The sequence below is a fragment of the Copidosoma floridanum genome, unplaced genomic scaffold (assembly GCF_036245765.1).
Source record: "Copidosoma floridanum isolate Cflo_tuat_1 unplaced genomic scaffold, Cflo_Japanese_pri ptg000032l, whole genome shotgun sequence".
NCBI lineage: Eukaryota > Metazoa > Arthropoda > Insecta > Hymenoptera > Encyrtidae > Copidosoma > Copidosoma floridanum.
The window spans coordinates 3,370,557-3,442,645 of NW_028321909.1; the positions used below are offsets into that span (position 1 = coordinate 3,370,557).

Below are 72,089 nucleotides of genomic sequence, written 5' to 3' on the forward strand. Positions count from 1 at the left end.
AAATAAATAAATAGTGTCCAGGAGGTCACGTGGGTAGCAGACGTACTTGTTCACGACATATATATACCATATACCTATATATTACATTGCTATACTACACAGGTGGTCTGGTCTGGTGGTGTATCCTCGTATGCACTAGTCTGGTCAAAACAATAATTATTTTTCGTACAAAGTTAAACTACACACATAAATATCATTTTTCCCACTTCATTCGTTATTAAAAATATCATAATGATTTTCAGACACATTTGTTTATTGAAAAACAAAACTTTATTTTTCGTTTGTCTTTGACCTCAGCAGTAGTCGTAGGAGCCCCCTTAATTATTTCAGAGCGGTATCATTGTTACAATATACCTATATGTTAATGCAGGTATAATCATCAAACTTTAAAATTCCATGGAGTCTGGTATACATGTTTTGGTAAAAATGAGATTTTTAAACATTATTTGTTTAAACGTGTGATAAAAGATTTGCTGGGGTGATGGTCCTGTAATGCGTCCACTGGCAAATAACGTAATGGTTACCGATATTGCCATTTATTATATACAACAGTGTACATAGATAGTACTATCATTATGTATCATGAATATTCATCACGTGTACGTCACATCATCGGTATACTTACGTACCTACAAAGCCATCAAAATTGTTACGTAAAACTAGAAGTTAATACCCTCAACGGTTTCACCTCGAAGCCCTTGTTTACAAGCCTTTGATCTCAGTGAGCATCGCAAAAGAATCGTTAGCCGTAGACTTTGAGTTTTTAATGTTACTCGTTTAACAAATCAAACGTATAATTAACGATCGCTTCGTGGTTATAAATAAGTAAGTATTGTACATTTAATTTAGTGTTATCATAATAATATGACATGTGTATATAAATGTAGGTTGACGTACAGCACGTAGCAACGAAAGGTAGAATTCGTGGAAACAAGTAAGTACCAACATCGTCACTCGTCACAAGGCCGGTTATATAGTACATATTATATATACGATACACGTGGCGGATGTTGTGAAACACTATAGCGAATTTTCGTGATAATTTAGAGGAAGTCAACGGTATGCTTTTGTTTATTGTAAAAGGAGAGGACCTACTACCATTGTGTATCGAGGATGCGTTATGAATATTACTTGAAGGCGTATTCGATTTCAAAAGTATAGAAGCACTCTCTAGTTACTATACGTACATTGTTTGTGTGTATATTTTATTTGAATTCCTTAGAGAGTTTATTTATTGGGGCTTTTCTTTCCTTATTGAGGATACTTGAATATTTTGTTTCAGTACAATTTTTTCAAGCGAAATAAATTAACTGACTTAGTGATCGAGAAAAATGAAAAAAAATTTCGGGCAATAATAAATCATTTCATATATCTATCGGAAACTTTATTACCCCAACGGAAAAAATTAATGTAAATAAAAAACGTAGCAAACCGTAACTTTCTGTGATGTAACGTATATAAAGTTTGGTTGGATTTCGGAGCACAGTTACAGTTTGTTACGTTTTGTTACGTTTGATTATGGTCAACTACAACCCAACACATTGTCTTACGATTCGTTACATTTTATTATAATTCTAAAAAGACACTTGAATCTCGTGAAAAAGCAACTGTAGTAAACTGTAATAATCTGTGAGGAAGTGTTGTCATCTGTAATATTTTACAACAGCTTACAGTTTTTTGCAGTTTATTACACTTTTTTATATTTTATTATCATTGATGACTTTTAGACACATTTCCTTACATTTTCGAATGAAATTTACTTTCAATGAAAAAAAATTGAGTAATTATAATGAAATTTTTAGTGTAATAGTATGTGGTAAATCACATCAAAACGTTAAGAAAATGTAAGAAAACGCAACACAACATAAAACGTAAGAAACGTCCGAAATCCATGAGACTATAACAGTTCCTTATATTTTCTTACATTTTCTTGCGGGTTACGGGATATTATTACACATATTAACTTTTTCTTACATTTTGTTACGTTTTCAAATTTCCGCTGGGGAAGAGGGCTTTTTCACAAAAAAATCTTTAAATATGTAAAAAAACAAAAAAAAAAAAAACAAAAAAAAGAAAGAATTTTCTGTGTCAACATAAGATAAAAAACTATTGGATAAAATTTAATTCATCCTGATAATGATGTTAGTTATTCTTTATATATTATTTTAACTTAAAAATTTATCGAATGCTGGTTTTATTCGAATGCTTTATTTGACAATACGTATATATGGGTGATTCTGCCGAAAGTGGCTCAAAATGCCTTCAAGAATAGCTAGGTTAAGGTAGTGATTGACCCCTGTATAATTTGTATATCTATATATAAAGGCTCCATTGAAAAAAATGTATGTGGCGGTCAATCACTATCGGGGGGTCAACAACTGTACTCTTTACCCCTACAACAAACATCCAAAGCTATTCTACTACAATGTTTTTGGGTCAAAATAAATTCGGTATTTTGTATGAGTCAATGTTAGTAAGTTTTCGAAAAAAATACCTCTGCTTCTGACTTCTGATACGTGTAAGTAGCTGAGCTACTTGTATAGTTAAAGTGTTCTAGCTCAGATTAAATCAAAGCTATAGGATCAAACCCTATCGATTGAAAAAAATTTTGTTTCATTAAGTGCCTCCGTTTAAAAGTTATAGCTGTTTAAAGAGGAGCATCTACAATCGCTAAAAATAACATTTCGTAGATTTTTGCCAAAACGTTGTAATGTAAAAAAAAATTCCTACAACTCATGATTGCTGGTATCAAATTCAACAAATTTTTCTTTTAATCAATAAAGCTTCTTTGTATCAGTTATTTTAGCCCATTTTGGACCACCTAAAATAGTGTACTCCTTCGCTTCTAGTGTTGGAAGTAGAATGGATATTCATCAATGTATCTCGCGAAAAAAGGCCAATTAAACCAAACGCCGAGACACGTGTCTCATGTTTTATCCCAACAATACTGGAAAACAAGTTTCGTAAAGTTCCAATGCACGAAAGCTAGAAAAAGAGACACTTTTACCATTGAGAGGTTATGATTAAAAATTAATGTTATTTTGGCATAAATGTATACGAAGTCTTTACTTGACAATATAATATGTGCGAGGATACGGCAGAAAAGCTCATTTTTTTCAAAGTAGGAGCTTTTAGGTGCGAAATCGAGACAGGGTATACGGAAGTGATATTTTGAGCATATATTTTTAATTATCTTATTGAGGAATCAACATAATATCAGCTTGAAAGTTTTTTCCAAGAAAGTTCAGCACTTTCAATACAACTTAACGCAATTTGAACATTCAATTTTAGTTTCTTGTAGTAGCATGAACTCTGGACACGAATTTGGCCAGAATTACGGCAGAATCACCCATGTCTAAAAATTTTTTTCAGATAGGTATGCTACCTGTAAATCTTTTAAGCAAAATATAAAAATTTTAAGTACGGCTTAACCTTTGAAAATGATGTGAAATTTTTTTACTTTAATAACCGTATAAAATGCACTACATTGTGAAAACTCACGTTATAGGTAAGACAAATTCAAAACCCTAAAGAAGTGCATTGAACTTTATTAGTTATTGATAATTGATTCGTCTATAGCTTTCTCGGTGCCAATGAAACTTTCGAAAATTGTGTGTTAAGTTACAATATAATATCTACTCTCTCCTAAACTTCAAGTTGGGATCATACAACAAAAACACACGAGAGAAAAAACTTATTAAAAATTTTAGTTTGAACATGGACTCTTGTGAAGAGTAAAAACACTTCAGTATTTTTTCGACGTTTTTCACGAAAAAAAAGGAAATTTCGTAAAATCAAATAACAGTACCTGTGAAACTCTATCATTGTAACTAGAATCAAATAAAAAGCTTTGTGAAACTCTAAGCAATTCGACACTTTAAGAAATATGGTTTGGCTTAATAAAATAATATTGGCGCAAACATAATGTGACTTCTCCTACGTTGAGCTTAAATAATGGTTTAGTTATAATATTTCTACGATTCACACCGTTAAAATAAATAAATACTCACATTCATTTAAGATAATTATTATCATGATTGTTATCTTTTCAGTAAAATATGTGACCATTGTACCTTTGTACCCTCCCCGTAACAAAATTTCTGAGCGATATCGTGCAAGATATTTTTTCAAATCCAAGGGTGACCCGTTCTATGTTTTTTTCCTTTTTGGGTGTCGAATATATTGCTTCATGGCGTGTAGGAAATGATTTATATAGGCATTCGTGCAAGGAATCTTACTGTATAATATATAAAATTTCGATTCCGAATTTCTGAACAAAGTATATGTTGATGACCTATTAAATCAGATGGATTGATAACCACTCGACCGCACCTACAACCGTAACGTGTTTATTCTGACAATACCAGTGGAGTAGGGCCCAGAAATACCCATCTTTTTTTAGACCCCGTACAACTCCGAAAAAATTCCAAATCCAATTTAGTAGCTTTGGAAATCCCACTTAATTAATTATCACATGCAAGCATATATTTATGTATACCTACGACTAACACATTTGGTAAAATACAAGGTGAAAGATACACTTTTGCTGAAAACATCGAGGAAAACATAAAAGTTATTGTTCGAATTGTGGTACTTACTTGGCAAAAAATTTTTTGTTGACAAAAATTGTGTTTCATTGGATTTTCCACGTCTGATCTGTATATTGGCCAGGTGCACTGGTGCATGTCATGCAGCGCCACCCTTGGTGTCAAAATCATGCAACCGCGGGCACCCACATTACACGTCAACAACATACACCGATGCACACTTTTAGTAATAATCAATTAATTAGCAAAAAATTAGTATATTTATTCGTCTGATAATGGATGTTATCATTAAAACAGGCTTTAGGAATATAACACACTCGACTTGTTTTAACTCTGAAGCCTTAAAAAAAGGTAAACAGTTGGTTGAAAGTAGTCATGTGTGCGATGTTACAGAATTTCAAGGTGATGGAGTTAGTAATTTGACAAGTGCCGTCGTAATAAGGCAGACCTCGATCGGTAACTTCAGCTCCCTACAAAGTTAACCTGCATGTACGTTTTACTTAGATGATTTTGAAAATCGTCTAAGTTGCAATGCGCATGAAAATTACCTTTATTTACAGTTGGATAATCATCGAAATTTATGTAATTTTACTCCATTTGTATTTTCCCTACTGTTACACTGAACAACACAGCACTTTCTTACACCCACATTTCATAAACGTTTAAATAATAGAAATCACAATTGATCATGTCTTATTTCACGTATTTATCTTTTTTTTTTTGCCGTCTGCTTCTAAGAGTATGCTCTGGATCGAAAACTAACGAGGCTTTATCAATACATTGTTACATTCAAACATTTTACAACCGTTCTTGGCACCACAAAGTTCATTTTTTTACATAAGTGTAACTGCAATTTCATAATATTGATACTATTTATGCATACGTGATAATAACATCTGTACATTTGACAAAATACTGTTATTCTTTCCTCAATTAAGCAAAAATGACAGTAATTTGGTACTTCAGGTTTCCTGTTTTCGCCACTACGCACGCTGGCGTCGACTCATCTATCCCCTCCCATCACCTGGCCAATATCGAAGTAATAACATACAAGAACTGTGTCGATTATTTAGTTTTTTTTTCAAGTCTTATCGGAGAAATCTTCTCATTTGCAGAACTTTTTAATCAAGGAATTTAAATAAAACAATGTTCTTCACTTTTGTTCAATCATCAGAGATAAAAAAAAATTTTTTTTAGTACTGTGCAAAAAAATTTCTGCTTGTTTACTGTACAGTTAATTAAGACAGCAGTATTATTTATTTCTACGGGAACAATATGTCACGAAAAATTAAAGTGCTTGGTGTAATTTTTGAGAAAACGCAACGTAAAGGAAAATACCGATTAAATTTACCTCCTTGATTTTAAAACTTACGAAAGAAAAAAAACCGTTAAGTACAACAAGCGATAATTGGCTTTAATTAATTTCTCGAGTCAGCTGTCGAAAATCCGTGCCAGGTGTTAATTTCAGTTATTACTATGCACTCGAAAAGTTTCCAAAAACAATCAAAGCCATACGCCCGTGTAATTAGCTTTAAAATTAAGTTGCAAAAATAGGTAATTTTGAGGGTAAAAAAGAGAGAGAGACAGAAATACTTACCCCAAATGCTCAAACATTTTGATTTTAAATACCTACAAGTTAGTTTTTTTTATGGTGGCGTCGAAGCTTCAAAATTACCCAACAATAGTCTCAAAACTTAGAGATTACCTAAGCAAAATATGCTGAATTCATTAGGCATCAAGAAATACTGAAGTCATCGACATAATTTTCAAAAAAATTGATTCCGAAAAATCATCAATTTAACACATAGACTTATGAGGATCGACAAAACATTGACTATAACTCCGGAAGTACGTGATAGACCTTAAATAAAATTAATGTACAAACTACTTTTTATAAGGAATCTATTGATGTTGTGAAAACAATATGTTGGCGGCTAAGATTTTGAGAAAATCGAAAGAAAAGTGATTTGCGGCCATTTGCCGTCTTCTGCGCATGTGCAGATAATAATTTTATAGTTATATAAGAAGGAAATATATAATTACAATACTTTTTATTAAGGAAATGAATAAGATAAATTATTTTTCAAAAAAACCCTATTTTTGTATTATAATCCCCTCGCTTGTTACGGCCACGTTGCAGCACCCAATGCCACCGTATGGCGTTGTGGCGTAACGACAGAGCGATAGAATTTATACCGTGTTTTGTTTTTCATTTGCTGTTTGGTTTCACGGTTTGGTTGCCGTACTCGATACCTCGACTAAGTGATTCTTTGCTTTTCATATTATTGGATCAGCTGGTGTTTTAAACTGTTTTTTGCTTACGCTTTCAGTTATTTTGTCGATCACTCATTCACGCAGTCAGAAAATATTTATTTTAAACATTTTATGATTCACTTATACTTTCAAGTTTATCCTACTGATAAATACAAGTTGCGTGAAACTACATACCAGAGTGCATCAAGAATTTTATGTGAGCAACAATGTATTATGTTTTGTATAAGAATTTTTTTTCAAACTTGAACATTTTTTAGAAACACATAAGTTTTATCAGAAAAAAAGACAACTCTTTTTGTTGTATAAATCGAAATTTGACTTTATTAAAATTAATCTATGAATCATTTAATACTTGATGTTAGACATAAATTTGTTACAAAAGCTCTTGCAAGCTATATTGATTTACAGTATATATTACGCTTTGATTTATTCATCAAAAAGCAATAAAGCTTTTTAGAATTTGATTGTACGTTTTATGATTATAATAGCAAGTATATGAATAAAGCATACATAAACGAAAGTATGTCTTTTAACGTACACAAGATTTTTATAATTTTTTTCTAAGAAAATGCCGAAATATAGGACAATTTATTGAAACATTGAATAATAATCAGATGATTTAACAATTCAAAGTCATCAATTAGTTTGATTTGAGCTCGAAACTCACAGGATATTGTACATCATTCGATTACAAGATTACAATTCCCTGTTTTTATTTTTGTGCCTATTTTACAGATTACGGTGTACATGTTACAGTTAATATGAGAAATATTTTGCTTCGAGTTTCATACTATTTGTTCCCTTCCATTGAAAGCTCATCTTCTTAGTTGAATTCAGTTATGAAGTTGGTAGATTTTCAACTGCGTTAATAAAGTAGTCGCTCAATATCACTCTAACTAAATGCAAATAACTTAACAACTTTTAAGGCACAGCGGATCTATGTTTCCATAATCGTCAAAATAGACCTAATAGCTATTTTCTTAAAAAATATAAAAACTCTAATTTAGCATATTTGGATTAAAAGAAGCATAGGGTTCTAATTACTTTGAGGGAATCTGCTGTGCATATACTCTAGAACTCTTTGTGTAAAATACCACCGATAAAATTTGTTTTATGTATAGTATACAAATATGGTCCCAAGCGTCGTTTTTTTAGCCCATTAAAACCATGTGCACGAATTCTTCGTAATTTATGTTACCCTGTGCATCTTCGTTACCAGTCAGAAGACTCTCCACTTCGTCGTCGCTTAGTTTCTCGCCTGGAAATCAAAGAAGAAAAATTCATGTCACAACACGAAAATATTAACATCAGAAAACATGAGTATTTTCTTACCAAGCGTTGTCAGCAAATGCCGAAGTTCGGCCGCTAGAATGTAACCGTTGCCATCTTTATCAAAATGCCGCAACCCCTCAATGAAGTCATCGGCAGTATCTGAGGAACGAGCTTTGCTTATTGCCTGGTAAATGGGTAAGAACACCTCGAAGCTAATCCTTTCGTCGGGTTTGTGCTGATTCGTGAATTTTTTCACGTCCGACTCAGTGGGATTTTGGCCGAGAGCACGTAGAGCATCTCCAATTTGGGCGACGTGAATTTTACCGTCACCGCGACTGTCGAACAGCTGAAATGCCTCCTGGAACTCTGATGGAAAATAAAATAATGAATGACAGACGATTTCCAAATTTTAATTTGTAATAATTATGATTTTCTCTTTCTTTTATGATTGCAATGATCCTTAAAGGGTTTTTTTCTCTTGATGAGAAGAATAATTCAATTGAATATGCTCCCCTCAATTCCGGTAAACTCGTTTATGTATAAATTCTGATGGATTACCAGCTGTTTAATAAAGTACTAAATAATAAATTTTTTCTAAGAAAAATCAAACTTTAGCCATGTTTGGTATGTTAACAATATATAAGTACTAATAGTTTCGTGGTATTTTTTGAGAATTTTTGAATGGATGTAAATTTTTAATTTCAAAATATTTAAATAATGAAAGTGCAAAGTGTTTCTTGTGAAAACTTTTGAACAATTACCATTGTGTCGATTAATTTAATTAAAAAAGCGATAAACTAATGAGTTTACTAGAATTTTTAAGTTATCAAAACGGTTGCCAAGCTACTTTTTATCAAAATTAAAAAATACAGTACCATCCATGGATGACATCATCCTGTTGGCCAACTCTTGATAAGAAAATATGTACATTGTGATACTTTTTGAATTCAAATTAAGTGAAGATCCAATTAAAATGAAGATTAATAACAAACTAAAAGACACGGAAAAACAAAGGATTAAAAAACTACATGAATTACAGAAGTTTCAACAATCCAGACACTTTAAACACTGAGGTATATAAACCTATTGAAACATGATATGTGGTACACGAGAACAACTGTTGAAAACAAACTTTCTGACACGGTCACAGAAGCCACCATCCATGCCAAAGGTCCAGCAAGCAATAGACGCTTTTAGCTCGAAAACTGTGTCACCCTGCATCAGTGCAGCAGCAGCCCACTGATGCCAAAAAAAGCAGTGCGAAGGCTACAGTAGGAGAAAAAAAAGGTGGGCAATCCAGAGAACAGAGGGAAGATCTTTTATAGACGTTCACTTTTAAATGTCGCCCCATAAAAGGCGCAGTCTTCTCGATACTTGAAGGGTACATGCATGTACATGTAAGCAACAAAAAGAAAGAGAGAAGCAAGTGCAGTGCAGACTTCAAACACAGGCGCGCAAAAAAGGCCCCACGATATAAATATCTCATTCTACAAGATGCAGTCTTACTCTTGACCTCAAAATGAGTTGAATAAAAAATTTTACACTCATGTATAAGTTAGCCGGCCTTCCATCGCTGCAGCGCTTGTGCCATGTACTATGCAAGTATGGATCATATGTACGTGTACACAAACCTGCAGCGTAAACATAAACATTCAGCAAAACGTCGAGACAGACGACAGAAAGTAGTCAGCAGCAGAAACGATAAAAAAACAAAAAAAAAAAAAAAACTTGAGCACCACTGCGACACATGATTACTCACCACTTAACTGGTCCTCCGTGTAAGAAGCCTGTGAACAGAAGGTCGAGAAAAAAAAACAGGTCAGATTGTTTTTGCCTTTTTTGGGCCTCACGGAGGGTAAGAGGTACTTGTATACGTGTAATGCATCGCACAGAGGGGATTGACTTTTGTATCATCAAAATCGTGGTATACACACACTCACCATTTTCTCGTTCGCCTTGCTTCGATGAACTGACTGCGTCTGCTGATGCTGGCTAGCTGCTGCGGTTTAACCTGGTACAACACACGCGACTATATTATACTGTACAGCTCTCTCTATTCTAAATTTACACCGTTGAAATCGCGGTTATTTCCAGGCACACGTCTCGTCGCTTTTCCGTTCGGGCGTGGTTTAATTTTTTTTTCTTTCCGCGGTGAAACTGGCAGGAAGCAGCGCAACACCACCTATTACCAATTTATGTTGCGATTGTGAATATGTGTTGTGTGAATGTGTGAATGTTGTGATTCATGTACGGTGGAAAAAGCTGACGTTTGCAAGGCCTGGGGGAAGGAGGGCTGAATGGATGATTCACTATCTCATTAGTGTTCAGATACCACAGAGATCTCAAGCCGTTATATCAAACCGTACAATTTTGTATCCGTCAGAATGTCGAAAAAAGTAAACAACGAGCATCAAAGTAATGATAATATTTGTGACATTTCACCGTCAATTATCAGTTTAGTCACGCGTTGAATTTACTTGCTATGTCGATACTGTCACTGGCTATACTATCTACCTATACCAGCAGACGATAAAAACATGAAAAGTTAGGGGATTTTTTGGGCGGGATTTACAACTCGCGGAATTTTAAATAAGTTGAAGACGGATTCTGACCATAAAAAGTTTTTAATTACTTGTAAGGGGAGCATGAGAAAGTGAATGTACCGTCGCTCAAACGAGACAAAGTGGAACTCAAATCGGTCTAAACTTTTTTGTAAAATCGTTATTATTGAAATTAAAAATGTCAACCATACATTAACTGTTATTTAACGGATTCCAATTAATAATGAAAAATGTATTTTTCACATATATTCTTTCGTATTTGGTAGATTGTTTATTTTATAACAATCAAATGTATCAAATGTAATAAGCTGGTGGGATTCATAATAAATGACACAAAATGCATAGTTTTCACAATTAAATATATGTTTGTATTTTAACGTAGATTAATTCAAACAAAAATTTATAATACAAATCATTACAATGTTTTGCACTTAATAGTATCACAGTAGGACAGACTTCGAAGATGTAATTAATATAAAGACACGTTATAAGTATACAGAATAAATTTAAAAGTCAAATATGTAAAATACACTTGCGTTAATAAATTTTTGATTTTGTGCATCTAAACTCGAATGAATACATAATCACATGCTGCTTTAATTGTTTCACAGCATTTAATTTTTGTGTGAGATATAATTTTTGGTTATATTTTCGATTAAGCATTGCATACTTTGACAATTAATTTTTAATGACTACATACTACGTTTACATATTGTGAGATTCTAAAATCCCTAAGAAAATTGTTTTATGAAATTTGTTTATTATTTATTTTGTATTGAAAAGTGAAAATGTTGTTTTATTTTTCAGTAAATACATTGATAATTTAGAATGTCTAAACATTAAATTCTTGTATTTAAATGTACAATACTTTAAGAATATTTTTAAGTCAAATATGACTGTACATTATTATAGAGCATAAATATAGGTGTCATTGAATTTATTTTAAAACTCTATATTTTAGAAAAAATAAAAAAAAATTTGATGCTTAGTGCAGTAAGTTATTCTCGCAACTCATTTGCTAATATTTTTAATTATATCTAAGAAGTATATTTTTAATTTGATTTTAAATCTAGTGATTACCATTTTGTAGTCAGACTATGTATGATTTTATTGTAACTAATTCTCGTAGCATGTATTGCTTCTATTTTGTATGTTAATATATTTTATTCAAGATAATAATATATATGTATATACATACATCTAAAGGTTTGATTGATTTATATTATTTAATATTACTATCAACAAAGATTTTTTTAAAGTTTAAAGTAATAAATACTGAACCAAAACGTTAAAAAAAATTTAGGTTGGCTCTTTTTTCATATCAATCGAATCAATCTTTCAAAAGTGAATTATGAATACAGACATACAGTAGTTTTCGTATCTGGTGGCAAAAGAAAATTTTTCCTACTTCGGGTGTGGTAAAAAAAAATAATTTCATCAAACCTCTTATCTACTCGCAAAATGAGTTTTTATTTATTTTTAAGATTTACTTTTTATTGCTTAACAAAGCTAAATTTTTTGGATTTTGTAAGAATTTTTTTTTACAATACTTTGTTACATAGTAATTAAATATCACATAATTATTTGTATTCATTGTACATAACTTTCATGTTATATTTTTGATTTTCTAAGTCAAATAGACTTTTCATAACGTGATTGTTGTTTATTCAGTAAAAAAAAAAATTACAGTATTAAAATATTATATTTGCCAAGAGGCAAGTAATATTTACATAAATTACCTTACATCGTTTCGAAAAACAAAGTTATGTCCGTGTAATTGAAACTCTATTTTTTTTGACTTTTGAAAGTAATGTGTGATTCTATGAAAAAAATACGTATATCTTATTAAAAACGTGCCAATTAAAATGTAAAAAACAATTCTTGTTATGTACGTGTGTGTATATACATGTAACTCACGTATGTAGTACTTAATTTTTTTTGTAGTTGTACTATGCTTTTGCATCAGGTATCTGAATTTAAATATTCACTACTCTTTTATCTAATTTAACGACAAATTTAAGATAGTTTACATTTTTTAACACCATTAAAATTGTTCCTCAATTGAAGTTGACATACTACAAACTTTAACGTTGAAAGTTAAACGTTTAATCAATGAATTACTTTAAAACTATATCAAATGATATTTTGTGGATGTAGTTATAATAATTATCTCTCATAAATTTAGTGTAAATATTTCTTTTAAATATCAGTTTAACTGCCTTTTTCACAAACATATTATTTATTGCATAAACACGAACCTTTTAATTTCATCAAAAACTATGTTTTGAATAATTATTACAGAAAAAATTGGTCCAAAATTCAAGGAATAAATGTTTTCTTCCAATACTATCTTTAAAAATTCAACAGACATTAAGTATATCCAATTTACTGTTTGCTTATTTTTTATTTCCTGTAATGACTAAATAGCACCTTATGTATCAGAAACGAAACTGTAAAAATAAAATACTCGAATATTATATTACTTACCAAAAATTCGGAGCGGATAATGAGACGATATACGAAGTATAATTTTATTAAAATTAAGGCAATTTTTTTTATAAGTCTATTTTTGGTCCGCTCTCAGCACTAATTCGTTTAGATAGACATGTGCATTGCTTATACAGAGCACATAATAAGAAATAATTAACAACAAATAATGACGCGTATTTTTAATCATTTAAAATAATTGAACAACTCCGTAATTTAATACCTCTGTTATAAATAATCATAAGTTTCTTTGTCACTAATTATCTACATGCTATAAACAGTAACTGAAAATTACATAGTTGTTAAAAATTTTATGAAACAAATTACAAATGTCTCGCTGACAAATAATTTTCAATTCTATGTACAGTACTTTTAAAAATGTCAGTCTTAACAAGAAAATTATTTAATATTAATGTCAAAATTTGTATGAAATTTTCGTTGTACTTTTGCTTTTTTATTTCAAATTAATTTTTATTAATACTCTCTGGTAAAACTAATGCGCATTGCGTTAATTTGTCCGTTACCAAATTCATCAGAAACATAATTATTAATTTCTTAATGTTTTCATTTGATAAATAAATTACTTACAAGAGAAATTTGGATGTATGTAATTATGAAGTAGAAATGAGTTACATCATCTTATATTGAAGGTAACAAAATTATAATCAAGGCACAATAAAACAAAGTATTGACGAACGACATACGATATGTAAGTTTAACATGCTACTACTTTAATAAAATGAAAATAATATCGACCATACTATTGAATATTTTTAGATATATGTTATAATTTTATAACATTTTTACAATGAAATCGCGAAGCCGAAATATGTTATAAGACAAATCATGTTATTCCTACAAACAGTAGGCTAGTATATACTCTTTTTTTTATTTTTTTTTTATTTTTATTTTTTTTTTAATAAACAGTTTATAGACTATAACAATCCACTATAAACGCCACTGCTACATAGATCTTTTCTTTAGAGACATGTCAATAATTAGTATAAGTACTGCTAAAATCAATGAAGTACTTTCTTTTGCTTCGTGGATAGTAATCTATAACAATGTATCATCAGAAATAGGGCTTCACGAGATCTCGAGAGTGATCTTGATATTGTCTTGTGTTGTCTCGAATTTCAAGATAAGATCAAGACAAGATACAGCTTAAAATTTTAAGAGAATACCAAGAGTAGTTTCCTCAAGAATCTTGGTTTTTCAATAATTCTTGAGCTTACTTATTTACTCTTTATTTTACATTAATGTGATCGAGGTTTAACATAAAGTGTTAAACAAAATAAAAAATTTTGTTAAAATTTTACTACATTTTAATAAAATATCAAATTTAGTCGCTTTCCTGTTGCTTTATAACGAATATCTATGGTTTCAATGGTTCAAAAATTGAATGACAAGATCTCAAGAAAAGACCAAGACAACACAAGACTTCATGTGTCAAGACCAAGACAAGAATTGATGTTCTCAAGATTTTTCAAGAACAGTACAATAATTATCCAAATATTGTCTTGTCTCGACTCTCGTGAAGCCCTCATCAGAAATCCGAACTATCGTAAAGGTGCGTAAACAAGAAATAATTCACTAATGGTATTGCAACAAAGAACAATTGACAATTGAAAAACAAATAGGTATAATACATTCATCATACGTGCTGGATGTCCATATAGTCTGAACGCTGAGTGAGTGGGTGCTCGTAATTACTTGCTCGCAGGTCCGTCGCCGTGCAACATCTCGAAAATTGCATTTCTTAGATCGACATTTGTCGTCAAGCTGGTTGTCTTGAGTGGTTCATTGGTCATAGGACTGGTGAACTTTCCGCACAGGAACCACTCGTTTATTGCTGCTCTTTCGTACGTGAAGCCATCTGGAAACATTAATTTCGGGTTTACGCATTTTTTTTGTACTCGATGTGTATAAAAACAACAACTTGACTTTGTGAGTACAAGATGCGAACTTGGTTCTACAATTTTATTTTGCATATGCGCTTGGGTTTCGACAAACTTGGCGTTAAAAGTTAAAAGAACAATGTTTAACAGCAGTAATATTCAAAAACTAATACATTCCTCAAACAAACAATATTTACGTTGACAGGCTTCGTTATTAACAATAATACAACAAAGTTCGAGAGTACGTGTTTTTCAAGCAGAAATATGATAAGCTCAACTTATGTGTGGAATTTGTGCTTTTATTTAACTTCATTCCACTATAATGAATTAGTTGTTTAAAAAATAAGCTACTGGAAAAAACAAATTTAAGGATAACTTTACTGTATATTGACATTAAAAAAAAAAATTTTTCAGTAAATTTCATGTTTCATGAATTTTTCAATTACATACTATGTACAAATGCACATCACTAGAAAAACATGCAAGTCTCTAATGCACTACAATATGACAGTTAGGCAACCAATCGATAAATGATAAAAATTAAAACTAATACTAGCTAACGATAGCAACGATCAATCTTTTAATACAGATACAACTATTCCATAGTTATTTATCAACCACTCACTTCCATCAAGTAAGATTTCGCCACCATTGCCACATACGTTTAATACGTTTGGTGATGAAAATTTTGAAATTATGAATCATATCTATTCGAGTGGAAAAATATACTGAATTAAACGTATTGTCAATAATAGATGTTCAATAATAATTCTTACAAATTCAATCATCTCCTCATAATTATATTTGTTTTGTGACTACATTATTCATCAGGGCCTTATAGGAGAGTTGATAGCCTCGGTTGGATGGCGCCTGTGTAGAGAACCCTCCTTTTACTACCGACTTACTTGTTCTACTTATTTGACATTCAAATTAAAACTGTTGAAAGAGCATTTTACACCACGCGCAAAGTACAAAATACGGGCCCAAACGGCGAAATTTGTGTACATTTGTGCCCAAGCTGTAAACGATGTTTTTCCTACCGTCGGTGCCAAGTGCGCTTTAGACCCATCAATCGCTTTGCACCCATGGGGGGACAATGTATTTTTCTGCAGTAGGGCGCAAAGTAATCAATGGGCCCAAGGTTTGCCGAGGGTCCTAAAACAGCACTTTGCGGCCATGACGAGAAAAAACGTCGTTGTAATTTTGTTTTGAAATCTGTTCTAAAAAGTTTAACTTTTAGTAACTGGGTCTGGGTAACGTGGTTCTAAAATATTAAGCATCTCAACTAAACAATTACAATCAAAATTAAAGTCCTGAATGAAAAATCATTACTTGTTGCAATCAAATTTAATTCATCGAAAAAATATTTCATTTAAGAATGGAAATTAATATATTGGTATCTCAATTAAAATTAAATTAAATTTTTCCCTAAAATACGGTATAATTAACACTTTACTTTATATATATATATACATATAATTTTTTTTTTTTTTAATTCAAGGAACAGTACATCTTTTACAGAGCTCAATAAAATTTACTTAACAAATAAATTTAATTCACAATTGAACTACAATTAAATTCAGATTAAATTTAATTATGCAAAACCCTGCTAAGTACTTTTTAGGATTTGGCAGGATTCCTTTTTCTGAATCACTTGGTCCGTCACATTTTCGAAAATGTTCAGATCTCCGAGTAAAAAATTTGTAGAATAAATCTTTTAATCCCAGTTATAATAAAGTTTAGGATCTCAAAATAAATTTATTATTGTAATTGTCTGAATTTGTCAAAAACTACGATTTTTCTTTCTTTCTTTATATTAAAGTGTATTGACCTCTTATTAGGGATATACACTAAATAAACATAGTTAATATTTTTGATATTCAGACAACTAAGGATATATATATAAAACTATTAAACTTAAGCATTAAACGTATGCAAAAAAGTAAGTAACCGTGTTTGACAAGAAGCCTCGAAGTTATTTCTTAAATTTTACAACTTCATTATATATACACATAAGTATATCAGTTATGTCTGAAAATACGTAATTTTCAAAACATAGGTTTATTTACCTAGCACTATTTATCTTTTAGTTCGAACATACATGGATCGACAAAAAAAATAAATAAAATTTCAAGGTACTTTACCTGAACACTGCACAGGTTCTCTCATAATTTCGTGCGTTATCGGGCATAAGAAATCGTCTGGAATGTCCACATCTTCAACAATGTAGGCAGTGTTACTATCTTCGCATTTCAACCAATACAAGTGCTTGCGAAACATGTCAATCAGCTAAAAAATATAATTCCAAAGAAAATAAAATTTTTACCATTCAGTATTCGTTTGAAGGAAATTTGTTGAAATAAATATTACCTCCTGGTCATTGTCCAGCATTAGCTTGCCTATGATGACGTCTTCCGGGATGCGCAATAACATTCGCCCAGTTATGGAAAGCGTATAGATACTCCTTGATAGGTCTCCCAAATTTACTTCGTGCAACCATTTAACTACATCTTCAACTGACCAATCGGCAACCTACGATGGAAAAAAATATTATAAACAACACACTTGTTTTTGGTACAACCCATCGAATTCGATACTTTGTTAATGAAAATGCATCAATAAAGATATTAAATTTATGAAATATTTTGTGGAATATTTAATTTAAGGCATTGATTAAAAAAAAGGACGTTTGTCTCTAATTAACGCTTATACTGTAAGTATCATTGAATAAACAAACTCGGGTTAGAAAATTCTAAGAGATAGAACATTATTTTAAAGTGAGAACACCTTTGGGACCAAGATTTTTTTATCTTCCACCTGATATCAAATATATATTAATTGAATATTGTAAGACACTTTTTTCTACGTATTTTTCTATTGATCGTTGAAAAAATATATTTGCCTCGAATGCGTGCTTTATTATATTTCCAATTTCGAGAGCTAATTAGAGTTTTTTATAAAATCATCCGTACATGGTTAATGTTTGTAATGTATTTATGATCATTATTAAAAATTTTTTTTACTCAGTTCGGATATCTTAATGCAATTATTATTTATCCTCTTTTTTTTATAATTTATGTACAAATTAATAAGTAGATTATAGGTAATCAACAGAAACTTACTTTTTTTCGGTAATTTCGTAAACGATCAATCAGAATACTTTGAGAGACCAATTGGTCAGGTAATTTCCAAACCAATACAGTCTTGTCCAAAGCACCTAAAATAACAATTGTTTACTGGATGACTGCAATTTGATCTAGCTATAAGTTTTCGGAAGTTCAAATATTTAGTAAATTGGAATATTTACTTTGTCCATTTTTTTCTCAACTACGTATCTAACAGGTGAATTTTTTTGAAAAAAATTTTCAATTTACTAAGTCAACTTGATGATAGTCATCAGTAAAGTCTAAATTATACGAACCTGTTAAAAAGATTGATGTATCTTCGGAAAAGGCACAAGTTGTTACAAGACTCTCATGGTTTTCCAGAACATGAAGACACATTCCAGTATGCTGTAACACAACATTTTTTTCATAATGACAATTTCATTGATACAAAATTCACTTTAACTATTTATTAACATTAACAATAGTATTAATAAAATTATTGTGACCTATTTATGCTCATGTATCTTTCAAATTTTATCTAAGATATAATACATACAAGAATTTTTTTAACCTTTAAAATAAAAAAATTGAAATTTTATTATCTAACTCAATAGTTTTATGATTTTACATAGGACTATTTACATATACGTACGTACGTAAACGTTAAATCGGGCGAAAGAAAGGAAACAAAAAAAAAGTTCTGAATTCATTTTCGTAAGTTTTGATAATTTTTAAATAATAAAAAGGATTAATCAATTTGTATTTCTTAGATTTACTTTACAATTGATTACAGATTTTTAATATTTTATCAAAAATAAGCGTTATCAAAAGTTTTTAGTAAAACTTTTTTTGTCAAGTCACGAAATTACACTATTTTTAATTGTTTTGTTACTATATCGTTCCTAAAAATTTCTGACTTTATTGAAAAATAAAGGACCATTCTATCAAAAATAATATAAATTTTTTAAGAACTATGAAGAGTGAATTTTTGTAAGATACCCGTTGAGCATACAATCTATTAGGAGCGATTTCAATTACTATTGTCTTTCAAATTGGTTCACAAAACATGTATAACATGTGAAATACAGTAACAAGAAGGTCCTTTACACGCATTAAAATTTAACAAATTATGTTTACCGCACAAGAATCATTACTCGAAGTTTATTCTTAGCGATCGAACTATAGCACGTTGAGGACTGCGCGTCTATTATTCATAATTATTGATTAACAGGTCATTGCGTACTAACCCGGTAGCGATAAGCACTCTAGTAGTTTCGCTTTGTAGAATGAAACAAACGTAACGATCGATTCGTCAAAAAATAAAACTTTTGGTCAAAATTTTCCATTTAAATGGACAATTAATTATTTTCCTATTTCTATAAAAATCTACCAATAAACCATGCCCTTGTAATATAGTTCTCTATGAACTTTTAATCCGACAATATATTACAAGGTACACGTACTTGTTAACGAAACTTGTCTTTACTTATTGAGCGTAAAAACAATACACACATACTTTTGAAACAATCAGTTCTATTAAAAAATTATTTTGAATCCATAAATCTTAATAAAGCTCCAATGTAAAATACGTCCCATCTTTTTCAGTGCTCCAAATAAAAAACATGATTAAACAATTAAATTATATAATTAAAATGGACCAATTAACAAAAAATTTTATCACATTAAAAATAACATGTTGTCTGAACTGCCGTCCAACGGAAAAAAGGTATAAGTGACATGAGAGATGAACTGAGAAAATCAATGAAAACTAAGTGTCTTAAAAAATCAATGATAGTTTGAGTATTGGACCGCGGAGAAACTGTTCTTTTTAATATAAAAATGATCTGATCATTCTATTTTCCACAAAAGAAAAACAATTTTTCGATGGGAACTATGAAAATCTGCACTTACCCTTTTCTAACTCGGCGCAATTTCCTCGTAAAAAAAGGGTAAGTGCAAAAATACAGCTTATTCCATGGGGCTTACCCTTTTTCTAATTTGGAATCAAAGGCGGTGATCATTGACTTTACAACGTAAAAAAAGGGTAAGTGCACTTACGCTATCTGCCTGGCTCGATTTCCACGTTTTGTGTCACTTACCCTTTTTTTTTTGATCGCTGACGATAATTATTAGCAATTTCTCCAATTTCTAATCAATTATTACTGAATCACGGTATAAGATATTTTTTAATTTGTAGATATACTATTATACACAGAATTGTCTGACGAATCGATTGGTATAAATAACTTATTTTCGACAAAAATGTCACTTGTACCTTTTTTCCCGTTGGAAGTGATTTCAAATTTTTATTTCAAAATAATGTTTTTTATCATGTCATGATCATGTGTATTGTATAACAAACAAAAATATGTTTGTAAAGTATCAGCCCACCAAGCAAAACTGAAATTTCGAAAATTTGAGCTTCCAAATATTTTTATTTTTTTTTTTAAAGATTGACGAGGCTAATGATAGAGCCGTTTTTTATTCTAGATTTGATTGGTCTAGACTGGAAAGTGTTTATCAGTATCCAAAAAATTCAGACAAATGAGTTTGATCAATGATAAAAATAAAAACGATTTGTATTAAAAAACTAATTATTATTAAAATAATACTTGAAAAGTTTAAAAATAAAAACGTTCGATCGAATTCCAGGGTGGGAGACAAAAATTGTTTGGAACTTTCACTTTTACGGAATTACTAGGGGGCTTTGCCCCCTGCGCGCTCCGCGTCCAACCCCCCAAACTTTTTTGATTATACATATTTCTAATAATTATTTAATCTAAATCTAATGATTAAATTTTAAAAATAAATTTAAGTTCAAACGAACAAAATGACCTCGATTAGCTAGCGCTTGTCTACTTAATCTCATATGTCTCACGACCAATCAGATCACGACATATTCTGTCGACAGTCACGTGATACTCAGTCTTTTAGGATAGAAATACTATAAAAAAAATAGACAAACGAGATGAACTTACGACGCTCCAGAGCCGGGCAGTACGATCGGTCGCAACGCTGCCGAGTATCTCGCCGTGAACGGGCGAGAATCTGACACACATGACGTTACCACCGTGCCCGGAAAATTGACGCCTCTCGCGGTACGATAGTCCAGGACTGCTACTCCCGGTGCCTTCGTCCAACTCGAGGTCGTCGTCGATCACGATGATTTTCCAGAGCTTGATCAGCGAGTCGTTTCCACAGGTGGCCAGCATGTAGCACTCCCGGGCGCGACCCGAACTGGCGTCCCTCGATCCTATTTTTTACGGAAATTCATTTCAACTCGAATAATATCGAAGAATAATTTGTTCCGATTATTTTTTCAAACAGCGATTTAAAATTACGTAGTTTGAAAAATTTAGTTAAGAGAGTATTTTTCTTCTATTCATTCAGATGATGTTATGTTTTTTTTAAATAACATTGAATGATTCCTTTTTTAAATACAAATTTTGAAAGGTTTTTTTTTTTTTAATTTTAAAATGGTCTTAGTTTAAGAAACATTTTTGAGATGATGTATTTTTCAACATTATCGTAAGTATGTAATACTTTTGGTCGTTACTTGATGAAGATTCAAACCCATATTAAAATAAATAAAAAACGAGTTTATAAATCAATCTTCACAAGGTCTTACAAATATACGAATGTTACAAATTGTTTCGCTACACTGTACCTTCCTCAAACACAGAGGTTTATAAACTAACAGTTGTACTAACATTGTAACACTCGTATATTTGTAAGAAATTGTGACGATTGACTTATAAACTCGTTTTTTATTTATTTTAATATTACCTTTGGATTTTTTTTTATTATTAATTAAATCGAAAGTGCACGTATTTAAACTGTTGGAAAAAATTTTTTAAATATTGCTTGAGAAAAGATGTTTTTGCAACTTTGGTGTAATGACACCATTGCCTAAAAATTTTTCGAGATTATATATAGATTTAAAATTGTGTTAGAGACGATACTACTCGCAAAGTTATTTGGAGATGATCTATTTTTTAGGAATACACTTTTTGACATGTTTCTCAGTACTACTTGAAGTGATGCGTATTTTTAAATAACTATGAGACGATAGGCTTGTAAAGTAAATTTTTGAGATGAACGTTCCCACCCACACATATAGTTTTGTTCTCAAGTATTAATTTTTACATTATCACGTTTCTCACAACATTGTCAAGATCACAAGTAACGAAAAGTATTAGTTCACGAAGAGAATTTCAATAGCTCAAGCTCAACTAGCAATGAGGAGTAAACAAACAAATAGGTGCAATAATAATAAAGCAAGTACCCACCAGTCATGGTGAAGGGTCCCGTGGTAGGACTGAAGTCGCAGCCCTGAACCCCCAAGTCGTGGCTGACGTCGCAAACGAGCAGGGCATTGGTCTGAGCTACGTGCCCTCCAGCATCGTGTTGGGACGTGCGAAGGTCGAATAGCCTCCAGGCACCCTCACTGCACGCGGTCACGAGGTAGCGCGAGTCAGGAGTGAAGGCGATCGCTGTGATCGCGTCGGCGTGGCCCTCGAACACACTGCAAGGATCGCTAATAGGTCAGGGCGGTAGATGCCCGGGCCGTTCTTGCAAGATTGCACTCGGTACTGGTGGCCACGTGTATTGCATTGTGATTTTTGGTTTTTGACTCCGTCAGTTTTTTTTTTTTTTTTATACTTTGCGTTACATTTTATTAGTTTATTTTTTATAATAATCCGTTGCGCGATTTGCAGAGGACAATCTTTTTTTTCATCACTACTTATAACACAGTGCTTAACAATTTTTCGATAAAAATAATAAATTATGCACAATGTTTTTTAAAGAGAATAAATATAAAATTTTTGCAGCGTACATTTTTGTTAAATACGGTACTGTAAGTAGTGGTGTAAAATTTTTAAAAGTGGATTTAAGTTACGGAACAGAGGTTTAGTTTCAAACTTTCCGAAAATTTTTAAGATAATTGTACTCAAGTCGGATTACTCTTTGTATCGTGTTTCATTGGATCCCAATGGTATTTAAAATCTATTTTTTTATCTATACCTTCATATACAACATTTTTTATGAAGAAAATTTAATGATGGATATCTATTTTTTTTAGTCACATAGTTCCATGAAATTTAACGACGTGTAATTGTCTAACGCGGTCGATGCGTAATTCATAAGAGTATGTGTAAGGACAGTTGTAAAGTTTATGACTCTATTCATCTACACACATATATATATATATATATATATATATATATATATATATATATATATATGTATAACTTTTTACTAATTCAACGAATAAAAACATGGATTACGTGGCCCCCAGTGACAAAAGCGTAAAAAGTGTTTTCACCGAGCTTACTTATTGTGAATATTTTTACAAAAACTTTCATTGTTAGTACTGCTACCGATATTATTATTATTTTTACTAATATTATTATTAATATTATTTCGATCATCACATCCATGTGTTCAGTAAGTGAGCTCGTCAACAAGTTAATACAAATAAATTTCACTACAATCAATCATTTTAACACTGACCTCAATTCTTCCATGGTTTCCAAATCCCAAAGTATTGTCTTTTCGTCATCCCCGGCGGTTGCTATTTTTGTACCATCAGGCGACCATCGGCATACTCTGACGGCTGTTCCAGAATTTACAAAAGAAGTTCGAGCTTGACTGCCAGTCTAACATGATCAAAGATTCTTTTTTTAGTTTTGGTTAAGATGTGCGTACATTCATTTAAATATGGTCACAGGAGTACTACATTTATGGCAATAAATCACATCTTGTTATAAAAGTTCGATTTACCATCTGTTGATTTTCATGATTTTAGGGATTAAAATAAGGTACTTAATGCACCTGCTAAAAAGGGGTTAAAATTAAATTTTGTTAGAGGCTTTTACTTGTGGTAATCATTAGATTTACAAAAAGTGGCTGAACTTATAAAAAAAAGTTTCTTAGAATCAAGAAAAAATTTACTAGATTACTTTTAAATAAATATTCTCTTGAATTAAAATAACACTTTAATACTTTGAGAAAATTGTCTTCTATAAAATGAGAATTTTTTTTAAAGAAGAAAATACAATTTTATTTCAAAATTATTTATTAGCAACTATTATAGTTAATATTTTCTTATATTTAAAAAAGATTTGTTTATTTTGTTAATTTTTATTTAAATACTTTGCCTAAAACATTAGCTAAAATTTTGGATACTAAAAAATGATATTTTTGTTAATTTAAGTCGATTTTTGTCATTTAGAGTGTAAGTATGTCATTATGGAGGAAAATAATAAATACGAGAAAGCTGTATGATTTTTTAATTACTCAATTGTTTAATATTTTGTTCTAAAATGTAAAATGAAAAAGTTAAATGCTTTTAAACAAATTGAAAAACGATTGTATTTGTTTAAAGTGTGAAGAAAGCATTAAAGAAAAAATGTACAACATCAAAAGTACGTCGGTGATTTCTTTAAAAATAAACAAAAAACGTTTTTGTCGTGATCTTCGTAGACTTTTATAGTACATATATTATATTGTAGAATGAAACGCACTACACTAAGAACACGTATTTTTTTGAGGTTTACAACTTCAATTTTTGTTACTTTGTCGTAAAATATAGTTTCGTAATATTGTAGACAAAATAATGATTTTTCAAATATTTTCAATAATTTTGTCCATTTAATGCTTTACATTCACTTCCTCGAAAAAATGTAGTAAAAAGAAGTTTGCAGGTATTCTATTAAGAACTATAGTTCTTTTTCAGAATATGCTTGTGTAAAACATCTAATTGCTTAATTACGAAGAAAACATTGATTTTTCTTTCTCCTCACCCCAATAACCCAATAATCGACGTCACAATGGTAAAAAGACTGGGAATTTGTTTCCTTTTAAGAACGTTCATCACACATAGCGTTTTTTGTAAAATCTTCCTGAAATTTAAACAGGATATTGGTAATGGTGTTAGAAAGTCACATGTAAAATTTGAGATAAGTTCACAACACCGTTTTTTAGATATTAAATGTCTTAAAAAACTTCAGTTTAACATGTAACCTTACGGAGGAGTCCCATGAAAATGGAATTGATAGGAAAATGATCTGTAGAATTAGTTCAATATTTTTTTGCATGACGCAATATCATAAAACTAATATTATATTAAATTTCCAGGGGGATTGACAAGTTATTTTTGCAATGAAATAAAAAAAAACAGGTTCACGTGCATGTGTATAGATATACTCGTCCATGCAAAAAAGTTGTCGGTGCTGCCACATGTCATGTTCTTTCCCCCCTCACCGCTCTCTACTAGTATCAATCCCGCTAACTGTGATGAACGTCCTTAACAAAACTCCTCCAATTGCAATCAATGCTTTGTATGGTGAAGACTAAATTACCTACTAAATTCGAGATGATTTACCTACTCGATTTTAGATTTATCTAAAATATGTGGATAAAATTATAAATCAACTCGTAATTCCTCAAGTGCAATAACTCATTTTTTGGAGAGATTTTGTCGGTGCCTGACCAACCACTAAACAGTCTACATCCTTGCAAAAATGAAAAAAAATTTAGAGCTTTTGAATAAAATCGATTGATGATAAAAAGATTTCAAAAATACACATCAAAATATTCCCTCCACTTCAACAAAAAATAAATGATAAAATACTAAAAAAAGCTCAAAAAAAAACACGAGTGACAGACACGTAATCACAATACATGCACACTCACCTCAACGTCCCATATGACAGTGTTGCCGTCCATCGAACAGGACGCGACTTTAGTCCCGCAAGGACTAAACTCGACGTAGTTGACGCTGTACTTGTGGCCATCGAGTGGATTGTAGCTCATCTCTTGGAACACGGACGTCGACTCGCCCTCCTCGTCGTACTTGACGTTCCAGATCCGCACGAGCTTATCACTGTCAATATATGCACACGGTTCCATGTAACCATCGGGAGATTTGTTTGTCGTATAAAGTGTTAGGGCTAACGCGGATGTTTTTAGATTTTCTTTTTTCATAAATCATTTGTAATGATCAAGATTGGTTCGTCAACATTCACTCTTGAAAACTTGAGCATACACGTTAATATTCGACCAACAACAACTTCGTTTGCGGGGTTTCTGGAACCTTTTTTCATGACAATTAGAAACGCGTCATCTAAATATTCATAGCTTGACTATACATACATTATATATTTTTTCGTTTCACATCAAATCACAGTTTGTCATGAACATAAAAACGCCGTAAATTCATAGATTATCCGATCGTCTTATGACTTGTCGCAAAAGATACACGTGTCTCATTTCTAATGAGAATGGATCATACACTGTTAGAATAGTATATTTCTTACGTATAGGGCAGAAAGTACAATTTGCGCGACCGAAGATTATATATGTTTGTGCCCGAGGTGAGAACGACATTTTTTGTTGCGGAAGGTACAACTTTGCGCCAGAGGGACGAAACGTACTATTTCCTACCTTGAGTGTTTTTGAGGGTCGGTGATGCCCTCGGTAGGAAAAACAGGGTTCACACATTTGAAATAAATACCTGGATTTCACTATTTCAGGTGATTGATGTATGTATTATATAGTGAAAAATGCATTCAGTATATTAATTTATAGAACCTTATGAACACTAAATAAAATCAAACAGATCCAATATGAAGGTAAATATTTTGTGTCTAATTTTAATTCAACTGTATAGTAGTTCTTAAATCGTGACGTCTAAAATGTTTATCATGCTTAATATTGAAATGCAAACTTGGTAGTTTGGAGCATCACTATTCATTCATAATTTATTTACATCTATCAATATTTCGCTGTCTTGCTGACAGCCTCTTCATGCATGATTTAAATCATGTGGGTGCTAAGATAACACGCATCATGGACACCCATTGCGCCTATAATTCAGTCCATCTATGTACAAACTCTACTTAGTTCAACAGAAGTCATGTTCTTAAGAATACAATACTGTCATAAACATCAAAATTTTTTCATCTAAAGAGTCAAGTGAAAGGAGTCTATAGATATGTATAATTTATCATGCTTATTTATTTTTTCTAAAAGTTGGTATTAAACATTGATTTTGGTAACAAAATTGTTGCATTTTGTAAGATGATATCAAAATGTATACTAACATATACATATCTTCCTATATTATATAGTTGTATTGATGAAAGTGAGTCTTAGCCCCCCCGCTCCCCATCAGCTCCCCCTCGATTTACGTAGTTATTTGCTTGTTTTTACGTCATTTTTGATCAAATTATACTTAAGTGAGCTCCCCCCGCTCCTCCTCAGCTCCCCCTCCACTTCCCCCCAATAAATACTTATTTATAGAATATTTTACCATCTGAAATGTTAAAAAATATATGTAATTTAGTACTCAAGTCATACCACGTTTTGAGGATTAGGGAGGATAAGAGGTTAATAAAAATATCATACAAAGATTTTTAGGTGATATAGATTTGGTAAACAAATGAGTATTGAAAATTGAGACCCTTAATATTTTTATACTTTTTATGTATCCGCTGTTTAACCGATATCATGTATATGCAGGGTAACACGGCAATGCAGAGCCATTAAATGCAAAGTTCATCAGAAATAAGGATCGAAAATGGTGTGCGCCCTAGTCAGTGGAATAACTTAGAAACTCGAAGGAAAGTCAGTAGCATGCAATCCACGTCGTTTTTAGACGTAAGAAAATTATTAGCTTTGAAATGAAAATACATGAAATACGTGAAAACACATGAAAGTGTAAGAATTGAAGCAAATTAGAATTACTGGCTTCTCCAAGGTTTCACATGATCAACACCATAGGTGCCGATGAATGTGCATAGGTTTCATCCCCATTCGGTTAATTGTGTTAATTGAGGTTGTAAACTCATTTTCAGCCTGCATAGATAATTACACGAGTAATGTTGTTATTTTTCTCTACTCAATCTGTTAGTAGGGGGTTGGCACGCGGTGCGCGCAGGGGGGCGTCAGCCCCACTAGTATATATATGTGCACAGATACACTCACCCAGAGCCAGAGGCTATCAAGCGATTGCCAAACATTGCCACAGAGTTGACAGCCCCATTGTGGTCGTCCAGTCGCTGGATGAGCGTGACTTCGTTGCCACTCGTTTCGGCGTGCTTGACCACATCAGATTCATGAATAAACTCCTATGAACAAACAATTGCGATGAGCATAGTTCACTGAACAAGTAAGCAGATCATTTTGTTCATTTAATTATCAGGCATAAGTCACGTGTACCATTTTTATCGATAAGGACTGACTTTTTTAATTTTTATCATGATGTCTTCTCCTCTTAGGTTACTTTAACTAATAATTGCAATAGTATTAACAAAAATAGTTGTAATATTTATCATAAAAACATGGTAAAAAAAGACACAATTATATTAATAAAATTTAGTTTTTATAATTTATTTCTTACTATTTTTAGTCGGGTGTACGAAATGTTTTATTTGAAAAAAATATGAAAATAATTATTTTCAAAGCTAATCCAATCATAATTCCATACACTATACTATTTTCGATTTAAATGAAGAAATTTTTTTATCAAGCATAACAATGACTATACGAATGCTCGTTATTATTCAATTATTAGTAGTGGATTCGTATATTTTTTTTATAAAATGCAAATTTGATCTTTTATTCATGGCTGATTTCAATAGCTGGAAAAATCAATCGTTCTTTTACCAAGTCACAATGTACAAATAATGAGTTCTGTATTTTTCTTTAATAACGCTTATTTTACCACATTACTTTTTAATAAAATTTTTTTCAAATACAACAGTTTTTATAAAAATAGTTAGTCATAATATTTTTAGTAATAATAGTATCAAAGACGATAGCTTACCTTTCCTAATGTTTCGCTGTTCTGCAATTTTACACAACTGTGTCGAACGAGTTCGGAATCCAGACTCAAGTTTCCAGTTAAATCCCAAACTATTACCTTTTTGTCATTCGAACCTACAGACAAGACATTTAGATGAATTTTCACCAGCGTAGACATCTTACAGTCGTGATCGACTATTAGAATAAAATTTTATGCATGAACTATATGTATATCGAGATTCACCTGTTGCTAAAAAATTTCCATTTTTCGAAAAAGCACAGCAAGCTACGTATCGATTGTGCCCAGTGAGAACCGATACGACTCTTCCGGTGCTCTAGAACGTGTAAACATACGTGTAATACGATTATTATAATTATTTTTATTGTTACTATTTGTGTTGTTGTTGTTATTGTTTTCTTAAACGATAAGCTAATATCAATCCATCAATTGAACGGCACTTTGATGTTCTACGAGTAAAATATATCTGGAAAACATTACTATAGAAAAACGATGAGACTAAATATATTTATTAGACAATATATTAGAAAAAAAATGCAACACAGTAAATTAAGAGTAAGTAAGCTTTCCATCCCAAAGTTTTCTGGTATAATTAGTAAAATTTGAAATATCATTTGGTTAACTATAAAAAAATTTTATGAAATAATTATTTTCTTCGAAAATTTGGAAAATGGTGTTAGTATTTTGAGACATAATTATTTTCTCCCCTAGAACATTTTAAACTAAATTAATGACTCGACTGAACGGTACGTTACATTAGTATCCTAATCAATTAAACAAGTGAAACTTATATTTCTCTTACTTTCCACCTAGCAATGAGCATGTAGGAAAATTATCGTGCTTGAAATGTACAAAAGACCTTTGAATTAAAAATGTAAAAAAGTATTGATCACTTTTTAGTACTACACGTATATGGATCTTATAATACTTTTATAAACTTGTCCTACTCTGCATTTAAAAGAGCATGACCTTTTTTTTTTTAATTGTGCATAAACGAAATCGATCCACCCATTACTGAAGCTACGTCCACTTTCTATCATTTATGTGAGTATTTTAAATAAGTTGTTTGAATTAAATGTAGCACACAACACATGTACAAATGTATATATATATATATATATATACCGTCTCCCAAATGACGACAGTTTTGTCGAGACCGCTACTGGCAGTGTATAATCCGTTGTTGCTGAATCGAACACATGTTAAGGCACTGCTGTGTTTCTCCATTATCCGGCAAAGCTCGATTGTCGCCGACATCGGCTGGGTGTCGCACTTGTCCTGGGTGACCTTCACCTCCCAGAGCTTCACCCGATTATCGTTGCCGCAAGTCACCAGTTGGTATAGCTTCGCAAACGGCTCGTTATCTTTGGGCATTTGTTTGCGTTAAAACATCGATCTCAATTTAATATCGATCATTTTTTTTCTGTCCTCACGTGCCCGTGCATTAATTTACGGTTTCATGTAAGCAAAGCATACCATTTTCGTTTTAAAAAAAATAACTGCTGCAATTTTTATTTTCAAACACTAGGGACAATATTTTCCTTTGAATTCTTAATTCACACACGGAAAAAAATTAGCCAACCTTACTAAGAAATTCTATCGAATTTATCATACTGTTTTTACTTCAATTTTAGTAAAACTTACCGCAGCGTACGTAATATAAATTATTTAGCATTCGTAAATGAAATTTGTTTCGAATTAATTTATTGTGAACACAAAAAAAAAGAAAATAATAATAAACAACTCACTAGTGATCTCCTGAACGTTGGAGAAGTCACAGCAGACAACGCCGAGGTCGTGGGCGTCATCGATTTGGGCGAACACATTGAGGTCGGATTCGCGAGACGGACAGCACTCGATGATTTCGTTGCAGTAAAAAAGCTGAAGCACACCCAGGGTGCACGAGGTCAGCAACCAGTTGGAGTCGGGTGTGATGGCCAAGGACTGGATCGCGCCCTCGTGTTTTTGAAACGACCTGCAGCACCAGCAACAATATTGATCATACTTTTTTCTTTCTTTTTCTTCTTTTCAAATCTTATACATTTTAAAAGACGAAAATAGTTATTCTCGCAAATTGAAAAAAATTTCTTCAGTTTGTATTCATATTAAAAGTGATCTTGTAAATCTATGATTGCAGTTATCCAATACGAGAAATTTGAATAAATCACAGTAAATTTAAACGACAGAAATTCATAAAGTATTGCCTGTTCGAAATTTTTGACACATGTAACGAAATTATTATTATTATTAATTTTTTTTCAACTATAAGAGCAATATCGAATTTTCCATATTTTAATAGCACATTGTGCTTTGTACGTATTTTGTATTTCAATGACCTAATTAAGGTTCGACGAACCAAATCCCAGAGGCAAACTTGTCCGTTATCCCCGGCAGTTACTAATAGGGACGAGTCCGGTGAGAATTTGCAGATCCTTACAGCTTCACCTGCTGCTTGCACCATTGTATGAATTTTCGAGCCAGTCTGTTCAAGTAAATTGACGCAGATATCGTATTTTCGAATAAAATTATTAGTTGCAAGTGACAAGGTAATATTAAAAAAATTATTATCATCAATCATAACTATTTGAATAACAAAATTTCATGCATAATTATTAAAACGCTTTTCGAAGGAACTTGCAATGCGATTTATTATTAACTTCAACAGTGTAAAGTGAGTGTGCGAGAAAGCATTAATACTTAATTAATAAAAAAAAAAAATTAATCTAACCACACAACGATTTGAAACTTGAATAATTTACAGTTCTACAAAAATACGTTAAGAAAAGTCTACGTTTATTACTATTTCTCAATGAACTCGTAAACAATTGATTTAATCATTCGAAAAAATGTTATGTTTAAAATTTCAAAAAATCGCTTGTATTATTTTCGAATGGAATTAAGTAATCCAGCAAGTACTTACCCTCAAATTCCACAACTGTGTGGTTCCGTCAATGCTAGCGGACGCCAGCATTGTCGATTGGGGACTAACTTTGACACATGTGACCCCGTACTTGTGGCCTAGAAGCGGCGAGAAAGGGGCCTCGGTGAATCCCGAGCCCAGCTGCCATTCCCAAACCCTCACCTTCTTATCACTGCGAGAATTTTGAAATAGTTTTGCTTTAACTATTATGTTCGAACGCACATGGCACGATAACTATAGCACGTTTTTTTTTTTTTTTTTTTTTGTCTTTTTTTTCTAGTGACAAACTTTTGTTGCGTCAGTTAGTTCATTCATTGTATTAAATACTGTAAAAATATTGTACAAAAAATATTTTAGGTGAAAAAAGTTACCACCCAAAATCAATTGTGCTGAGAAAGCTACGTTATGAAATCTGTTAAAGTCTTTGAACAGCGTAGAAGAAAATCTTAAGAACTACTCGAAAAAGTTCAATTTAAAAAAAATCTCGTTTTAGTAGAAAACTCATATAAGAAAGTACGAAAGTGTAAAATTATTAAATTCAAGTTTCGGAAAGTTTTTCGCATATTTGTAAAATTTTCTAAACTTCAAAATAATAATTTTCGAAAAGTAGACGATAACAGCTAAGGATAGTGCATAATTGATATTTTATTAACCTTAATATATTAATTTTTAAGTTTTCTTTAAATATTAATTTTAATACATACTAAAAATTATGCTCCATATTTGAAAATTTTTTTTTGTTTAAAACTTTGAATTCATTTTGTATCTACATTAATAAAATAATATGCTTCTATTGTTATTATATATGAACCATTTCTTGTGCACTGTATGAGTACCATAATTAAAGCAGAGCCCATAAAATTTAAACTTATACACTTAACAAAAAATTTTGATCCTTACTAAACGTGAGCCAAAAAAATGCGTCACACACACAGAATCGTGTTTCAGCACCAATATACCTACTCTACACATTTGTGAGGTAATATTATGTGCAATTGTATTTAATATTGAACATCAAAAGATTCTTTTTTTTCATTAAAAAATCAGTTTTTTTATTCAATGTGGAAGAAACAATAAATTAAAATTACAACAATAACATTCTTATAACATTATGTGTTTAAATAGAGTCTATTTTGTGCCATTATTCTTAAATAATTAAAATTATAAAAAATCTATTTTAGCTAAAAAATTATAAACAATAAAATAAAAGTACTCTTTTTTTGGCAATAATTGATTTTTGAAAACAAATTCACATGCAAATCAATAAAATAATTATGACCTTAGATTTTATCACTTTCAAATGGTTTGATTCATGTATTATAAAAAAAATCGATAAATTACAGCGACGAAGACTAAACACAGAATCCACTTCTTGTTTTACTGTGCATATAAAAGGTAAATACAATTTTTCTAAAAGCGAAGGTCACGTGACGTAAATAACGTTTTGTCACGATGAGTTCATCATACACATAATAAATGGTCTTTTCGAAACAGCTTTTATTTTATTTTTATTGGAAATAAATATTGTATTTAAAGTGACAAGAAACTTTTTTTCGGTCATAAAAAATTGTAATTTTTCGTTGGTAGTTGAATGAACCCTTCGATACGTAATAAAATTTTTTTTCTTAATGTTTGTACAATAAGGATGTTCAAGGCATCGTATAATATTGAGTGTAACAAAAGAATATGTGTTTTACACAAACAGTTCAGTTATATATCAATCGAAAATGTTAATGATTTTTAAATTATTTTATAATGATAACAATGAGAATTGTATGAAAAATTATTGATCAAGTAAATTTTTTGTTTCGTTCCGACTTTATTTAATGTGATTTCAATATTGACTCCAAAATCATTTAAAGTCAAAAATCGTCTTTTAAAAATTTGAGATATGATTTTGGCATGCCAAAATGGTATCATATACGCAGCAAATAAATAATTATTTTAAACGACGGTATTATTATTCATCAAAATATCAACAAAAAAAGCCAACAATAAGAACCCTCTTAAATAAACGCGTGATTTTTCCGCAAAGTCAAGAAAAGTTACCTATCTAACTAGAGTAAACACACTTTTCAGCACAAAAGCCAAATTTACTCTTCTGTTTACGAATGCATTTCAAACGTTTATTCAAATGTTCAATCCAAAACAGTTTAATAGTTTCAAATACCACTTGGTTAGATTAAAACTCACATTTATTTATAAAAAAGTTTGATGATTTAAAAAATTTTAATTGACTTCGGATGTAGTTCGTGAAGGGGAGTAGCAATGATTTTATGGTATGTACAGCCCTTGTTGTGTAATATTTAAAAACATCATTAATTATACATTGAAAGTTACTGTAAAATTATTAAAATAACAATATTTATACTGAAGAAGATTCATATCATTTTTCTTAAAGCCTATATTCCATCGCAAAAATATTATTTATTAAACAAGTTAAATCTCATATGCTCAAGTTAAGCAATTCAATACGTTGATACGAATAATCACTAAATTGCGGATCCACGAAAATTAATAATCGACTTTACTACACACGTTTCACCTAATCCCACGTCTAACAAGTAAGTATACGTAATAATATCATGGTGCACCCCAACACGACAGAGATTTCAGCCTCGCGAGCTTTTAAGCGGTAAGTATACATGTGTCCGCTAAAGCGAAAGAGCTAGTGCGGCTATACTAACCTGGATCCGGTTACAAGAATATTGTCGCCGGCAAAGTCCACCGCATTGACGTCACTAGTGTGGGTGGTGAGGCTCTGCAGAATTTGCACGTCTGCCGCGTACATGCTCATAGCTGGTTCTGTTTGGTTGTTCACTTTCAGGATTTCTGCAAAAATAAATGAAAAAATATCTACGACTGTTTGTGTACACATGTAATCAAATATATAATACGTAAATGTAAAATATAAAATACAGCAATAAACTTTCAATTACGTGGGTCCTTTAGTTAGCACTTATGTTTTTTTCTAATTATTGATTAAGTTATCAGACCAGTAAAATATTATAGTTAACTTTGGGTCATTATTGCGTACATTTTGGACTAATGATGTGGTGTCCCCAAACCCCACTACAATGTGCCAAAAATATAGGCTTAAATGAAGTTACTACAATTTCAGTAATAATATTGTAAAGCTTAACTTTCAGGACGGATATACTCAAAAAATGTCTCTATCATTAATTAATTCTATAATTATTATTTCGTAAATGTATTTTAATCGAAATACAATACTTTAATTATATTAAGTAAATATCTATATTTTACCTTACATTAATTACGATGAAATTACATTTTTGTTGTAATATGCTTAAATGAATTATCGACTCAACTTGTAAACACTTATGGGCCTTTAATACTATCATGTATAAACATTGTTAAATTAATAAAAACTTTTATAAATGTCACCAAGAAGTTCTTCAATTTCTATAATTGCACTACTATTTTGTATCAAAAAGTATATATCTAACACTTTTGAAATACTGCAGATGTCAATAGCAACACGCTCGAGTACAAAAGCGGATAGAAAAAAAAGGGGCATGCAAAGGATAAAAAAAAGGGGGATGACTGTGCGAGAACGCGCATTCGGGGGGTGGTGTCATCAAATATTTACACGAAGGATTTCCAACTAAAGGGAAGAGGGAAACGTTTTTCTGGTGGATAGAGGCGAAAGAGCCTGTTAACGCTGAGCTTAGGAACTCGATGCTAATGGAGAGCTACCAAATCTCGTCGAGAGCTCAACGAAAAAAACTATGGACGGGAAACACCTAACTTAATAGCCTTGGTCATTGTCCCAAGTTGGAAGTTCATTTGTTCTGAGACACAAAAACTACGTTCTGTTGGTTCATCGATCGATAAAAAAAAACAACTTTGTTTCATAGGTACACGTGAGCGTTAATACAAATGCATTTTCGTGTGTGGTAAATGTGCGTGCGCGAGTATTAAGCTATTGACAATAGATATAGGTTCATAGGTATGTATATACTCGACATCGGTTGCACAATATTCACACATGTGTGGCTGCTGGTAACATCTTCATGAAAGGTTGATGCACGCCGACTATAATTTTATCGACGTGCTCTATCGACTACGTCTGGTTGAATGTAATGGGTGCCTAAACATTCAATTGCACGGGCCGAGTGACTTTTAAATGCGTGGTACAGGTATACTTAAATACAGAGTCGGCAGCGAGTGTCATGTTGTGAGGAATCAATAAGCTCCGCCAAACAGTGGATTGTCGCGATTCTCTGTGTCTATGTAGCCGTGAGCTATTGTTTTTTTTTTTTTTTCAATGGAAAAATAGACTACCGAAACAAATGATTGTTGCAGGGTGGATTATACATGATATGTGCTATTAGTTAAGAGACGTAAGTAACATTGCGATGATGAAATCATTGAAACAAAGTTATTTGATGTATTTCGTTGGGTGTTTTATGTTGCGAATTAAAAAGGTCAACGATTGAAATTATTTGAGAAAGTTATTAAGAAAAAAAAAAAAATTGTTTCTCGCAAAAACCATACGTTACAACTTAAAGAAGGCCAAAGCTTGTTCTTAATTTGCTTCTCCGAACCGGTAAGCTTTGGTTTGGACACTCTCGTATAAATTAATAGTAATAATTTCACTGAAAAAAAGGAAGTGCTGGTAGGCGTGCAACGCGTGGTCTTTTTTCATGGACTGGTTCATAAGTTTGCTGAGAAATTGGTGAAATAATAGTTCTGGGACTTAATTTTTTTATACATCTATAGATGGGCAACGTAAAAATCATTAATAAATTGCTAACTTTGAGCGTTAACAGTTACAAAGTTTGTGTATATGTATTTCAAAAAACACAGTTATTCCCATCAAATCAGATTACCCATACTACTAACAAGTGGTACTTCCAACTTTTTGCTTTCAATTAAAATGTCAATTCTAAAACGGTTTGGAGCGCGCAACAGTTTGCTGGTTTATTCAAGGCGTGCTAGTGCCTTTACCACCCACGCAGAGCTTACTTTCGGCGGAATTAATTAAAAATTAAAATATTTTGAGTTCTAATTTTAATTTACGTTCACATTAATTTTTTTTTGTCATTTTTATTCAATGGTTGAATTTTTCATTCATCCCCAAAATTAAAGTGGTTTCTAAAAACTTGTAGCATCAGTAGTGAGTGTTTTATTTCACATGGGAAAAATAAGACAGACTTTCAATCATCTGATTAATCGTAGAGATAAACTACGGGCTCAATGATCTGTACGAGCAGATGTTCAAGGCAAAAAATTACCAAAACATGTTGAAATCAAGTTTAACGTAATATAATACACAAATAACTACTTATTCTGCAGTCTTTCGTTTGCTTTTTTGATTGATGAGATGGTTAGAAATGAAATAAAACAAAAAGTACTGCGTTTAAATTTTAGAAAAAAATTCCTCCGATTTAGAACCATCGTTAACGCGAATCTGAGTTAGCAGTTTTGATTTGGCACTTTCTTTGACCAAGGCCTTGAAATGATCGTGAGCAGAATCAAATGAAATTTTGAGGGATCGCTTATTGACTTACACTTTACTGCTCCTCATTTCAGAGAAGATTCACAAAAAAAAGAGTGAAATAAGCTTCGTGAAAATTGCAGTTATCACAATGTAATGAGTTTTTATGAAGAGCAGTATTTTTTCGACATTCTTCACGAAAATTGTCATATCTTTACTTGAAAAACAAAATAAATGACCACAAAAACTTATGAAATTTCGAATAGAGTAACGATTCAAAATGTACAGTTTAACCACAGAATATTTATAGAAACCGAAGACATACCGTGACATTAATCTCACAGAACCAATTGTAGAAACTTTTTTAACGATTAAGTATTATGATCTAAATTTCATGCGATTACTTTAATTTATCGAGTGAAATATTCAAGGATAGTATGATTGTGAGAATTCAAGCAAAGAAATAAAAGTACATGCGATAGTCATGTTTTTGATTCAAAAGAGCTACCGTCTCGTAAAAAAATGAAAATTATAAGTTATTAGAAAGAAACAGGGAAATCCCCTAGCAGACTGGCACGGAATGACCAAGCGATTAACGCACTCACAGCTTCATCGGCCATTCTGACGTCCACGCGGCATAATCTGTTTTCTGTATTTTTCCCAGCTCGACCGCGGCTAAGTACTTAAATAATAAAAAAGAGCGGAGGCTAGTATCTATATACATTTCCATATTTTTTCATGACACACGTGGCTTTGAGGGTGTGTGTGCAATCGTGGTTGTCGGGCAGCACGTCATCGAGGTCTCGCCACTGGCTACACACGCGCGTTAAACTTATCGATTGTTTCTTCGCTATTCTTCGTTTTTCCTTCGTTTTCACCTTTTCCATAGCATCACCTATGGCCCCGAGTGTTTTCTACTACCTATTGTAAAGGTCGGCATTTCTGACACTGCTATACGCACCGGCCTCTACAAGTTCAAATTATAAACACCCTCGAGACTCGTTACTTTCGCAAACTGCTCGGCATTCAATATTGAAACTTTTTCTCACTCACGATTGCTTGAAAAAGATTATTGAGCAGTATTTAAATAATAAGAAGTTTTTTTTTTCAAGAACTTTGAATTGGCAAAGTTTATTGATGTATCACGACGAAGTTCATTTTACTTTTAAACAGGAAAATAGGGTTACGGGTTGAAATTATTTTACAGTCAAACTGATAAACGCATCTACATGCTGATGTGGATTACAAAAATTTGTTTAAGTATTGATTTTACATTCATTAATATGTTATCAATTTTATGGATATTATATGGATACAGATGTTATTTTTTTGTAATTTTATCCACAACAGCATGTGTATCACTAAAATCGTACACGAAACGAAAATTAAATTGTTGATTAGGATGTTAGTGTGATTGGGGACAAAATCTTTTTGGTCCTACTTAAGATTAATTGTTTATGATAGTTTTGCTAAAAAAGAAAAGCCAATAGAGAATTCTTATGAGTGACTCGTTTGATTATCTACATAGTATATACTCATATAAATTACATATTGTTTTCTGGGTTAAAAAAGTCTGCGGTTTTTCAAAACTGTCTATTTTGTGCTCCGTTTACTCTGACTAAATTAGCAAAATCTCCAAAAAAAGTTATCTCTACAGATACAAAATTAAATTTTTACCTCAGGAAAATGTCTTTGTACGAGATGCATGTAGAGTTGATACCAACTTATGATTTAGAGTAAAAAAATTTTTTTTCTAAGTCAAGCTAACTAAAAATATAGTATACTGAACTAAAGTATACGAAAAAATATAGAACTAAACAAGAATTGATCAAATTAAATTAGTGCAGTTTTTTGAATTAGTACTTCAGTTTTAAGCCTCTGCTAAAAAAGAGGTCAGTGCAAAAAAAAAGAAGGAGTTTGAACTATTCACGGAAGTGGAGCATAAATCGATAGATTCATAAAACGACTGCAACCTTAGAGTGTGGGAATACTTCCAAAGGTAGGACAAAAATCTGCTATGATTCAGAAACCATTGCACCTCAATACTTCCATTTAATTTCCCGATATCTATGCCCAACGAAATTTTTCGCAGACCCTCAAATAACACAGCTGGAATCTATATTTAGTTACGAGCAGGTTAGTTTTCAGGGCTCGAATGAGTACACTCAAATCTTATATTTTATTTTCATTATTCATTTTCATAGAAATTTTTACTGCTAAATGTATCAAAGTGTATCACAGTTTAATGAGGTTTTTGTGCTTATTTTAAAAATTTTCACTAAAATTTTCGATTGATGTATCAAGAGCTTGGATTGTCTAACGTAATTTTTTTTATTACGGTAAAAATTACCTTCAACGGATTTATCATGATATTTCGTTACTTAAATAAGAAATTCTAAAAATTATGGTACATTCATGTTACCACGACAAATAACATAACAAGAATTTTACGATTTTAGAAAAGTCAAATGGGCTTTCAGTCTTAATGGGCTTTTATTGGAAGGTCATGGTAAATTGGTTGTTAAAAATACATTTCACCTCAAATATAGTAAATTTCTTAGAAAATGGTATGCAAATCGAACATGTCCAAGATAATTAAACTCAAAACAATCAGTTAAAACTTTATGACAATCCTTTTGAGACACTTCTTTTTCCGAATTAAAAATTTTTCAATTGATTGTACTTATAGGTATACAGTTACATGTAACGTTAAATGATAGAGAAGTACAAGTTAATTTTGTTATTCTATCACACTGAGTGCATAATTAATTTTTGCATTTCTCATAAAGTTAATAACTCCCTAACCGTAAGTGTCCAAGTCACGGATGTAACTTTTTTAGATTGAATATAAAATTTTCTCTCAGTTGATTAAATAAAATTTTTTTTGTCGATGCGACTTTAACACATTTTTTATAAGTAGAATAATGCCAAAAAATAAAATAAATTCATATCAATATTTTCTGTGCGTTAATTTAATATAATACAAATCAATGATAATCCAATTTCAGTAATAACTAAAAATCATATGATGATTTTCATTTTGTGCGTACTCATTTTTACCTTTTCTAACGAATAATAATAAATTATAAAGAAGCAAAAAAACTTAAGCTATAGTTATGAAATATTTTTTCCCAAAGGCAATAATTATTTTTCGTCAATGCTCATGAAGAAAGTTAAGATAGCTACAATCAATAAAGGTAAAAACATAGTATTTTATTCGTCACTCGAATCAACATCGTGTGTCAATATATTTTGCGAAAGTCAGACAACTCGAATTAATAATGTTTACATATCATAGATGATGAATTTTTATTCATTACATACAAATAAACTATTGATTAACTACATACTTATATCTTATTGTAGCACAGCTTTTTTTTCAAACAAGCTTTATTTTAAAATATACTCTACAGGTGGCTATTTTACTGGAAAATTTTTTTATTAACTATTTAAAATTGTGTTATCCAAAGGTTTCTTTTTGAAACTAATTTAAAAATTTTATTAATGCAACTGAAGATTTTTAAACAAAAAAAGTTGACCTAACAAAAGACAATAGAATTACAAACTTAAAGGATTCCTTGTAGTTTCAGTTAACAGAATAATATCAATATAACTTTTTACAATAAAGGTTATTTGTTTAAAGTTTTCTGACGAATAGTTACATTTTTCAGTACAATATCCTAATTATTATTATTTAATTTTTCAACATTGCTTTATTTGCAAAACGATTGCATATGCGATACACTTACGACTATCGATTATCTGATGGCCTACTCGTTGAAAGCGAAAAAAACTTTATTTTACTATTTAAAAAAATGTAGAATACATTACACTCACTGTTATTCAAACTTATTTCACTACAAAACTATAACTATTTTTAATAATTATTTTTTGCACGTTTCAAAAGTTGTAGGTTTAACCAGATCTCAAAATTACGATACACATCTAGTATTATTAATATTTTTTACTGATCGTGCGTCTTAATATTACATTTTTACGACAGTGAACCGAAGTAGGTAAAATTTCTATAATAATTAACGGAGTGAAAAAAACAGCAAAATGAACCGTAAGTACATAATGAGAAAATATATAAAATGCGAGGTCATAAAAGCTCGTTGAGCCTCTACTTGTGCTGAGGTAATCATTAAAATAAAAATTACTGTAACTGCAAGGAAGGTCTTAGGATATACTTGCACACGATGAAAATTTCATTACGTACCTAAAAACGATTGTTGCATTTTCTGAAGTTATAAAAGTACTTGTATCTTTGTAAAATTATAGTGATTTTTGTGGTAATACTTTTTATCGAGCAACTGCCAATGTTAAAATGCCCTCTCCCATCAGATGATCTCCAAACAAAACAACAAAGTACGAAAAATCAATAAATGTTACATACTCAAAAAAGGCACATGTCTCCCACAAATCAGCAATAGTAGCTACAGCTTCTTCAGCAGATCAGCATCCAGCCAGTGCAGCGTAAATAGTGCACAAAAGCTCGTGGTCGACGACTGCAAGAGTGAAAACCGTCTAACAAAATTGAGGAAAAAAAACAAAATGTTTTTTTTTTTTTTTTTTTTTTAACTAAATAATCGTGAGATTGAGTAGTTTATTTATTATTTATAGAACAAAAAAAAAATTAATAAAACAATATGAGCAATCTTAACAACTAAAAAAGCTTTAACGGGACGAGTGGTTGTCCCGCGTATTGTCTACGCCGGAGCTTGAGCCGGCTCTGATGGCAGTCGCGCTCATGGTACGTCAATGCACTACCCCACAAAGCTGCGCTCGCGCATAATATTCCCTTCTAGTCTGGATACGTGTAATATCGAGGGATGGATGTGTGAATGTAGATATGTATAGGTACACGGGGTAGTGTAGGAAATGTTGGTGCGGCACTGCCCGTTCAGCCCCGCGAGGCAATCGATAGCAGCTGTCCCTGTGTGTATGTGTACGTTGATACGTGTGTCTTTTTGTCTTACACTGTGCCTGACATTTTGTACCTGTGCTCGTTCACCTCAGTTTGTCTCTATATTTTTCGGTTTTCCACGCGTGCGAGTCTTTTTGTAGCTGAATGATGAAAATTTGATGCTTTACTCTACTCAAGCGAGGTTTTACTTTCTCAGGAAGAATTTATTGTATTGAGTCATTTTTTTTGGTTTTTTATTTTTCTGTTTCGTTCTTAGATCCTCACTTTACCTCCCTATCACTGTACATAGAAGCGTGTTAAAATAACACGTTTATACTTGTGTGTCATTGAAAATTTTGTTTTTTTGTTTTTTAGAAAATACATACTGGTGGCGTGGATAAAAATTTGAAGAACAATTAAATCTATGATCCACCAAGTGGTTCTCCATTTCCATTAAACTGAATACATTTAAATAGGAAAAATTAACGTAGGAAAGCAGTGGAGTGGATAAACTTGGCTGGTACAGATTTAACATGTTTACAAGTGTATGAAATCCATGACAGCTATGTTTTACTCTCTACATTTTTCTTATGTCAATCATTCAAGAAAAAAAAAGTTTCGTTGTGTAGGATAGATGAAACAGTTTACAAAGTACTGATTTAGTTTTTCTCAAAACATTTATCACCTACTACCATAAAGTATTTTATAAAAACGGAAACTTCCATTACAGGCTTTGAACATGTACTTTGACATACTTGGATTTTACAGTGTGAAAATAAAATGTTTATTGTAAAAATATGTAATCGTATGTATATGAATGCAGCGAGAGCGAGAAGCTTTGACGTGATGAGTATACATAAATTGTAGTAAGGTTAGCGTAAGATGTTCTCAAATTTAGCTTAAACTTGTTTATTTAAATTAACTAAAAAAGAGGGCACATTTTGCACTTTTACAATAATGAAGTAGGACGTGCTTGCTACGGTAACTACACTTATAATACACCAAACGAATTGCTTCGTTTTCACAAACGTACAGATGCGCATGTATTTTTACCTATGCAATTTGTAAACTATCTCTAATTAAGTAAATGTTTTTTTTTAAGACAGTGTTTTTACTTGATTATACAATTTAAATAAATAAAAAGTAGTTCAAAACCAATTTTTTCATAAAAAGCGTAAGTATGCGTTGCATGGGATAATACATCTTTAGATGTAAGAAAATCAAGTTAAGTAAGTTAACTCAAATGATAGATCAGACTCTTAAACAACTTAATGTTCATGATTTCTGCTATTATAACTGTAGGTACTTTATTTTGTTAACTCAGAAAAAATAGAAAATCATAAATAATAAATGCATTTAGAATCCATTTATTTACATAAAACAAATCAATTTTTGTGTACATATATATTTAATTTTTTCGGATTATTGTTCTCTTTAAGCAATTTTCGTTGTAAATCATAAAAATTGGTAAAAAATTTCAAACTTTTCAACAAAAAAACGCTGAAACACATTTCTTTTTTTCTTTTTTTTTTGAATTTGCGTAAATTTTCGTAATGATTCATTTGGCGTCAATATATGGGTGCTATATAAATGATGAATTGAACACTCACTATATGATTGATTTAAAAGCTTTTATCCCTTAAGATAATTTTTTTTTGCTATATATCTTATCTTACTTCTTACTTCTTATCTTACTAATATGTAAAGCAAAGTCGCTAAAACCGTTGTAATCGCAAACCGCGAAAACTACTGAACCGATTTTGCTGAAATTTTGCACACTGATTCATGATACTTCCTAGATGGTTTAAGTATAGCTTTTATCTTAAAAAATTTAATAACAATAGTAATAAATGAGCTCAAAGTTTCGCAAAAAAACGATATTTTTTCACTTTAGTTCAGCGGGATCCGCTAGATGGCGTCGACATAAAATCGAGGCTACCTGGAACAGAAATAAATAAGTGTGGTTATGATACGCCGGAGCGTCACGATAGTGATGTAGTCGTACTTCGGCAGTTCAACGAGCTGCATAGAGAATGTTGGTGATAGTCTTGCAGCTGGATATCCCGGTTACGGACGACACTCTTCTGTAAAGGGGAAGGGACCTAGGTTTCCATTCACCCTGAATCTCGACGAGTGCGATAAAAAAAAAATTTATTCCAACCGATGACGTCTCTGGCATAATACCAGGAGACATATCTAGCCAGAGTACAATCTGCACCAACTCTTCAGAGTTGTGTGGCAGTCCCACCATCCCACCTGGTTCACTTAGAGAATTTTTGGCTACAAATGTAAGCTAGGAAAAACAGCTCTGAGGGGCACGGGCAGCCGAAACGGCTACCTTCTTAGTCGTCGCGTCCCCAACGCACTTACCCACATGTTCCCGTCTAACGATGAGCGGTTGGCCATCCGGGTAACGACCCAAAGACGAGATATTCTTTGGTCAGCGGCGTACCTCCCCCCATCACAGTCTCCGTACATAGAGACTCCTATGGTAAGAATCAAGTTATAAATTCAAGTGCATAACTGTACGTATTTTATGTGCATAATTTTATACACTTAAATGTGTAAGACGTTTTATGCACTTAAAACACGTTAAAATAATACGTTTTGATGCGTAACTATGAAAATACACGTTTAAGATGAATACCACTACACATTTTATCCACATAGTTTGCGAATTTACTTTAATATGTAATATTTACGTACATAAAGTGCATAAAATAATACGCACGTCCAAGTGCATTGTTTTTAGCTGTTTTACGTGTGTAACGTAGGATTCGCTTAAAACACATTATTTCTCCCAATTGAGAAACAATAGCGTATCACGTCGCTTGCGAGAAAAGTTGACTTATAAGTTACCAAATAGTTGGAAAGTGGTACGAAAGAGTGATCAGTCGGTTCTTTGAATGTATCTGCAGATGGTAAGTATGAATATAATCGTTGTGATAACTTTTCTATATGCCAAGCGGAATAACAAATCTAACCTACAAATACCCTTACGTCTCGGTCGTGGTCTGGGTAGTATAAACACTGCTTTATGTTTGTTGTTGGCGTTAAGTTGATTGTGTTGCGAAAAGTGAGTAACAATATGAAAAACTGAGATTTTTTGTCGCACTTTCTCATATATATCCGTACTTTTTACTCATCGAGCGTGAGCCCGACGAAGCTGTGGCTTACCTATCATGGTCCAGATAGGCATTCTCTCCAGCGAGGATGATAAGTGCAGTGCCCCAGGACGTGCTTTTCTTCAAAATTGCGCTACTGTCTCTTTGGTAATACGACTATTAGAGCAACAATTCACCTCCTATGCTCAATAATAGCCTTGCATGACCATTTAGATTTACGAGGGTTAGTCAATACCAAGGACTACAACCCATTTGGTGATTTTAAGTTCAATGGCATCGCTCCGGTGTATTATGATGTCTCGAAGATGCACGTCACCTTTGGTATGCATGGCAACGATATCATCCACATCCCAGCCAAGCACATGGCCAGTGATCACAGCAAGTACATTGGCATCACCAACGACAAGAGACGAGATCGACTTCATGCTGTCTGACGTTAAGTGTTATCGCAAGCAGCATCAGTTACAGTGCGTAATAGTAGATGTACGCAGTCAGCTTAAAACTTACATCAGCTCAACCTAGCAGGCTACTGAGGAGAGTGGTGAAAAAACCAGGATGAAATATCGAGCCTCTTATTGCGATGAAAAAGGTAAAGGTAAACATTGAATCCATTCAAGAATTATTCATTCAAATTAAATACATTATACAAATACTATTTTTGTAAATTAATGTATGTTACGTACAAACATGTATATAAATATTATGAATAAACGCAGGTGAAAATTTAGTGTATGTTCCACCTGCCAGTGATCCACATCTCAAGGCGCAAGAGTATACGCATTAGAGGCCCACTTGTACACTCTTCCATCTACTTATCCAAACTCATGTAATTTACTGCAGTATCAATGGCTGGATACTGACTCAAATACGTGACAGGTGAGCATTATAAAAAAAAAAATTTTAAGCTTATCAATAATAATTGTTGCTGTTCACATACAAATATTAGTTATGAGACTTATAACACGTGAATTTCATACTTATTAGTAATTATTAGTAAAACTCTACACGTTTATTACATAGCAGTGGCACATATTTTTGAAAATTTATTGTAAACAAAGAAAGTGAATGAGGAAATCGCAAATTTTCTATGTTTAGAAGGCGCAAATTAATTCTTCCCACTTTTTCTATAACAGTGTAATCAGTGAAGGTCTTATAAACTACTAAAGTCACGAGATTGAGTAACGTTTTGGTATTTACAATCCTTATCATAATTACTTTAATTAAAAAATTGGAACAAATGAAATTTTAAAAAAATTTAAGAATTTGAAGTTGTCGCTGCAAAATTTTTTGTTGAAACTTACAATGATCAAGAGTACTTTGTAAGAGCACAACTTACCAAAAATTTGAGCCTTATAGATCTAAGTTATAAGCGTCAGTTAATATTAGGAGATTTAGTTGTTTAACGCTCAGTTCACTTATTTTCTAGGTAACAGAAAACAAAAGGACAATAATTTGTAAAAATTTTAACGTAATTTTAATTAAGGAGTATTTAACAATTTCTCACTTTTTTGCACTTAGTTCACTTGTTAAAAAACTTTGTTAATTGAGTTGTAATAAGATTTTATGTATTTTTTCAGATAATAGAAGAAAAATTTGCATCTTTAAAAATAATTTTACTTTACAATATTAAATATTAGGGAAGGCTTTATACGGCACTGATTTTTACTTTTCGATTACGCCATTATAAGCGTCACTAAAAAATTTTAATTTTGAATGTACGCTTATTAAGAATATTATACAATTTTTAAAAAAAATTTTAAACATTTCTTTAAATTGACGCTTAAATTTTCTTTCGATAGTAAGAGAGAACAGTTACTCATTCCTGGGTACGAAGCTTCTTTAAATAATTTATATTGCTTTTTATTGTAATGATATAAGATATTTGTTGTACATCCCTGGTCTATTAATTTATCTATTGTAAACTCCTTCTACTGAATTAGTTTTTTTAAGGCAACATTGTATTAAAAATTTTAATAAATAAATTCATATTGTTGCCGTAAATATTGGTTATACTCATTTTTCATTTTTATTTAGTTAATGTATCATGTTGTAAATTAAATAATCATACCATTTTATTTAAAATTACTATTTCGTTTCCCGATACTCATACACACACGTGCGCGTCACACCCACGCATACACAAACAGCCATTTTTTTAAAATGAAGAATCATGGACACTTTTCCCAGACACAATTTTCATGATGTTGTTCCAAGGATAGTTTTCATTACATATGACAAGTCAATTGACCTGGAAAATATTAATGATTGCGGCGTAATATCGTCAAGGCCGGGTTCCGGAGACATAGGTTGAGACGTTGAACGCCTAAGAGTCTATCAAGAATATTTTCGGCACTCTGACGCTGCTCAAATGTAAAAATAAGGAGGTTTGTCATTTATTTTATGATTGAGCTAAATTATTTCGGCATCTTAGCAGTAAGTTTTGGTTAATTTAAATGGGCTTTATAGGCTAAGCAGTTTAATACTTAGACAAACATTATTAAATAGTTGTTGTGCTGTTAGATACTTTTCCTGGTTATAAACTTATGAATAACACGTAATTAGTTAAAAATTACTCTTTATCATTTTAAACTTTAAATAAATATAAATCTTTTAATCTTTTTGAACTTTTAATTTAGTATTTGACAAAATTTGTGATATTAAACTTAGCAAATTTATAATGATATTTTACAAATAACCGTGAGAACATTACGTTTCTCTTTCCAACTTGTAATAAAATATTTAGCGTCGATAAGGCTGACATTCCGCATTTAATATAGAGAGCTGAGCTACTACATCCATACAATTGTATCAATGATTGTGCTGTCGGACAATAGTCTTTCCGTAACTAAGGCAGTGATGTCACACTGCGACGATAGTCGAGTGGTCTAAGCGCCTTCGTACGCATGGCTGGAAAACCACCCGCAGCGAAGTCGACCTCTAGCTGAGCACGCAGACCACCCAGCGGTGAGGCCGGACTCTTAGATTTATTTTTTTTTATTTTTTCCAGATTCTCCATTTTTTTGCTTTCATTTTGATATTTTTTTTTTTATTAAAAAAAAATTTTTTTCTCCAAATTTATTTTGTTTATTTTTTTTTATTTTTTTTTTCTGCTTAAATTTTTTTATTATTTTTATTTTTTCGTTCTTCGTTTCATCCATATTGATGTCTTTTTTTTCTATCGACCACAAGATTAAGAAGACCATCAGAAACTTGTTTTTTTGATTCACAGAAGCTGTACTATCATAGATTATTAACTTTTTGTATACTGATACAATAATTTAACGTACACTTAATGTAGATAAATTAACTAAATGAAAATCAAGTAGCCCTGAATTTTAGCCACTCTTTTGCAAAATTCGTAAAAATTCTAGAATTTACAAACATTTACTGCATGCTCTTATTCTGGTAAGGGAAACCCTTCTTTTTTGCAGTATTGTTTGGACAAATACGTTGCGGAATCGAGCACAGTCTTACTGCATGGAGTAATTATAAAACATATTTTACTCAAAGTACGTCTCGTTTAAATTGTCTGAGACTGACATCCATGTATTTTTATAAAATTTGTTTACCGTCAATAAAAGCATTCAAGTTGTGTTTTCAACTACCTTTTGTCATTTTATTCAAATTTTTTACTGCGTTTATTTTCATAAAAATATATAATGATAATAAAGTTACAAGAAATAAAGCATGTTTGGAAATGTTCATAAATTCATACAAATATTGTATGTATTTTTAGTATACAAAACTTATAAACAGCAGATCTGTGGTGATCAGTTAAGAAACACCAAGCTACCCACAGAAAAACAAAAATACAACCAATTCATAATTAGGTCATTATTTCTTGCAAGCAAAAAGATATAATAAATCATTGCACAATTTCTTATTTTTACAAGTGTAGGTCAGTCCTCACTCATAATGTGTATTAAAAATGCTATTTTTTGTATAATTACTCACAGATAATCCCTAGTCACTTTAAATTATTTACCTTCAGGCACCTCTTTTGTTATTTTGAGTGTCATTTTTAGACACAACTGCTGTTCAAAAGTACTTTATATTTTTACTTTAGTAAAAAGTGTAACCAACACCTATGAAAATATTCAAATCGCCAAAGTTAGACAAAATCAGAATCAAGCTCTATTCGATTAAAAGAAAATGTCTTAACATTAAAAAATTTGTTACTTATTTAGCTAAAACTTTTTTTCTAGATTTTTATGTTGTCAAGCGATTACCGTAAATTTTTTTTTTTTCCTACGTTCTTGTAATTCACTGTTAAATTTAAAAAATAATTGTAATAATCTAAATAACAGTAATAAATGAATTACCTATAAACTAAGACAACAGTATACTCATAATAATAACTAAAAAAAAAATACTCATCAGTCGTATATAAGATGTCAAGTATCAATTTTTTGCACAAGTTGAGCTGCTGATGCAAAAAAAAAAATAAGAGTACTTTGTAAGAGCAGAACTTACCAAAAATTTGAGCCTTATAGATCTAAGTTATAAGCGTCAGTTAATATCAGGAGATTTAGTTGTTTAACGCTCAGTTCACTTATTTTCTAGGTAACGGAAAACAAAAGGACAATAATTTGTAAAAATTTTAACGTAATTTTAATTAAGGAGTATTTAACAATTTCTCACTTTTTTGCACTTAGTTCACTTGTTAAAAAACTTTGTTAATTGAGTTGTAATAAGATTTAATGTATTTTTTTCAGTTAATAGTAAAAAAATTGGCATCTTTAAAAATAATTTTACTTTACAACATTAAATATTAGGGAAGGCTTCATACGGCACTGATTTTTACTTTTCGATTACGCTATTATAAGCGTCACTAAAAAATTTTAATTTTGAATGTACGCTTATTAGGAATATTATACAATTTTTAAAAAAAGTTTTAAACATTTCTTTAAATTGACGCTTAATTTTTCTTTCAATAGTAAGAGAGAACAGTTACTCATTCCTGGGTTCAAAGCTTCTTCAAATAATTTATATTGCTTTTTATTGTAATGATATGAGATATTTGTTGTACATCCCTGGTCTATGAATTCATCTATTGTAAACTCCTTCTCTAGAATAAGTTTCTTTAAGGCAACATTGTATTAAAAAGTTTATTAAATAAATTCATATTGTTGCCGTAAATATTGGTTATACTTATTTTTCATTTTTATTTAGTTGAAGTATCATGTTGTAAATTAAATAATCATACCATTTTATTTAAAATTACTATTTTGTTTCCCGATACTCATACACACACGTGCGCGTCACACCCACGTATGCACAAACAGCCATTTTTTTAAAATGAAGAATCATGGACACTTTTCCCAGACACAATTTTCATGATGTTGTTCCAAGGATAGTTTTCATTACATATGACAAGTCAATTGACCTGGAAAATATTAATGATTGCGGCGTAATATCGTCAAGGCCGGGTCCCGGAGACATAGGTTGAGACGTTGAACGCCTAAGAGTCTATCAAGAATATTTTCGGCACTCTGACGCTGCTCAAATGTAAAAATAAGGAGGTTTGTCATTTATTTTATGATTGAGCTAAATTATTTCGGCATCTTAGCAGTAAGTTTTGGTTAATTTAAATGAGCTTTATAGGCTAAGCAGTTTAATACTTGGACAAACATTATTCAATAGTTGTTGTGCTGTTAGACACTTTTCCTAGTTATAAACTTATCAATAACACGTAATTAGTTTGTGACATTATTTTATAGTACAGATTTTTAGATTGTATGACACTTCTAAAACGAAATCATGTGAGGCATGATGGTATTGCAAGTATGGTTTTAATTACATAACGAAATGTCAATTTACATGAATAATATTAATAATTGCGGCGTAATAACGTTAAGACCGGGTCCTGGAGTCATAGATTGAGACGGTCAATGCCCAAGAGTGTACTGATAATACTTCTAGAATACTTTGACGCTGCTAAGGTGTGGAAGTGAGGAGGCCTGTCTCTGTTAAATGATTGGGCTAAATTATTTTTGCATCGTAGCAGTTACTTTCGCAATTTTCGATCAAATTTGTATTTGAAACAGTTAATACTTGTACCAGCATCATTGAGTAGTGGTTATGTTATTTGAAACTTCTGGTTACAAAGTTACCAATGATAACCATGTAGTTTGTAACACTATTAAATGGTTAATATTGGTTTACCATCCAAGATTTTATTGATAATATTGATTGAATACTTTCGACGCTGCTTGGGTGTAAGGAGGCCTATCATTTTTTGAATGATTTGGCTATATCATTTTCAAATTGTAGCAGTTGTTTTAGTCAATTTTTACGTTTTTGATATGTTAAGAAATTAAGTACTCGTAAAAACATTATTAAGGTTGTATTGGCGTCTAGGACCTACGTGGCGCTTAACTGATTTGGATTACCTACTTACAGTCAACTTACTAGTACTCGAATAGGCATAAAAAAAATCTCAAAAAATTCAGAATTGTTTCTCAAGGCCCTTGGATTCCAATGGTATTTATAAAAACTCAATATGTTGTTTTGTTTACTGAAAAAATGTCTTGACCTCAAAAGTTACGAATTTCCTAATTTCAATCACCAAAAGTCTGTTACAAATTTTCGATAATTCAAACTTTTACATAATGTATTTTATATTACGTTATTCGTTTCTGCTACAGAATACGTACAATTAATTTCAGACAATAATATAGAGTACAAAAAATTTTACAAACAATGTAGTAAAAATGCATTAAGTCGTAGCTTAAATTTTCGTGACTTTTTCATTACGCTTTTGTTAATATCTGCAAAACTATTTTCGAATCGTTATGCACAAAAATTCTGTTATTTTCGGAATTGAATATGCTTTTAATATGTTATCACTCATTTATTGACATGGTACTGTTGCTTCCAAGTGTTTAAGACGAAAAATGTGAAAAATTATGAAGCCTAAGAGAAATACACGTGAATCGATATTTTCCTTCGGGATTTGTGAAAAAAAAAAACAAGGCAATTGTTAAATACACTACCTCTGTAATTCGATGTAACATCAAGCAGGGCCATTTTGGGGTTGTACCCCGTGGCCTCGATAAATTTCTATTCTATTCTTGTTCTGTCACGAAACAGAACTTTATGATCAGAATAAAACTTCGGGATTTAAGTTTAGAATCAATTAAAAGCCATTTATTTACGTTATTCAGTTCTAGGTTACGAACAAAATTAACGGTGATCACTGCTCGTTTGTCGGTATGGTTCTGCCCGTTTTTCAAAAAACAATTTTTTACTTATTATTTTTTGGTCGTCATAGCAACCAAAAACGAAAAAAAAGACAACCAAAAAAGAATCGCCTATTGGCCCATCGTCTGCGATTGAATCCCTCTGTGTTCGCTCGCTTCGTAGATCCCTTTTGTTATCGATATCTTTTACCGGTAAAGGGAAAATAGCGTTAACGATCAACCCTTATTTGATTGATCGCAACGCAGCCTTAAAGAAACTACATCTGTTTACTTTATAAATAGACGACCCCATAATTGATTAAAAAACTCAATTAACAAACGAACATTAACAATTGTAAAATAATAACAATTCTATTCTATTCTCTACTATTGATTTTACAGTTTTCATAAAAGGTCTGTGTGTATGTGTAGTTGAATAAGTTGTAGATCTCATTGAAATACAACTTTTTTGTATTGTACACTTTTATTCCAAAATGTACTCTAGATTATGTAGAAGTCATCAAACATTTAAAGCCAAAAACATTTCTGTCCATTACAGTATGAAGCCAACGTAATATCTCAAAGTTGTGAGTACAAAGTTTGCATACCCAAAGAAAATTAAAACTTGTATTATTTTTATGCATTTGTAAATGCTTTCTGTATGCTTTGAAAATTGCAGGAAATATTAAACATATAAAAAATATCAGTACTTACCTTTGCTACATTTTCCGCTTTAAGTCTATGTGTCGTTAAAGAAAGTCATAGATTTTATTTAAATATATTTTTATAATACTCATTTTTTATCTAAAATATAATTACTATGTTGAAAATATCGAAAAATAACGATAATAGCTAAGAAAGTGATGTAATATTGCTCATGTTAGGTAATAAAACAATTTTTATGAAATTATTACCAATAGTTACACTTTTTGCTCTTAAAAAATGTATGAGTCGTGCCTTAAATGCAAAAATAAGGCTGTTTGTTTTATCTTCATATTTCATTATATAATAATTTTATTCTTGAATTAGTATATACATAATCAGAGTTTGATTTAAATAATAACAATATTGTTTAAGTAAATACCAAAACATATTCAACCTTAACATTTTATTACATTTGTAAAAAACTGTATAATATATGTACAATTTTAAAACATTTGTATTGTCTTGTTTACTACCCTTTTTTTTAGTCATGTGTCAGAAATTTACGTCAATACAAGAAATCGTCAGACATAGTGAGGAATTAGCTAATGCCGGAAGTCATCTTATATTCCAGATACTCGTCGTTGTTACTAATTAGCAAGTTTTTTTAAGTAAAGGAGAAAAGCTTTATCGATATTTCTATTTCCTTATGGATTGATAGCGATTTAAACATAATTGGTGTAAAAAAAAGTAATTGATAAACTAGATTATTTTCTAAAGGTTTCAGATGTATTATTTTAATTATCTACAAATATTTATAATTAAGGATAGATAAAGATAGATGAATGCTAAAATTTGACAGATCAAATAAGTGATATTTTTCTAAAGTGTACAAAAAGGGATGTATGAAATCGGTGTAGAAGGCTAACAAAAAAAAAAGTTATTTAAGAGAAGCAAATATATTTACATTCTGTCTCCAACTGTAAAATAGTTAAACAAATGTGTTTGTTATTCATGTGTTAAGTTTTTTTGAAATACTGTAATAGCGATTCTCACTATAACCAGTTTTTTTTCTAAATAAAAATCATTAAGTTTACAAGATTTATGAGTTTATAAGAATTTGTAAATTAATGGTACACTCTCTTACCAAACTATTTTCTCGAATACCCATTTCAAATATTTGTGAAGTAGGTGATGCGCCATGTTGTATTGGCCACCATTTTGATTTGAAGGAAATTTAACACATTTTATTGTATTCTAGTTATATTGTACCTTTACATTTGATAAAGTTTTTAAACCACATATACTAAAGTGATTTCATCGAAATGTAATGAAAAATTAGATGAAAACAAGCGATAGTCCTTGATGTGTTTTTAAAAAGTGTGCGCGAACCAGACAACTTTATTTAAATTGGCAGCTAGCTGAATAATTTTGGAGTTGCGAATTGCAAGTGCCGCCATGTCGCTACAATAAAGCGGATCGACATAAAATAAGTTGAAAAAAGTTAGATTTGGAAACATTCATGAATTTGCTAAAATTTTTTTTTATAAAAATTAATTCTTTGAATTACAATGAAAGATAGTATATGTTTTAAGATAATAATGTTATCGCAAATTTAAGTCAAGAGGTATGCAACCAGGTATATTGTACTGAGCCTTAAAAAACGAAAACTAAAAACAAGGGATGTAGAAATAATGGAAGCCGAGGGGGGGCTTACCCGCAATATTAGTAAGGAAGTCACAGAGCTAAATGTATTCTATTTATCAAACCTTTTCATTTGATACCTATATCAAAGGAAATATAAAGAAACAGGTTACTCAAACAATTTATACTTGATACATGTTTTTAATACTGTGCTGCCTTTTTATTGGGTTATTGTACTGCACTAGCCAAACCCTATCATTTCATATTTATGTCGAGGAGGTCTTGTAATAAAAAAAGATAATCTACCATTTCATAGATGGCGGCCGTTTTTTGGCAATAATAATATCCATTATACTATATGTTTAAGATAGTCCTTAGAACGAAAAAAGTGTGCATAATTTTAGTATGATCGGATATTGAGAAGTGGTTGATGAATTGATTACCCACTTTGTCCCAGACAAACAAACAACCAGGCAACCAAGATAAATAAAAGCTTATAAAGTACACCAACCTGCTACAATTAAAAATGTTAAATATATTGATAAATTTGTTTTAATGTGAAATTGTTTATTACTTTTAATCATTACTAATCATCATTGATTATCGTGCATCTTTAATTTCATGGACAAAAATGTATATCACGTTTTAATTTTCTATGTTTCTATCATTTTTTAAGTCTGCCAGCCATGATTGTTAGATATTTTATCAGTTTAAATGATCTAATTATATGATTTACTGTAAAGAAAATTCGTCGATAGGCGATTTGCCGAAAGCAACATTTACCGAAAGTATTATGACGAAAAGCAATTTGCCAAAAATTTTCAGTTGTATTTCGGAAAATTTTTTTTCGATACGCTTCTTTTCGGCTCATTAGTTTTCTGCGAACCATTGTCGGAAAAAATTTTTTTTGGTAATTTTATGTATCGGCAAATGTTATTTCGGCAGAATACGAAACCCTCGATACAATTGTATGGATGTAGTAGCTCAGCTCTCTATTAAACGTGGAATGTCAGCCTTATCGACGCTAAATATTTTATTACAAGTTGGAAAGAGAAACGTAATTTTCTCACGGTTATTTGTAAAAGATCATTATAAATTTTCAAAGTTTAATATTACAAACTAGCAGCCCCCCGTCCCGGCTTCGCCCGAGACTCGCTGAATGAAACACATGTGTGTTGACAAATAATATAGGACGTTTTCAGTTAAAAAACTTCACATCTATTTTTAACACTTTTTGGAACAAATAACTTCTTATTGAAAATATAGAAAAAAGGAAAAAAATGATGGTAAAAAGTATCGTGCATTCTTTACGTCATAAAATAGGTATTGGCTCTGAAAAGGGCCGTTGATTTTTACATGTTAACGTTATGATATAACAAAGGGTTATTTGTTAAAGCTGTAAAGATACAAATATATAATTTTAAATTATTTTTTCATTCACGAAATTTAAGTATACGTGACATTTTTAGTTTTATTTCCAGAAGGAATTAAAACAATCTGATGATGTGGATCACCAGTTCTTGAAAGCCCGACATACAATTGTCCATGTGAAAAGCAGTTTGAACGTAAATCTACCCCCACAAAATTATAAGTTTGTCCTTGCGACTTGTTAATTGTCATCGCAAAAGAAACTTTGACAGGAAACTGTAATCGCTTGAACTGAAAAGGTAAATCAGTTGGTATCATCCGAATTCTTGGAATAAAAGCTATTTGTCCTGATGCTGGACCTGTCAAAATAGTAGCTTCTATAACATTATTTCGCAGAGTTTTAATTTGCAGTCTGGTTCCATTACACAGGTTCGGGGGTTGAAGAATACGTAGTAGCATAATCGGAGCTCCAACTTTCAAACTCAACTTATGGGGTGGAAATCCTGATGGAGTTAGGGAGTTTAAAAACTCCTGAGGATAATTAACAACATCTTCAGATGCGATGACTGAATCAATAGAGAGGTACTCTCGAGAATCAGCTACAAACTTTTGAAGAATAATGTTGTTAATTTCCTCTGCTGTAGAATTTCTCGGTGAAATTATCGCTCTCTCACATAACCATTGATATGATTTGTTTGATAAATTTTCAATGTCTGGGTAATCTTTAGAAATAAGATCATCGATAGTTGTAACCAGTTTTCCAATGGATTGATCTAGGGTGATAAAACCGTTTTCATTTTCCATCGTGCCATCGCCAATTTTTAATAGCTGTGTTGGAAATTCCGTGTTTCTTCCGCAGAGATGTGCTCTCATATTAGTACGTAAATGAAGAGACTCTACATAATGCCAGAGAAATGATGATTTCAAACAGGCATGAATAATATCAGCTCTAGTTCCTCTCGGAATTACTAGTAAAGTCTGCCTAAAATCACCAGCAAAAACAAATGTAATGCCACCCATTAAATTCTGGTTTGATCTTAAATCTTGCAATGTTCTATTAATTGCTTCAATGTGAGCTCTGTGACTCATTGTGCACTCATCCCATACAATAAATGTTGTATCTTGAAGAATTTTTGCAAGTGGGCCATTTTTGCGAATCGGGCACGTGTAATCTTCTCCGGAAAAAACACATAATGGAAGTTTAAAAGTGGAGTGAGCTGTTCTACCTCCACTCAAGAGAGTGGCAGCAATGCCAGAAGATGCAACAGCAAGGGACAGTTTTCCAGCCGATCTTGCTTGGGCCAACATAAGATTAATTAGGAATGTTTTTCCAGTGCCTCCAGGAGCATCCAGGAAAAAGACTTTTCCACTACTATTTAAGACACTATCAATTATACGATCAAAAGCTTCTCGTTGGTCTGGAACCAACTTAGGAAGATTTTGCTCAACGTAGTTATATAAATAGTTATGATCACAACCATGTCTGATGGAATGTTCAAAAGGATCATTAGTACAGAGTTCATCTCGAACCGGTGAGTTTAGCCCAAATGCAGTCAAATTTTTTTCTGAAAGAGAAATGATCTTGTTTTCTACTTCAATTAAACCTCTGTTGAACACTTCTTCAGAAAATTCAACTTCAAAATCGTTGAGTTGAATTCGTCGAGAGTGAAGAATATCTTTGCATAATTGTTGTTTAAACATATCCCACAAAATTTTAGGTTGCGATGGCTCACAAAAAACTAAAATAATAGCAAATAAGTCACGTAATTTAGATTGATTATCAGACAAAGCAGCATCTGCGAGTGTGTTTTTCCATTGATCATCATTTTCCAATAAACCAAGTGCGTAACAGGCAGCTTTGAAAGTTGCGTAAGTAACACCATCAACGGTTTTTAAGTACTCAAATGAAGTTGGGCCTCGAACATATTGAAGTAACATTCGAAGATGGAAGCATTCCGACTGGGTGGGATGAATCGTATAAACTCTACCTATAGCTGAATCTTTTTTTTCTCCTGGCCAGCCTGGAACATCTTTACCCCGTTTTCTTTTCACAAACTTATTACTGTCCCATCGATAATAGGCGGCAACTTCGGAATACAAAAGAGTTTTAGCAAAATCATCTATTACGCAAAGTTCAAAAAACGCTATCAACGTTGTTTTTCTCGGATTTTCGAGAATCTGTTGAATGTTTTGCTGATTTACGTAAACTCTTTGATAATTTTCAAGGTGAACATCTAAATGTAAGACTGGAGGATACCGTGCGTGAATCTCAAAGTCAAAAAAACGCCAAAATCCCTCAGAGGAACAAATATAGCGTCCATTGGCATAGTTTGCCATTTCGTCAATGTTTCCAACTGAAAAAGTGGCACGGTCCGATCCTTTGTTGATATATTTGAAAATATATTTAATTGCTTGCACTGAATGACAAAATTCAACGTTAATGTGTGCATTGAAACATCGTGATAAGACGGATGAGTACGGTACAACCCAACGGTTATCAATCTGTACTTCTTTGCCACGAATTGTAAGTACAGAACTATGACCTCCATCTGCAGGGGCTCTTCTACGATAGGTTGGGTAGCCATCATCTGCAGTTAGGGTTTCTTTAACAAAATTTCGAGGAAACTTTTTTGTACACTTTCCATTATCCATACATGGTGAAGCCATGTTGAATTCGCCGCAAAGTCCATGAATCATACTTTTCGAAATTATACTGAATAGCAAGGGATCTTGTTGAGGATCTGGTAATTCAGCTGAAATGATCTTATCTATTTCATCCGGCTGAATTTTTGTTTTAAGCCATAAAAGTATGTGCACATGAGGTAGCCCTCGTTTTTGCCATTCGACACTATAGATCCAAGCATCAACTTCGCCGTATATTGCTTTCTTAGTGAGGACATCTATAAGTTTCCTTAATTTCAAGTGAAAAACCCTTGAAACAATGTCATGCCTGTCTGAAGGTTTTTGATTTTTGTGTAATTCATTTTTTATTTCCGACCACTCAGGGTTACACGTGAAAGTGATAAATAAACATGGACGCCCAAACCCACGTACGTAAGCCATTGCATCTTGAGTTTTTTCATGCATATATCGCGGTGAGCCAGTGAATGAGGATGGTAATATTACAGGCTGTCCAATACTGGAGGGTTCAATGTTACGATCATTATTTATTGCATCTCGTAGATGAATGTAACTTTCAGCACGCAGTTGTTTTTAATGTGTTCGCAAGTAAAGTAAACGTTCTGTGATCATTTTTGCCAGCATATCAACAACAAATTGATTGAGTAAGTTCTTATAATAAAGTAGGTAATTTATATGATCATTTTTTAACATAAACCTATAAGAGTAGAACTGCATGCAAGAAACAGTTTTGTTTGGAACACCGTAAAGTGGTACATCAATAGAATATCCATTTTCTCCAAAAACAAACATAAGAGGATATTGCAAGGAGTCATAGAATCGGTGGAGCTCAGAAACTCGCTCCAACCGCTTATGTCGACCATGTAAAATAATGTCTTTAGGGCCTTTTTCTTCGTTAACTATTAATGCAGCAACTTCATTCACTCTAGGCGCATTGTATCGTCCTCGATGCTCCCCAACAGGAGTTCGATCAGCATGAATAATCAATTTTAAGTTTTCAAGTTCATCTACTGTTCGAGAGTCATAATTGGATTTAAAAGTTCTTATAAGAGGATTGCAATCATGCATCACCTTTTGTAATGATTCAATCAAAGTTTTTTTTAGGGCATTGTCTGACCGAATAGAAATTTGTTCAGCTTCAGACATAAAATAGATTTGTAAGCACTGCGGACTCTTGTTCTGTTCAGAAAGTAAGCTACCTATTAAGTGGTATACTTGACCTTGGATTTTGAAAGTTGGCATAAAGTTTCCTTCTCTAATTTCTTTCCCTCCAAATGACGTCATTTGGAATTGCGTATTGTAACGTCTGACGTTATCAAGGAAATGTTTTGATAGGGGGTGTTCGTCCATTAACAGACATCTTACCAATTCAGGAGGATTTTCTAGTGGATCAAGGGAAACTTTACCACCAGAACAACAGAGCCCTGGAGCTTCATCTCTCCATTTTTTAGCGGCACAATGAGTGCAAATAGAAACCATTCCGCCAATTTGAATTGATGGAAGATTTAAGTAATCAATATCAGGATTGTAACAGAAAGCGGATCTGTCACTTAAGTGGTTGTTCAATCGTCGATTTTGCCGTTGCTGTTCTACTCTCCATAAATGTTCTGCATCAGTTTCTCGACTCCTAAAGCTGTAAACATTTAAAGCATTAGAAGTTCTCCTCCCGATTCGCCCTCTTGCAATTCGAGGCATTATTAACAATTTTTGCGCGCCCTAAAAAGGCTGTTTTTGTTATTCTTTGTCAATTACAATATATACTTTGGCAGGTGTTCAACGTTTAATGGCCTTGAAAAGGGCCAATGAGATTGACCAAGTTAGCTGAACGCTAATCTTGGAGTAAAAGTAATTTCTGGCCTATGTAATTCGAGTGCAGAAAGTCGTCGGTGACCGGGGTTCCCAGACTCACGACAAACAGCTCTGCTCTCGATGTCTGCCAGTAAATGACTGACTTAGTTTTGGAATAAGCTGTCTTTAAATAGATTCCTGTTGGACGAATCGTTGCAATTCGTTTAAAGACATTTGTCCAAAAGTACAAATAAGATTATTTTTGGCAAAGTGGTTCAACGTTTAATGGCCCTGAAAAGGGCCAATGAGATTGACCAAGTTAGCTTAATGCTAATCTTGGAGGAAAAGTAATTTCTGGCCTATGTAATTTGAGTGCAGAAAGTCGTCGGTGGCCGGGGTTCCCAGACTCACGACAAATATCTCTGCTCTCGTTGTCTCCCCGCAAAGGGCAGATCTATTTTTGGAAAAGCAGTTCAACGTTTAATGGCTCTTAAAAAGACCGATGAGATTGAAAGTTACTTTACGGTAAAATTTATTGATGGCCCTGAAAAGGGCCGATTTTTATCTTCGTTTTTTTTTTTACTAACGATGGAGAGCTGGTGAGGGTCAATTAATTGACACGCTTTATCGGGCGTTCGATAAACGGCAAATATTTGCCGCTTAACTTTGCTCAGTCGACGGGGATTGCGGAGCTCGGGTATCTGGACCCGAGGTTGCTTCGTCCTTGCCCTTGGAGTCTCTGCAAAAGGTGAACGCGCTAGAGGAAGGTATGTAGATGGCCGAACAATATCTCGTTTCCGGGTCGTTCCCCGGATTACGATCTGCTGACTGTTAGTCACGGTAGTGGGCCTGAAGAATATCTTCTTCGTAGAGTTCCTCTCGCGATCAACTTTTGAGGAGGAGGCTGGTAAACCTTCCAGCCAAATGTCTGCTCACGCTCCTCATGGTTGTTCTGCTTGGCTTGCTCTTCTAGGACCAGGTTGGATGGAAGAAGGGCTTCCAAACCTGGTAGTGTTGGTGAAGCAGGTTGATCTCTGGCCGGACGTCTCCTGGTATTTCGCCGGAGACGTTGATTCTTCGAACGCCTATTTTTCCATGGCACTCGGTTATTTTGGCGATTCGGGGTAACAGCCGATGTATTTCGCTTGTCCATGAACGAAAAGTGTTAGCGGTAGCCGGGATGCCCAGCTTCACGACAAACACCTTCGTTCTTACAGGACTGCCGAAAAACGACTACGAAAATCGGCGACTCGGCGGGGCAACTTATAACCACTCTTCACTATCATTGATTGCGGGTGGCTTAAATTTTACCTCGACGCCACCTAGCGGATCCTACTGAACTACAGTGAAAAGCAGGCGTATTTTTGCAAAACTTTGAGCTCGTTTATTGCTATTGTTATTAAATTTTTCAAGATAAAAACCATACTAAAACCATCTAGGAAGTGTCAAGAATCGGTATGCAAAATTTCAGCAAAATCGGTTCAGTAGTTTTCGCGGTTAGCGATTACAACGGTTTTAGCGCTTCTGCTTTATATATTAGTAAGATTATTATTCCTGATGATGAAGAGCTGACTACGGGTTGCTTGATTCTTACCCTGGAAGTTTCGATGTACGGAGACTGTAATGGAGGCAGGTACGCCGCTGACCAAAGAATATCTCGTCTCGGGTCGTTCCCCGGATAACCAACCGCTCATCGTTAGACGGGAACATGTGGGTAAGGCAGCGACTAAGAAGGTAGCCGTTGTGGCTGCCCGTACCCCTCAGAGCTGTTTTCCCTTGTTTACATTTGTAGCCACAAATTCTCCAACTACATCAGGTGGGATGGTAGGACTGCCACACAACTCTGAAGAGTTGGTGCAGATTGTGCTCTGGCTAGATATGTCTCCAGGCATTATGCCAGAGACGTCATCGGTTGGAATTAATTTTTTTTTTTGATCGCACTCGTCGAGATTCAGGGTGAATGGACACCTAGGTCCCTTCGCCCTTAGAGAAGAGTGTCGTCCGTAACCTGGATACCCAGCTGCAAGACTATTATCAGCATTCTTAATACAGCTCGTTGAGTTGCCGAAGCTCGACTACAACTCTATGGAGACGCTCCAGCCTATTATAACCACACGTATTTAATTATGTTGCAGGTAGCTTCGATTTTATGTCGACGCCACCTAGCGGATTTTACTGAACTAAAGTGAATAGCTGGCATATTTTTGCAAAACTTTGAGCTCATTTATTGCTATTGTTATTAAATTTTTTAAGATGAAAACTATACTAAAACCATCTAGGAAGTATCATGAATCAGTGTGCAAAATTTCAACAAAATCAGTTCAGTAGTTTTCGCGGTTAGCGATTACAACGGTTTTTGCGCTTCTGCTTTATATATTAGTATGAGATTTTGTCAAATACTAAATCAAAAGTTCAAAAAGTTTAATGATTTATATTTATTTAGAGTAAAAAATCAGAAAGAAAACTTTTTTTTAAGGTACAAATTATTCAAAATCGATTAGCCACCAATTAAGTAATTGAAATATAAACAATTAAAAACTTTTCTTTTTTGTAATTAAAAAATAATGTAATTAAAGAAACTATCATTAAAAAAATAATCATTTAACATTTTTGTACCCACAACAAAATTCAAAATTTACTAGTACTTGGCGTATACGTGTATTGTAGATGTCAGTTTTGTAACCATGTGATATATAATAATAGGTAATAAACTTCCATACAAATTAATGTCTTGCCTAAAATTATTATAAATAATTTACATTGATTGGCACATTTCTTGAATTTAAAAATGAGTGATAATTTTATTCTAAATTATTCACAAAGAAAAATAAAATATCGTATTTTATATAACAATAAAACAAATCTTTTTTTATTCTAGTTTTTATATTTCGTAGGTGTTATATACACACAGAGAACATCGCTACCCTCAAATGAAGTGGAGCCTATTTACAAAAATAAAATTAAGTTGAGTATGGAGATTTTACGTTACAAGAAGGTTCGTAGGCATGCCTCGCAAGTAAAAGAACAAGAGTAAGAAAAAAAAAAAAAAAAAAAAAAAAAACTGGTAAAACAGACGTGTTGAAAAAGTAAAAGAAGTATGCACGTATATCGCTTTTTTAAGTTTGTATGTACACGCTTGACAAGTGTACCTACATGCGTACGTCGTGAATACATGCGCCAAGAATTTTGACTCTTTTGGACTCATATAGGTAGACCAACGAATTCTTAAATAGACGGGTAAGTATATCTATGTTTTCAAGCAATATATCTATTATCGGATGTGTAGATATACTGGTACCATGCGAGACATATAGGTTCTCAAGTGTCTTAACAGAGGGCGCTGCTTAAAAATGGCCAAAGTCAAACTGCAGTCACATTACGAAGCGTGCCTACAAAGCTATTTATAACGTAAAATCTTTATACTCAACCTAATTTTAGTACTGTAAATAGGCTTTACTCCGTTTGAGGGTAGCGATGTTCTCTGTGTGTAAATTACACAGATATAATCTAAAAACTAGAATAAAATATAATTCGTTTTATGTTTATCTAAAATACGATATTTTCTTTCCCTTCGTAAAGAATTCGGAATAAATTTATCATAAATTTTTCAATTAATCTAATGTACCAATCAATGTGAACTATTATTATAAGTTAAGGCAAGACATTCATTCGTACCAAAGTTTATTAACTATTACATGGTTAGAAGACTGACATCGACACAATACGTACGCCAAATACTAGAAATATCTAAATTTTTTTGTGGGTCTGAAAATTTGAAATGATTAACTATTTATTGATAGTTACTTTTATCATATCATTTTTTATGTGAAAAAAAAAAAAGTTTTTAATTGCTAATTATTTAAATTACTTAATTTATGGCTATTCGATTTTCAATAATTAGTAACTTACAAACAATTACTCTTTATCATTTTAGACTTTAAATAAATATTAATCATTAAACTTTTTTAACTTCGATTTAGTATTTGACAAAATTTGTGATATTAAACTTAGCAAATTTATAATGATATTTTACAAATAACCGTGAGAACATTACATTTTTCTTTACAACTTGTAATAAAATATTTAGCGTCGATAAGGCTGACATTCCGCGTTTAATATAGAGAGCTGAGCTACTACATCCATACAATTGTATCAATGATTGTGCTGTCGGACAATAGTCTTTCCGTAACTAAGGCAGTGATGTCACACTGCGACGATAGTCGAGTGGTCTAAGCGCCTTCGTACGCATGGCTGGAAAACCACCCGCAGCAAAGTCGACCTCTAGCCGAGCACGCAGACCACCCAGCGGTGAGGCCGGACTCTTAGATTTATTTTTTTTTATTTTTTCCAGATTCTCCATTTTTTTGCTTTCATTTTGATATTTTTTTTTTTTATTAAAAAAAAATTTTTTTCTCCAAATTTATTTTATTTATTTTTTTTTATTTTTTTTTTCTGCTTAAATTTTTTTAATATTTTTATTTTTTCGTTCTTCGTTTCATCCATATTGATGTCTTTTTTTCTATCAACCACAAGATCAAGAAGACCATCAGAAACTTGTTTTTTTGATTCACAGAAGCTGTACTATCATAGATTATTAACTTTTTGTATACTGATACAATAATTTAACGTACACTTAATGTAGATAAATTAACTAAATGAAAATCAAGTAGCCCTGAATTTTAGCCACTCTTTTGCAAAATTCATACAAATTCTAGAATTTACAAACATTCATTGCATGCTCTTATTCTGGTAAGGGAAACCCTTCTTTTTTGCAGTATTGTTTGGACAAATACGTTGCGGAATCGAGCACAGTCTTACTGCATGGAGTAATTATAAAACATATTTTACTCAAAGTACGTCTCGTTTAAATTGTCTGAGACTGACATCCATGTATTTTTATGAAATTTGTTTACCGTCAATAAAAGCATTCAAGTTGTGTTTTCAACTACCTTTTGTCATGTTATTCAAATTTCTTACTGCGTTTATTTTCATAAAAATATATAATGATAATTATTGAGTTTATTATCCACTGCGCGAGGCCTTCAGGATTCGGGAAATAAGCCAGGAAGGATAACAAGAAGGGAAAAGCACTAAACACTTTGTAGAGAAATCAGAATTATTATTATTTAGAAATAAACTGTCGTAATACCGTCTTTACAAACTGTTTTTACGATTAAGTCTTAACTGGCTAGAGACTAGCGATCAACTGAACTGGCCTGATGCGCAGCATCGGGGCTCGCGTATGCACAGTACATATATAATAGCAGAGATGGCGCTTTATACAAACTCTTATTCTAACACTCCCTTCAGTTTAATGGAGCGCCTATCTCTGAACGGTTATAAGAAATAAGTAATATAAAAGTAATAAATAAAATGTATTAATGGGTCAGCCTTAATCTCGCTGTTTTTCGGGTCTTTGAAGTCTGCTCACTGATTGTTGTTACCTAAAACAGAATTCAAACCATAAGGATTAGATTCTTTTGATTAAACGAGATTCACTGTCATGTAGTTCTAACAGTCATTAAGTAATTTTGCAGTCATTTTCTCATGCAATTCAATCGGTAAAGCTTTAGTAAAAATGTCGGCAATCTGTTCTTTAGAGGCAATCCACTTGATTTCTATGAACCCATATTTAGCACATTCTTTTACATAATGTTCTCGCACTGACGACATGTGTCTGAGTTTAGTTCCTCCATAAGACTTGGCGCTGGCTTCGGCTGCTTTATTGTCACACCACACAGTCATAGGATAGAGTGAGATATTTAGCACTGCTGTTAAGGTGTTTCTTAGAGCCATGAGTTCTTGACATGCCTCACTCATAGCTATATATTCAGCTTGGCAGGTTGACAACGAGACGTAAGTTTGTTTATGCGTTCTCCAAGATACAGAGTCGCCAAATAGTTGTATGACGTATCCACTCGTCGTATGCGAATCTTTGCAGTCTGCGAAACTTGCGTCCGAATAAGCCGTCATGATTTCTGTGCTTCCTTTAAAAGTCAGTCCTTTCTTTCTAGTTCCATTGAGGTAACGGAAAACTCTCTTGACCATTTGTCTATCTTCTTCTGTGGGATTGATCTGATGTCTACTTAATACGTTCACTGCATAAGATATATCAGGTCGAACAGTGTTTGCTAAGTACAGCAAACTGCCGACTGCTTCTCGATATGGGAAATCTTCTGGCCTATTCACACTTTGCTCTTCTTCGTTTCCAGATTCTTCTCTGTCTCTTCGTTGCTAATTTATGACTTGTCTCGTCACCATAGGTGTCCTGCACTGTCGTGCATTGTCGAAACCAAACCTCTGCAGTATTTTGTTCGTATATTTGTCCTGTGTTAAACGAATGATTTGATTTCTTCTGTCTCTGTCGATTTGTATTCCCAGGAAATTATTTGCTTCCCCTAGATCTGTCATTTCGAATTCGGCTTTAAGCTTATCACTCACTTCTGTAAGTTTATCGACATCGTTGCTTGCCATCAGCATATCATCCACATACAAAATCAAAAATAGAAATTTGCTTTTACATCTCCATATGAAAAGACAGGGCTCACTTGGGTGTTCCTGGAGTCCTATTTTTGTAGCAGTCTCTGAAAACCTCTCATACCAGCGTTTGGGACTAATTTTAAGACCGTACAGGGATCTTTCCAACTTGCACACTTTGGTTTTTCTCAACTCTTGGGCACACGGAACACCATCAGGTATTTCCATGTATATATCATCATTCAATGTACCATTCAAGAAGGCAGTCTTTACATCAAGCTGTCGTGTTTCCAAGTTATATTTGTTTATGACTGCCAGTAAGACTCGAATCACTGCTAGTCTTGAGACTGGAGCATAAGTTTCCATCAGATCATATTGGTTTCTGTCTTTAAATCCACGGATCACTAACCTGGCTCTATATTTTGTGTTTCCAGAGTTGTCTTCTTTCCTTTTCAGGACCCACCGGGAGTCAATTATATTTGGTTTTCTGCCTTTGCTATCACTCATTGGTTCATTTACAATTTTCCAAACAAAGTTGTCATTCATCGACTTCAGTTCCTCTTCTATTGCTTTCCACCATTCTGTGCTGTTTTTGCTCTTCAGAGCATCTTGGTAGTTGGTTGGATCTTTGTAAATTTCTGCTAACAATGCATGATATACTTCATCCTGATTTTGATCCACAGAGCAGTCTTCTTCGTTAAAATTTTCCTGTCCAAATCTGATTTGATTATTTGAATCATGGGGCACCTGCAGTCCTGTGAAACTAGTGTCATATATTAGCTTCTGTCGTTCCGCTGGTAAGAGCTCTTCCGTATTTCCTGAACCAGATGTTTTCGGCGGTCGTCCTCTCTTTCGTTTGACGATTTCTCCCTTCGTTTTTGTGCTTTCTTCCGTCTTTTCGTCGAACTTCAGGAGCCAGCAGTCGTTATCAACTGTCGTTGTAACTAATTCCCAATTCACTATATCGTTTTTCAGGTATCTGTCTTTGTATACCAGTCGTTCATTGAATCTCACATCTTTGCTTTCATAAAATTTTCCGTCTTCAGGTTTCATCAGGATAAATCCTGTGATTGTGTATCCCACTAGAACAATTCGTTGAGCTAACGGACTGAACTTCGGGCCGGAATTTCTTTGAATCTTCATGTATCCCAAGCACCCAAACCGTTTCAGTTGTTCGATATTGAGATTCTTATGCGGCGCAAATTTTACCAACGGAATTTCCATTCCATTCGACCTGTGAGGTGTTCGGTTGTAAGCATAAACTGCTGCACTCAGAGCCAAGTCCCACATGTTCTCTGGGAGACCGGAGTCGAACATGTAGACTCTTGTCTTCTTTGCGATTGTTTGGTTAAATCGTTCTGCCGTCCCGTTGTGCTCCGGTGTATCCGGACTGGCTAGCTGCAGTTCGGCCCCCAGTTCCTTTAAGACCTCTCGGGTATGGCCACCAGTGAATTCCGTACCTTGGTCAGACCTAAGATAGCAGAACTTGGCGTCATACCCCAAGATGTTTCTGGCGCTCCGGACAAAATTTTCCAGGCAAATCCCTGTATCACTTTTAGCTTTCATTGGATATGCCATGGCCATTCTTGAGTAATCATCCACAAACACTGACACAAACTTGTAGCGTTTGGGGTATGAAGTTGGACTTATGGGACCCATGGTATCCGAATGAATAATTTGGAGGGGAGCGGTGGATCTCACTCTAACTGTCTTAGCCGGAAGTTTGTTGAATTTTGCCTTGGAGCATACATCACAATTAGCTATACTGTTATCAAATATAACTTTCTTCAGATCTTTGCAATTTGGAAATTTCTTCTGAAATGCCTTTAGATAAGCGAGGGAAGCATGCCCTAATCTCACGTGCCATAGGATGGCCTCGTTGATGGGGCTTGTTTTTTTCAAGAGTTCTATAGCTGTCATTAATGGGTGTATTGTACACGCTTATTTTATTAGGATTCAGAAGCTTACGGTCATTGACTGAGTTATCAAAGCAAGATCCTATGGGATGTAGTGCCAACGGATTTCCAATATCTTCCTCTTGCTCGACATTTTTACTTAAGTCTCTGTCTTGTTCACTGTCTTTTGTTATAGCTTTGCTGCGTGTATTATACCGAGATTCACCCGAGCCATTCGTCACTAGATATGCATATTTCCTGTGAAATTTGTTTTTATCTTTATTGTGAACATTTAATTCAACAAGCCAGTATGGCTGTCGATAGACTCCTGTGATGAATGACTCGTTCGAAGTCGGGTCAAATATATCAATTTTGTTATTATCGAGGTATATGGCCAGGCCTGAATCCACAAATTTTCTCAAAGAAAGTAAGTTTTCCGACAAGGATTCAGAGCAGATCACATTATTTAGTGTCAGATCATGGTTATTATTTTTACCGACGATGGTGCCTTCTCCCTCCGTTTTCAAGTCTGCCAGAGGATTACTATTCGCGCACTTAATTTTGCTTGTTTTATCACAATTTAAGCTCTTAAATACTAGCCGAGAATTGACCAAGTGGTTGGTTGCTCCTGAGTCAGCGATGAATTTAACTAGATTGTAGTTGTCGGTCTTTAATTTATTTGCAGAACTTGAAAACAGCGAAGAGGCAATGTCGCTTTGCTTAAAAACAGTCTTAACTTTCTTGTCATTTGTGTTTCCACTCTGTCTTTTTGTTTTACTTTCATTTTTACTAGTTTTATCACTGTCCCTTTTCTGTCTTTTGTTTTGGTTGTTATTTTCACTGTCATGCTCCCTTTTTCCCCTTTTATTTGTCGAATTTTTAGATCCTTGTCCGTCTTTGTTTTCCCGTCTTTTGAAATCCCAATTTAAATTTTTCTTCTCACCTGATTTGGCACCCCTGCAATTTTTCTTATGCTCCATGAGGTTCCGTTGAAGCCTTCCGCAGGAGTAGCACTTTGTCATTCCTGCGTCGACCGGGCAGTTATAGGAGTGGTGCCCGTAGTCATCGCACCGATAACACCGTTCGTTATCGTGGGTTGAGTTGGGCTGGTGCACCCGTAGCGCTGTTGCAGGTGCAGTTCCCCCAGCAGCTCCGGTCCTCTGTCGTCTCGACTCTGTCTTTAAAAAGAAAGATTTCAAACGGTCATAAGTCATCCTTTTTCCTTGCGCATCTTCAATCACAGCGTCGAGGGTTTCAATCTGCGCTACGTTATTCACGACGGCATTGTAGAATGCGTCACGTATTTCTTCTTCTGACAAGGGTTGTTTTCCCTGTAAATTTTCGTAGCTTCTGAGAAGCTCTTCAAATTTATCAACGAAATCAGACCCTGTCATTTTATTTGGGAAATACCGAAAAGTATACAGTTTTCGTCTGATTTCATTTGACGATAAGTTTGACTCGTTTCTTTTGATTTCTTTCAATTTATTTAGTAGTTCTTTGGGATCGGAATAATGAGCAGTCTTTAGATGGTAAAAGTCATCAATGTGATTGATTATAACATGTCGTACCCTTTCTTTGTGATCATCTAATTCTTTGGCAGACAGAAATGTGGGAAACTCAACGGTATCATCCAAGACGTACAGTAGTTTTTTAATTTTTAATTCTGAAAATAATTTATCGAGAAACAATTCTATCTTTGTTTTAGGGGTTAATTTACTATCATAACAGGACGGTGAGTCCTTGTTTAACAGTTCGAGTTGGAACCTTTCACTCCGATCAAGATCAGTCGTTCTGTCATGCAGTACTCGATTTAGGGTTCTTTCCGAGAGTGAATCAATTTTGTGTTTACGATTTACGTGCTCGGACCATAACTTATTGAGATTTTGATTTGGTGAAGGTATTGCAGTAGAGTTTAGCGCGTCTACTGCGAAATTTGATTGACCTACCTCTTTAGCTGTCATAAATTGTTCCAGTCGTTCGGACAACCTGGACATTGTCGCCACTGCCTCTTATAAGGCCCTTATACGGGCAACGGCCTCAGTCGTGGTCTGTACAGCACTCTGGTGCTCCGCCCTCTGCCGTTCTTCAAGCCGGCCAATCCGACGTCTCAGGCTGTCCCTTTCTTCCGCGGCCGCGCTCCTTCTAACTAAAAGTTCATTTTTATCAAGTGTCTGTCTTGAGTAGTTATTGATAACTTGTCTTTGAGTGACCAGTTTATATTTTTCTCTGTCGTATTTAAAATTAACGTTTTCATTCTTTATTATTTTCGGCTTTTCCGAGATAGTTGAACTCGTTGATTTCTCTTTTGGAACTCTGTCACGATAATTTCCGAAATGCATTTCGTCAAAACTCTCATCGTCCGTCCTTTTATCAGTCAGAAGTTCAGTCTTTTGCAGTTCCGTCGTTTTAAACAGTGCTTTCTTTGAATACCCGGGCGAGAAATCAAGCGCGTCCAAAAATTTTGGGACTTGCAAATTTTCAGTCCTTTTTGCAGACAGGGATACAACGCCGCCAGAGTTTCTAATTGTTCGCGATATTTTGTCAAACTCTGAGGGCTTAAAGTTACCCTTTGAGATGGCTGCGATCGATTCTTTCTTATTTGCGAATAGAATTAATCCGTCTTCTAATCTCACAGATAAATCTCTAACGAGATCTTCTCCGCAAATATCCACACCGAGTTGGAAAAGTCGCATATACGCGTCGATCACATCTTCTTCTAAAATAAAGTCGTCATTACGTAAGTTTACCTGTTTATTTCCAAGAAGGGATACAACTGGAAATGTACAAGCGTGCGTAAACAACGAGACACAGTTGTTCATGCACACTGCACACGTTACCACTTTGTGCGCGAAGAGCAGGCAGGTTGGGCCGCCCCTTCCCCACGCACACGTAAACCGTAGAACACATACAGTCCGGCACGCCGGGATGTAATTAAAGGAAGAAAAGATGGCGCATGAGCTGCTCGTACATGCACACACATATGTGAACACAACACATGCGCGCGCACTACGGGACTACAGAGAGGAAAGAAACGAGCCGACCGCCATGATTGCGCCACGGTGACG

The 72,089-nt window shown here is 32.8% G+C and overlaps 3 protein-coding genes across 4 annotated transcripts; all 3 read right to left on the minus strand.

Annotated features, from left to right (window-relative positions):
• Positions 1-7,119: 7,119 nt before the first annotated feature.
• Positions 7,120-10,286, minus strand: Mlc-c (Myosin light chain cytoplasmic). Of its 2 annotated transcripts, XM_014357459.3 has the most exons (4): positions 10,034-10,286; positions 9,853-9,880; positions 8,154-8,459; positions 7,120-8,079 (listed from the first exon to the last, which is right to left on the minus strand). In XM_014357459.3, exons 1-4 carry the CDS (start codon positions 10,034-10,036, stop codon positions 7,973-7,975), a joined length of 444 nt encoding a protein of 147 aa, XP_014212945.1. In that variant the 5' UTR covers positions 10,037-10,286; the 3' UTR covers positions 7,120-7,972. The 2 variants fall into 2 exon arrangements, with proteins under 2 accessions (XP_014212945.1, XP_014212944.1); XM_014357458.3 differs by lacking the exons at positions 9,853-9,880; positions 10,034-10,286 and adding an exon at positions 8,969-9,087.
• Positions 10,287-13,098: 2,812 nt separating this feature from the next.
• On the minus strand, positions 13,099-41,826 carry LOC106642615 (WD repeat, SAM and U-box domain-containing protein 1). Its single transcript, XM_089597313.1, has 18 exons — positions 41,755-41,826; positions 34,582-34,726; positions 31,895-32,066; positions 31,311-31,456; positions 30,723-30,949; positions 30,100-30,338; positions 29,200-29,290; positions 28,978-29,090; positions 28,137-28,279; positions 25,845-26,034; positions 23,661-23,806; positions 22,436-22,683; positions 21,125-21,399; positions 18,461-18,551; positions 18,162-18,256; positions 17,410-17,571; positions 17,184-17,328; positions 13,099-15,017 (listed from the first exon to the last, which is right to left on the minus strand). Exons 2-18 carry the CDS (start codon positions 34,689-34,691, stop codon positions 14,851-14,853), a joined length of 2,760 nt encoding a protein of 919 aa, XP_089453439.1. The 5' UTR covers positions 34,692-34,726; positions 41,755-41,826; the 3' UTR covers positions 13,099-14,850.
• A 3,787-nt stretch (positions 41,827-45,613) lies between these two features.
• LOC149373338 (uncharacterized) lies at positions 45,614-60,559 on the minus strand. Its single transcript, XM_089597466.1, has 3 exons — positions 60,230-60,559; positions 56,463-58,402; positions 45,614-45,815 (listed from the first exon to the last, which is right to left on the minus strand). Exons 1-3 carry the CDS (start codon positions 60,557-60,559, stop codon positions 45,614-45,616), a joined length of 2,472 nt encoding a protein of 823 aa, XP_089453592.1.
• Between the last annotated feature and the right edge of the window lie 11,530 nt (positions 60,560-72,089).

What these genes read in the sequence shown, in the direction of transcription:
- LOC149373338 (XM_089597466.1), bottom strand. Translation starts at nt 60,559, where the DNA reads ATGCCTCGAATTGCAAGAGGGCGAATCGGGAGGAGAACTTCTAATGCT. An exon ending in TAGAAAATCCTCCTGAATTG is followed by an intron (nt 58,403 to 60,229) that starts GTAAGATGTCTG and finishes AACATTCAACAG; the next exon opens with ATTCTCGAAAATCCGAGAAA. An exon ending in TTTGCGATGACAATTAACAA is followed by an intron (nt 45,816 to 56,462) that starts GTCGCAAGGACA and finishes AACGTCAGACAG; the next exon opens with CATGAAGTCGATCTCGTCTC.
- Mlc-c (XM_014357458.3), bottom strand. Translation starts at nt 9,023, where the DNA reads ATGTACATATTTTCTTATCAAGAGTTGGCCAACAGGATGATGTCATCC. An exon ending in GATGATGTCATCCATGGATG is followed by an intron (nt 8,460 to 8,968) that starts GTACTGTATTTT and finishes ATTTTCCATCAG; the next exon opens with AGTTCCAGGAGGCATTTCAG. An exon ending in GCATTTGCTGACAACGCTTG is followed by an intron (nt 8,080 to 8,153) that starts GTAAGAAAATAC and finishes TTTGATTTCCAG; the next exon opens with GCGAGAAACTAAGCGACGAC.
- LOC106642615 (XM_089597313.1), bottom strand. Translation starts at nt 34,691, where the DNA reads ATGAGCATGTACGCGGCAGACGTGCAAATTCTGCAGAGCCTCACCACC. An exon ending in CACAGTTGTGGAATTTGAGG is followed by an intron (nt 31,457 to 31,894) that starts GTAAGTACTTGC and finishes TTACTTGAACAG; the next exon opens with ACTGGCTCGAAAATTCATAC. An exon ending in TACGAAATTACCGAAAAAAA is followed by an intron (nt 17,572 to 18,161) that starts GTAAGTTTCTGT and finishes TTTCCATCGTAG; the next exon opens with GTTGCCGATTGGTCAGTTGA.